General features: G+C 42.3%; 1 protein-coding gene and 1 non-coding gene across 2 annotated transcripts; one reads left to right on the plus strand and one right to left on the minus strand.

Annotated features, from left to right (window-relative positions):
- The first annotated feature begins 2,935 nt into the window (after positions 1-2,935).
- Positions 2,936-3,007, plus strand: trnap-ugg. The gene has a single exon. It is a non-coding gene; the product is annotated as a tRNA-Pro (tRNA).
- A 438-nt stretch (positions 3,008-3,445) lies between these two features.
- On the minus strand, positions 3,446-58,061 carry lrp5 (low density lipoprotein receptor-related protein 5). Its single transcript, XM_035642199.2, has 29 exons — positions 57,687-58,061; positions 46,454-46,654; positions 46,146-46,362; positions 43,581-43,649; positions 42,451-42,579; positions 39,341-39,537; positions 38,875-39,006; positions 33,826-33,914; positions 33,126-33,344; positions 32,889-32,977; positions 32,346-32,517; positions 18,278-18,494; positions 18,040-18,193; positions 17,131-17,266; positions 16,690-16,934; positions 15,804-15,988; positions 15,022-15,170; positions 14,641-14,818; positions 13,438-13,634; positions 11,479-11,681; positions 10,996-11,186; positions 9,760-9,969; positions 9,547-9,672; positions 8,514-8,750; positions 8,010-8,120; positions 7,667-7,906; positions 7,434-7,576; positions 7,263-7,360; positions 3,446-6,220 (listed from the first exon to the last, which is right to left on the minus strand). The coding sequence occupies exons 1-29, from the start codon at positions 57,802-57,804 to the stop codon at positions 5,896-5,898; spliced, it is 4,977 nt and encodes a 1,658-aa protein (XP_035498092.2). The 5' UTR covers positions 57,805-58,061; the 3' UTR covers positions 3,446-5,895.
- Positions 58,062-63,811: the final 5,750 nt, after the last annotated feature.

Raw genomic sequence — 63,811 nt, forward strand, 5'->3', positions numbered from 1 at the left:
CATTCACCCATTCACACACTATCTGCTATTCTATCGACTATTCTCATACACACTCATACACATTCTGACTGGCGGATCGAACTGGCGACTCTACCTCCGGAGCCACAGCCGCCATTGTATTGGTGTTTATAATGGTGAGACCAGGCCTTGAGAATTGTCCAATTGTCAAATTCGCTTAGGAAGTTTCCGAAATCTTGAAGTCACCCAGCAGTATTTCATGGGCAGCCATGATAAGAGCTGTTCGGATTCTCGAAATGCTATCTCCTTTAGCATAAGGTACACTGGAGCTTCCTATGTACAAGGAAAGGAGAAATAGACGCCCCACAATTCATTGCAGCAGCGATATTTAACCATGCACCAATGTAAATCGATCCGCAGTAGAAGTAGAAGAGTATGAATACGACCCAGAAGAGACGCACGTCATCATGTAGGTTACTGTTACATCTGAATCACGACATCTGATGTCACGCGGTGATAAAACCCGCTGAAAAAATGCTGATGGAGCCGCTCCGTCTGCAGAAATTTGGCGTTTTCACCACGGAAGACGCGCGTCAATAACATCCGCCGTCACCTAACGACGTTTCACATTGAGGTCAAAGGGAAGTAGATGGGAAAAGATGACAGGAAGGGCGACCCCAATCCGGCCTCACTCCTGGTGTGGAGGAACAGCGGAGTGGTGAACGGAGCAGAGTCCGGGTGCAGCAGCGGAGCAGCTGTTTGGAAATCGGGTCGCTGAATGTACAGTAAGAGTCATATCTTGAATATAATCCCAAACTAGAGTAACAATCCGTATTTTGAATAACTCATCGAGTTGAAACTTGTAGTGTAAGTTTACCTTCTCTGCTCTTTCGGAACTGAACAGAGGAAAAGGAATGATTTCAAAGACGTTCCATGGGTAACACTCAGTAGTATGATATGTGTTTTATATTTGACAGTGGCTGCTATTCAACATTGGTGACTCAGTAATACGGAGCAGTCGTCCATTTAACTGCAGCATTAAGGGGAGGGGAGTCAACTCTCTGCCCACACTGACGATGTCACCTCCAAGTCAGGTCGCAATGAAAGACTGCGCGTCGGCCCACAGGTGGGGGGGCCACTTGGCAGGTGCAGCGCATTCTTGGGGGCAGAGGAACAGCGGCGAGGGAGGAGAGGGAGCATTAAAAGAATTTTGCCGAGAGGACATGGAGATGAAGGAGGTGACGGGGGAGGCCGAGGCGGAGCGAGAGAGAGAAAAAAGAGCCGCAGGTTCCAGGCAGCTGGTGTAATTACAGAGCGGCGAGCACACAGAGGAGAAAGGGGAAGAAAAGACAAAAAGTTTTTTCCCAAGTAGTCGCGGTGATCTCCTCCTCTGCCCGGCCCCTGTTCAGCCCTCAGCACCTGTCTGCCAGCTGGACGGGCTTCCCTGGAAAGTTTCCCACTCCACCGAACTTTGCTCTGTCCCGTCACCTCATCGTGGCCAAACGGAGCCGGGGCGCCAGAGAGAATCACCTGCGGATTCCACTGAATATTTTACAGGCCGTCTTACAGGTCTTCAGAAAAAAGACACTGCCGCGAGCTGAAAGCAGCGCAGGCTGCACTGATTCCAAACTCTGTCATCAGAGCACTTGAAAGTTCCTAAATCACACGTGGTGACGTATGAATGTCCCAATCTGTAGTTTCTCTGAGGTGGAAACACTGATTCCTCCTCGCAAGATATCCAATTAAGGTATAAAAACAAAAGGTGGATTTCTTTTAAGAGGACTGAGGGTCTTTAAAAGTCACCGTGTGTCCAAATTCAAACCATTCAGTTAGAATTAGTCGTATCCTGTTGATATTCTTACCCAATGACAAAAATATGTAACGCATACAGGTTTACAGATTACCACGACTCGATCTGGGAAATGCGTGGTGAAATGTATGTATGTAACCTATACACTGAATTGAATATATATATATTTACATATCTACTAAGCCTCGAATGACATTTCAGCGTCATATTTGTATGTTAATTTATAAATATTTAATCAACAGTTTACAGTTCAATATGTTATTTGCTTGTCTGAATGGTGCTAACCATAAAAAATTCTGCCAAAACAGGAGTATTCTATAACTAAGTCGTGTCGCTGTGCAGTATGTCTTCCTTTAGGGGAGTTGATTATTTGTCTTACAGCTGAGTATGAGGTTTTTAGATGGCCGGGTGAAGCAAAGTGCAACCTGAACAATGCATTATTAATATTTTATCTTACGAGCGGGGAAAAGATTGTATCAGATTAGTATTGGATTGGTATCGACAGATACTCAAGGTTGCAGGATCGGTATCTGATCGCACAATAAAAAGTGGAATCATCCCATCCCTAATATATATATACATATATATACCACTTTGTCAACTACAACACGTGTCATGCATGGAATAGCAACCTAAACTCCAAAAAGTCCCAGAGGAAAACGGAGAATTTAACAGTGCTTGCTTTTGAGCAGAGATGTCCTATTTCATGTTGACTCATGATCCCTGTCTTTTCTTTTCTTTACATCCCTCAAATGACATCGTCCCAACATTCACTACTTCTTTTGTTCCTCCCCAATCGAACCATAGTGTCTGTGATCGATCCCCGGGCCCCTGTTTAACGGACATAAACTTCGTGTCTCCTCTTTGGCTGAACGGTGCCTCCAACAAGACTCTGCTCATAATGACTGAGAAACACACACAAAGCCATGTTCTATTGTAAATATGAATAAAGAAATGGCTGGTGTGGCTTTGTTTGTGGCGACTAAAAAAAACAGGTCAAAACTAAAGTGGGGCCTCAGTTATTAGTTAGGTTCTGGCAGATGTTGATAGAAATGAAAGTCACAGCGCGATGACGTCGTCTCCCCGCTAGATGTCGACATAACACCACAAACACCCAGAAGTGACTATCACGATGATTTGTTATCTTGTGTTCTGTGTGCGAATATTGGCTCGTTGGTCTAGGGGTATGATTCTCGCTTTGGGTGCGAGAGGTCCCGGGTTCAAATCCCGGACGAGCCCTGTCTCAATTTTCAGCATTGCAGTTGATTCATAGATCACACCCACGTTTATTGTGTAAAAATAGGTGTTTTCTGCCAACTCTATATATTCTTTGCCTTGCTCCTTCTATATAATATAATATTATTATCGTGTTTACATTTATTTGTATGCTCGCCGATTAAATATATATATATACAGTATTGTTGTTTCAACTAATACAGCTACAGTAGTGCAGTATTCGTCTTGGTGCAACCTGAGATTCATCTAATGTTTTTCCTACAGTAACGTGTCAAAACGTCTGCAGTGATGTCTATGGCTTCAAATGTGGCTAAAGTTATTGAATACTACAGCCACTGTGATTACTGCTCTTATCGTAACTGTCACTGCTGTGTTGTATTGTGATGTGGTGCTTTTTACAGGAATCGTCAGCGTTCCTTGACTTGACACAGACACGGCGTGTTCCTTAAAATAGAACCTTTATTATATAAAATGCTTTTGATACAAAAATTGTCACAAGTGTAAATTAAAGCATTTCTTAGCTCGGACAACAAATACTGGGTTTCAAGGAGTTTCACTGACACAGTGGTTTGAATCGGGGGGGGGCCGACAGCCCTGAACACAGACGAGCGGCGCTGCTCAGAGTTCCCACTGATGATACTTCAACTCTGTTATCTGGACTTCTACCCGCAGCTGCAGCTCCACTGTCGCCTGACACGATGGATGCATCCTGGCCACAGCAGTTCGCCGCCTCTCAAAAGTGCTGCAATAGTTTCCTATCGGGACACGACGCGATGGACTGTGAGAACTCACACAAGAACACACTGGGATCCAGAGACGGCTGTAGGAGCTGAGTGGATATTGACTAAGTGCCGGGGTGACATCAGTCTGAATGTGACACCGAGGAGGGAACACAACCAGTAACATGCTCCACAACTACACATCCTGAATAACAAACAACAGGCTCAGCGTGGTATCCTCAGAAGCCTTGAAGGTAGTGGGCACAGACGTGTACAATTTGTCCCGAGAGGTGGTTTTTGTAAAGATTAACTGTGAAGATGAACATTCGGTAAATGGTTAGTGAATGATACTGTAGTGAAATCAGATAAGTGTTGCCTTGTACAAAGAACAATGGCCCCACATCGACGCATACTCGTGAGCACAGGAATCAGTCGGACCACCGCTGATGCTGTCGTCGATCGTCTGCCACACGTCAGATATTAATTTCAAATGGTTTTAAATATGTGACAGGAAACAAGGTGTTCAGATGCTCTGTTCTTTACCTCGGGAGCATCATGTTGCCCCCTTGGCTAGATGAGAGTGTCTGAAGAACCTCGACAACATGTCCAGAAAGTAGTTCAGACCTCAGAGCGCGCACAGATAGAAGAATACTAACTGTGAGTCGAACCACTGAATCAGTTTTGCAGTGATGAGGTTTCTGCGGATGTTTTTAGTGGCAATATATTCAAATTCCACAGCAGGATTCACTATGTTGCAGGACCACGATACCGGAGGGGAACAAGTCTGAAACAGCTTCTCTTGTTCTCTTGTGGGAAGCAGACGGGGGTTTGAACCTCTTGTCTTGTGCGATTCATTTAGTTGACGTTAAAAAACATGCTGTTTGTGATGGACAGAGATTTATCTGACGCAAACGGAAACCTTCAGCGGTGTACTGGAACCACTAGGGATTAGAAAGTCTTTTGCACCTTTCACTTTTTCTATTTCCAAAAAGACTCCTTCAAACCAGACACGGAAACATACACAATAAGCTACACTCAAAACAGAAATACAAATACGAGACGCCACTATAGGAAAACTGTGTTATTAACTGTAAAATAGCTTCATGGTCTACAGTCAGTACGAGAGTGGAACCTTTGGGCTTCCTGTGTAATTATATGTCATAGTAACTGATATAGTATGTACACGATAGCAGCAAACGTACTTTTGGTAAACGTGATGATGGGACTAAAGAGAAGGTGATGAAAGAGGTCACGGCTCGCTCACTGACTTCATTAAACATATGTACAATAGCTTTACATCATGATATTCATTTGGTTTGTCGTCGTCGCATGGTCGTTTCACGGGATCAGGACCGCAGGCTTCGTCTTCGTCGACTGGCGGCAGAGGATATTCCCAATTTGAAATGACGAGGGACACAATATCAAAAAATGTACAAAAGATTTCACCGTTTGATCTTGGCCCTGTTCCATCCGCTCACTCATTCCTAATTTGACACATTCATTCAGTCATCATCTATGATTCTATGAATTGCCTACAAAAAGCGAACAACCATTCATACGTCATTCCTGCACTCTCTCCAATCATCCATCTGTCCTTTTCCGTGGCGCGGTGTATCAGCCAGCATGAATAAAATAGCAAAATAATTCATCTCTGACCTATTTCTGTCATATTATTTTAAACACTATGTACAGTCCTGCTGCTGGTCTGCTGTGAGGGGGGCCTGGGGAGGCCATCCATGCTTAATGGATAACTTGTGACATTGGACTCGTGGTTTTCACATCTACTGGTGACTCAGTCAGTGAGTTTGGAGGGGGGGGGGGGGGTGTCTTGAAATGTTCTTCTCAACAAGCAGCCCGGCAAAGGAAGTTTTCTTCTTCTGGTGGAATGGGGATGAAAGTGGAGCTGCTTGTGTCTTGCAGAAAGGAAGGACGGGACTCAAGTCCTCAGCCTTCCCCGAGTCAGTTAGAGCAGGACACCAGGGCGACTGGAATGATGATATGAACCAAAGTGGGACATAGGAACCTAGAACAAGGCACTGGAGCCTAAGCAGCTGAGATAAAGCAGCATGTGTGAGCCGCTCGGGGCTGAAGTTGGCACATGAGTTTTCTTTCCCTGGTAAAGTTCGGAGTGAGTCCTTTACTTCCTCAGGGAGCTCCGCGGCTGCTGGAGCGTCACGACGAGTCGGTGCAAGGTGAGGGGGGAGGGGGGCACAGGTGGAAGTAGGAGCGCTCGGTGGACGGGGACGGGGGACAGCTCTCCTCGGCCGACAGGTACTGGGAGCGAGGAGTGGGCGGTGGAGGGTAGGGGTCCGAGTCCGAGTTAAGGTCCATGTAGTACTTGTTGTGTTTGCCGTGGCTGCTGTGGCCCGTGGCCTTCCAGCGGCCCGCGGACGACGGAGGCCCAGCCGGCAGGTGGTGGGGGGTGTAGTCGCTGTCGCAGACGTCCGTGCTGCAGGGCGTGGTGGGTGGGGCCGCGCCACGGACTGGGTGGTAGGGTCTGATGGGGGGGGGGACAGTAAGTTCAGTTAAGGGTTCAGGTTCACTGCTGTTACATTGAATCTGTCTATGAACTCTCATCAGCACTAATGTAGATACTGTGGAAACAGTGTGTCTGCTCAACAACATCTACACTAATAAGTAATTATAATAATAATAATAAATGTTCTATACATCTACGCCCTGGCTCCAGGTCTTTCTTCAAGGCAAACTATTGAAAGACGAAAAATGGGAAACTGGTATTTTGAAAGACGTCTGAAAATGTTCTTTTATATTTTTGTCTATTAACTCGAGGAAGGCTAGGAGTCATCTCCGGTGCTTGTAATGGCCAGTGTGTAGCCTTCTTGTGAAGTCAGCTGATAACCATAGAGGCTGCCTATTTACCACAACAACAGCTGTGTTCACCTGGAACCAGTGCAGCCCAACAAGTCTCATATATCTATGATATAAAGTTGGGCTGATGGAACAAATGTAGGGAGTCTAATATAATTCAAATATAATAACAATCACTACTAATTCAAATGTGTCTCTATGACATATTCTACATATATGGAGAGAAAAGTCAGAAAGAGCATCAACAGAATATTATCAATTCTATAAAAAAATGTTAAATGTAATTAGAATTTTAAAAATAGTAACGAATGAAATTAAAATGGGATTATAGAGGTACTGTATGAATGTTGAATTTAATTACAGTGCATAAAGTTGTTCCTTAACATACTTATATTTTCAACATATATTCTCTTCATGCATGTGTCTTTCTTTACATGAGATTTGGTAGTTTGCTTCCACTGACCACATCCTTGGACTTCTGTCACACAGTTTATTTTATACTATATCACCTTGTACAGCTCTTAATCAAACCTGCATGCTTCTTTTCATCAAATGGAAATATAATACAAGATATTCTACAATATTATAACGTTCTCTGCAGAATTCTGGACACATTTCATGAAAAATTCTCTGAAAGGCTCTTTGAAAACGTGTCATCACGGCAAAGCCCAGAGGTAAAGCTTCTGGACATAGTCCATGTGAGACATTACCTGTAAGATCTGGTGGTGGATGGGCTGTTGGACGAATAGAAGATCTCCGCGTTGTAGAGCGAGCGGTCAGTAGCCGGGGACGGAGGAGGGTTTAAGATCTACAAACAATATCAAGGTGTTATTTGACAGTCGAGAGACAACAGCAGACAGAGTGTTTGTGTGTGTGTGTACCTGAGGGTAGAAGGCTCCTTTGGTGGATGATGAGCTGCTGGATGAGGCTCCAGTCACATGGTTCCTGTCGTAGAGGGGAGCTCCACTGCTGCTGCTGCCCATAAGGCTGACGGAGCTCATCATGGACTTCCCACAGGAGATCCCTGCACACAGCAGTTCGCATTTCACTAATCCGATAACACATGAGTATCGTAGTGCGTATAAAACCACTGCAGCAGTGTGTCTGATCTCACCTTGGAAGGTGCCATGCTGGGAGCTGCTGGGGGCGATGAAGTTGAGGGGCACATGGGGCGTACCGCTGATGTACTCATGAGGAAAAGTCCCACTAGGGCCCTTGTAACGTCGACACACCACACGCTGGCAAACAAAATAAGCCCCTCCGATGACAAAGACCAGCAGGATGATGGCAATGACCGGACCGATGGTGTTGGGCCCCGTGTTGGGGGTCCCACTGGAGGGAGGTGACACATACTCTACACAAGGGAAAGCGAAAGAAAATAAAAGATCCAGAGATTGGAAGGAGTACACACAATAGGAGGTGCTGCATGTTGTACAAGTAATTTCAGTGTTTTTTACCACAGGCAAGTTCGTCTGATCCGTCGGGACAGTCAGAATAGTTGTCACACTGTTGTTTCTTGGTGATGCACTGGTTGTCACCACAGCGGAACTGGTTGGGAGGGCAGATGGCTGGAGCACAGGATGATAATAAAACATGTTAAGATACTAATTCGTTAATAGAAATAATCTAATAATAAATAATGGGTCACTTTACTTGGTCTCATTTATTTTTGACAATGACTAAATCTGATGATAATAAGGCTCCTATGATTGACTGTTATCATCATGATAATAATTTCTAATAAAGTCAATTATCATGTGTGATTCTGTGGTGGGCATGGTTAAACTGCACGTCATCTGAGCTCATCTCCACTGTTGAGATGTAACGGTATGAATATTTGACATCAAGGTTATAGTGACCAAAATTATCAGGGTTATCAGTATCATTATGGTATTTTTAAAATATGAGGAAAATGATCAAAAACTACTTATACATGAAACGGTTCATCCCTAAAAACCTACTTTCACAGTCCTGCTCATCCGAGTTATCAGCGCAGTCATGTTCGCCGTTGCAGCGCCTCTGAGCGTCAATGCAGCCTCCTTTGTCGCACTGGAACTGGAAGGCTGAGCAGACGGGGCAGTTCTCCTCATCGCTGCCGTCCTCACATTCAGAGAAGCCATCGCACCGCCAGGCCATGGGAATACAGTCGATCTCCCCAGTGGAGCAGGTGAACTGCTCCGTGGAGCAGGTGGGGGGCTCTGAGAGAGACAACGGAGGGCGACATTGGTTCACAGCGTGGTGGAGAAGAGTAAGAGGAGGTGACATTAAAGGTAAACAATGGATGTCAGGAGAGCACAGAGATAAGAGCCTGCAGCGTGTCCATATCCTGGTGCAGTCAGACCAAAAGCCACCTGGCATGGTGTGTCCGGTATCTCAAAATATTAGAGCATAATATTTCCTAAGATCACTCAAAAAAGATATAATACATTTCTGCAAATGACTGCATCAGTGCAGCGTGGAGGCGCTCAGCCTGTGGAACTGCTGAGGCTTGTTGAAGCCCTTGTTTCAGCTCCTCTGTATTGTTTGGTCGGGTGTGTCTCATCTTCCACTAGATTCTCTAAGGGGTTCAGGTCAGGCCAGTTGGCTGGCCAATCAGACACGGTCATATAATGGTCAGCAAATCTGTTGGTACTTCTTAAGGACAGAGGTCCCACTACTCAAGAGCGCTGACCACTTCCCACTGGACTTCAAGCAACTTGGATTCTGTGCCTCTGCACTTTTCCTTCAGACTCTGGAAGCTTGATTTGCACTCACTACAGACAACCAGTATCCCTCTTTGAATGAAGGGTTAATCCCCACCCTCACTCCCACCCCCTCACACTGGCTGGACACTGGAGAGCCTTGTGATTTCACACGTCAGTTCAATCCGGCTGAACTCTGAACCCAAGCGAAGCAGAATGTGTCTCGGCCCGTTCCACTGAGAAATGACCATGAAGGTATCTTCTGTCAGACTGCACCATGATACTCATTGTGATGTTGTAGTTCGTAGTTCACCTCCACAGCGCAGCAGGTCCTGCAGTAACACCAGGTGCATCGGACAGGAACAGCGAGGTGTACCATCACCCTTAGCGATGCAGATATGAGAACAGCCCCCGTTGTCGCGGGAACAAGGGTGGGATGCTGGAGAGAGAGGAAATGGTCGTTACTAAAAACTGTTCCTACCTCATCAAGGCCCCGTTAACACAGACTCAGTACATATATCCGTACCAAACTCCTGTGGGTCCATCTCTTCCACAGCGTGAATGGAGGTCAGGTATGATATCCGCCCCTGTATGCGTGTGCGTCCGTCCCCAGTCAGTTTGTCCACTCGCTCTATCATCTGCTGCTGCCGGTCGATCCAGTACAGGTGTTCTCCCAGAACTGTCAACCCTGTTGGCTGGAGAATGTTTGAATCCTGCAGGACGATGCGATTGGCTCCTGGAGGGGATGGCGTGATGTCATAAGAATGTGAAATTAGTTCAACCTGACCAATTTTGGATTTCTGATAACAACATTGGAAAGCTTATAAAAACATTTTTTTCTAAATAAATGGATTGTGTCCCTTTAATATGCTTGGCTTGGGATTTATGATGAAGATTTGATAAACTTGTCAGTTATCTCTGGTGGAAAACCTCTCTACTAAAGACAAAAGACAAGTGGTACAAACAGAGTCACTCTTAGAGAATTTGTGACCAGTTGTGGCCAGTTTTCTCTTTCTTAGAATTTTTTTCTTAGATACAAATATAAGTCAACAAAGGTGACAATAGTTATGTTTAGATATTCACATCGAGAAAAGCACTCATTTGACTTGAAATTATATTAAGATGAATTTGGTGTTAAAATATCAAACCAAAATGGACCTAAAAATATACATAAAACAATTTACAGTAATGCAAAATGAAAATACAGTCCACCATGTCACCATCATCATCATCATGGCTAGCTAATTTAACCGAGAGGTCATATAGATATATTATGATTTTTATTTGCAGATTTTGGCACGGCAACTTCTACAGCAGTGGTGTAACTAAATGCAATCAATGTACTTCCTATATTTTCTGACTGACAATATACTGTATATTCGTACATTCGTATGACTTTATTCAGATGTGACATTTACTGAGAGAGCCAAAGTGCCTGTGTAATATTTGGCAGAGAGGTGGAAGAGAGGGAGAGAGCATCATTTTTAATTACTGGCCATGGTGAGAGATGCTCACCTCACTTCTCACAGTGAATCCAGCACAAAATCACCAGAGAGTCAATTCTGCTGCCTGTCTTACAACACCTGAGACAATGAGGTGGGACTATTCTCTGTTCATTAGTTCAGAGATATTTTCTGGATATTTATTGATGACATGAAACGAAACATAATGAGCCTGTTAGTCAGATTATTACAGAAAATGTCACAGGTCCACCCTGACAACTCCTTCTTTGAAACAGTGCTTTGTGTTTGCGGTCACCCACCTGTAAGGTCACTGCTCTCAATGCGCTTGAGGTCGGCGTCGACCCAGAACAGTTTCCCCAGTTTATTGTCCAGAGCCAGAGCTACTGGTCTGATCAGTCCAGTAGTGAACAGAGATTCTCTCTCGGTCCCATCGAGACTGGCTCCTTCGATCTTAGCTGATCGCTCCTGCACTGTGGTGAAATACATGTACCTGCAGAGGAACACAGGCACATTTATATAGTATAGGACACTGTCTCTGTTCTCACTAGGATATTTCAACAAGTTCAGTAATCAGTTCTAATGTTTAGTCGGGAAGACGACTCTCGTGCATGCTCCAGTCGTAGTTTAATTCTCATTCATCCTGCCTTTCCTCCTCTCACGCATTTACACTTCCAGTTCCATGCGGTAATTTCCCTGGGCTGTCATGACAACTGGATTTCAACATATCTTAAGAACAAAGCACTTCTGCAGTGCAGCCATCAAAATAAAAAAAGGAGCCTCACCCTTTCTCAGCGCTGACCACGATGGCTCGGGGCTTGTCCGTGTCATCCTTCAGGACCACCCCCACGGTGTGTCCATCCATCCTCTGGACATTGATGGTGTTGGTTGTCTCACAGGTCCAGTAGATGTGGCGGCTGTATGGATCCAGGCTCAGGTCATGAAGCTGGTTGTCCACTGGCTGAACAGTGCTGCTCACTATCATGGACTGGGAACGAACACAGCGAGGTCATAAGTAGGCCTGTCAAGATGATTGTTATCCACTTATCCTATGATACATGGACATGAAGTTGATCATTTTTTATTGACCTCCATAATAGCCATTGTGTTTACATGTGTGTTTGTTGTCAACAACATTCCAGCCAGTGGCGCTGCTTATCCTTTCGTCTGCTCTCCTCTCTCGGAGGTGCAGTTCACTAACTGTGGTGTTTCCATCTGCTTGACGACTTGCATTTAACCCAGTGATTCTCAAATGTTTCAAGTTGCAACCAACCATAATAACCAGGCTGGTAAGTTGACATATCACTGGAACAGACAATTTGATATAAAGTCAAAAATAAAAATGTTGTTTGATTTTGAAAATATTATATAATATTTTCTCCACAAACATCTAGCAACCCCTAGAACTTATCTTGTGAGGCCATTTAAGATTCAGTGATTCGGATAACGTTTCTCTCAAAGAAAAAAAAAATCCCAAAGTATTAACCTTTAATCAGAGCAAGAGGCCATAAATGACAGAAGATCAGACGATCCATGAATAAAGTTGCTGTTGGTTTCAGGTGGTCTGTTCACCAATGTGCCAAGAAAGGGGTAGTGGTTCTACTCTTTAAAATCCACATCTCAAAAAGGGGTAGACTATAGTAGTTATTTTAACAAAATTTTAATGGAATGCCATGCAGTATTTACTCAAAACCCTTGCTTTACCAGGGAGAGAGAATGTGTCCAGTGTACAGGGATTCGGTGGTTGGGGATAGAGGTGTCGGAAGGTATTGTTGGAGGGGAGTCTTAAGACTTAGATGGAGGATTGCCCATTGAGGAGGCAGATAACACTCCCAACCCCAAGGGGGAGCCAGTGTGAGGAGGGAGAAGCTTGCTGAGGGAGACCAGAATTGACTAGGGGTGGATGAGGGCATGCGATGGAGAATAGACAGAGTGAGGGGGAGCTCCGAAATGAGTGAATGAAGGATCGGTTTGAGTGCGTGAACACAGGCCCTCGTGGTAGACACTATCACAGCAGATGGAGGCTGCACATGTTACAGGCTGTAAATGCAGCCATCTGTTTACCAAGGACTGAGGGTTTGCTGAAGTTACGTTTTATGACTTCAGAGGTCTGACTTGGAAGGTCACTGGAGCAGACATTGGATGACAACATCCTGGGCGAGTGGGTATTCTGTTTTTCCATAATGTCAGACAATTTAGCATCGGGTCATCAAAAAGTCAGAGCAAATTTTTTGATGAAGTCCCTCACGATAGAATCTCCAATATACACATGATTTGGAGAGTGGGTTGGCGGAAGAGAAACTTGGACAGGTGGAGAGAGAAGGGGGCGAATGCTAAGGTGTGTTAAGGAGCCATGTGTCACAGATGGGAGGAGGCGGGGTCAAAGTGAGAACCACACGATGGCAGGGGAGATGGAGTCGCGGCCTGGTGGGTGGAGCCTTACAATGACTGTTAACCTTCTTCGAGTTATTTCGTGGTTATTAGGAGTCTCCATCTGCTCATTTGTTTTTTTGGAGACACTCCAGTTAAAAAATGATCTAACTACAGCTGTCTGCATTTTTAAACCAACACATCATTACAGGTTTACAAGGGCTGTAAAGTCGACACAAAAACACAAACAGGACAAACCTACAGAGCCTGGGAGGTGTGATGGAGAAAAAACAACATCAAAAGCAAAGAAGAATTATATTCTAAAATATTCTTAAGACATGTTTTTATCCTCTCTACACAACAAGTGTATTTACCATGGCGCCATCGTCTCTGGCCCTGCGTATGTTCTGTCGTCCATCCAGCCAGTACACAAGCCGGTCCAGCGGGTCGTAGCTGACGGCTCGGACGTTCCTCAGGACGTGGATGGGCAGAATGATGTCAGGACTCTGCTCTCCCAACACCATCCTGCTAATACTGGCCTTTTGACTGAAGAGCAGGAAACTAGATGGAGCTGTAGAGAGAGAGAGGAGGATGGATGAAGGAGTGAGCTCGCCTAGTGGACACACCGTTCCTTCTGGCAAGAAAAAGGCTCAAGATTGCTCAGTGTGTGTTGTGAAAGACAAAGACAAACACGCAGGGTGAAAACCCAGAAGGCTAAACACACACATCATCAGAACAGCTGAGGGGGCTGGGGACGATGATCCCTGGAGTCGAGAGGGCGTGGAGGAGTAAACTCTGCTTCTGCATGTGTGTGTGTGCAGATTTTGCAATCCTTTCACCTATAACCTCGGTTATTTCATGGTTTTCCAGAAAGGGGGAAACCCCTAAAACACGTTCCAAGCCACCATTGGGCATGCACGCACACGCACACACACGCACACACACACACACGCACATCTCACTGTTTTGAAATGTTTTACAAATTACCTGGGAGCTTTTTCTTTATCTCAAAGAGGCGAAATTATCTATTTCCAATACAAACCAGCCTACTCCAAGGAATCTTTAAGACGCCATTTTGTTGGTATGAGTGTAGTCATTACCTAGACACCTAGTTTCTTGTTTCAGAATACTCACACTCATTTATAGATAAGACAATACCAGTTGCAAAAAGTTCTCTTTTTAAAGTTACAAATAATGGTATTGGAGTTCCCCTTCCTCCTCAGCGAGACAGAGGGAGAGAAGACTCTACAATATTTGACACTGTAACTATGTTTTTTTATCATATCTTCATATGTTTATCATGTGTAAGACACTGCCCTGTCTCTGTTCCTACTGTTGATGCAAACTCAACAAATGCCCTTGTTCTCTCCTTAACTCCTAAACGATTGCAAATTGATAGAAAAATATTGTTGAGGAAACGGAAAACAATAAATGAATGAGAGCAGAAATGAGTATGAAAGCATTATGCTGTGCGCTGATGGAATTAGTTCGTTGGAGATATACATTATATACATCTGTTGTCACAGCCAGTCCTGTCATTCAAACCAGACGCTACACTTGTGCTTCTCTGCACTTACAGCTACAGTTTCGTCCATCGGGGTTCAAGGTGTAGTGGGAGGCACAGCGGCACTGGGAACCAGCGGGTGTAGCCAAGCACAGGTGGGCACAGTTGCCGTTGTTATGGGAGCACTCGTTGGTACCGTCCTGGCGGGAGGAGTGGAACACCAGTATGTCTAGCATCAGCTCCAACTGACCCTGAGGACACAAGGACACATCAACAGTGAAATCTTTATCATTTTAATGACAAAAGTGGCAGAAATAAGAAATGAAACAAACTTCCAAATGATTTCCTCTTCTCCACATCTATAAAAGTACAAGTTAGGAGCACAGTAACAGTACTAATCAGAATCTGGGTTAATTTGCTGGAACTTGACTCATACATTGAACCGGTTCCATACCTGCAGCACCACTGTGCGGTTGAGTCCACTGCGTTTGTCTGCTCGCTCAATGCTGCGCAGATTGAAGTCTGTCCAGTAGATAAAGTCTCGGTACTGAGTCAGACCAAAGGGGTGAGGGAGGTCGTCGACTATAATCTCTCGCTGAAGGCCTGGAGAAGACAAGACAACCTTTAAAAAAGGACCAATCCCACCCCACCAAACCATCTGTTGGCAGACGCTTCAGCTCCATCAAAACACAGACAAACAGGCTATTAAACATCAGGGAACTGATCAAATACACTGACAGTTTCCAAAAGTAATTGATTTTTGCACCAAGTGTACAATTCTACGCACCTTCTGTTAATAAACATATTTCATATTTCTGATTCATTCTCTCAAAGTGTAATATCTTCACCATCTACTGCCATCAATCCATAACATATATTTATCTATATTTTATCTTTATTTTTTTTTCCTGCCTATACTCTTTTTTCTTATTTTTTGTCTGAATATTTGTGCACCGGTAGGATTTTATTTTTCTAATTGCGTTGTACTATGTACAATCACAATACAGGGATTGTAATTCTGTAAAAAAAGAGAAAAAAGGAAAATGTGTGGGCTTTAAACACTACATGATTTGCAGAAGACCCTTCTTGTAATAAATACATCTTGTGGAAAATGATTTGATTCTGTTTATGTGTGTGTGCAGAGTGAAATATCATTCCCACAAAGGGGGGCAGTACCCACTACTTTTTTATTTAGGTCCCTGGTGATAGAATGTGTGTGTACGTGTGTGTCCAAACCTTGCATGTTGGTGCTTTCAATCATGCACGTGTCCAGGTCTGTCCAGTAGAGTCGATGGTCTATGTAGTCAATTGTCAGCCCGTTGGCTCGGCCCACTTTGTCCACCAGGGTCATGATGGTGCTGCCGTCCATGTAGGCTCTGGCTATACGAGGTCGACCCCCCCACTCCGTCCAGTACATGTAGCTGCAGAGACAAGAGCACTGATTCAGTCTGGGACACACGTGAGACAGTTGCTATATCAATCACAAAGAGCTCAAATCTGATGCAATTTGTTTTGTATGGATCATCTACGGGAACCTGTTTCCACTTTGAAGTTGTTTTTTTTGAAGTTGCGTGAACATGGGTATGTGATCATGAAATGACATCAGATGCCTCCAGGCAAGTGTGTTGAAAGCTCAGGGCAAGGGCATCATGAAGAGGGGCATGTGTTTAAGAGTTTAGCACGCTGGCACAGGCACACACACACACACACACACACACACAGAAGTGTCTCGAGGTGGTTTGGTCGTGGAAGACGAGTGATGTCTTTGGCCTTGTTATATCAAAAAAACTGGTTCAATAGCATGTCAGTTGGAGGTTATTGGGAAAAAGAGGCGGGACAATGTCTGTTGTACCTACATACCAACAGAGTGACATCGCTGCACTCTCACTGCCCCAGACAGAGTGAGGAGGAGGCACGCTACATGAGGTCATTGGCACCAACTCATGCGCTTGAGAGACGTAAATCTCCAGCGTGTTACAGGTAACTGACACAGGGCTGCTATGCTCTATGTTACACACATGTAAAATATATATGTAATCAAGTCAAATGTCACTGTGCCGTAGATTTTGCAATAGTTAACTAATTGGGTCAATATGTCAAAGCATTTTAAATGCAGTCCTACCCATTGGCTGGGTCCAATGCCAGTGAGCGAGGGTTGTCCAGTGAGCGTGGGTTGTCAAGGTCTTTGCAGACCAGAACCTGGCGGTACTGTCCGTCCAGCCGCGCAACCTCGATACGGTTGGTGCCTGTATCGGCCCAGTAGATGTTGCGACCCATCCAGTCAACTGCCATGCCTTCTGGGTAGTCCAGTCCAAACTCTATGACATGTTCCACTGAGCTGCCGTTCATATATGCTCTGCTGATTGTCTGGAAGAAGGAAAACAGAGTGGGAGGACAAATGATGACTATACCAAACTGCTGAATGAGGAATAAATACAATGTCTAACAAATGTCAGGTAAAATAAACATCAAACTGCTCATGACATGCATTCTGACTTTATGTTTCACTTAATCTGACAAAATTCAATGACAGCTTCAATTTTTGTGTCTACACCTGGCTCACCTTGGCCTGTATGTCTGTCCAATATATTCTCCTTTCAGAGACGTCAAAGTCGAGTGCCGAGGCCTCTTTCACCCCTGTCAGAGGGATGGCCACATCGTTGCTGTTGGTTCCCAGAGAGATACTCCTGATGTTGTCCCTGAGGAGAGGACGAGCATGAGACAATGTTGGACAGATTCAATACAAGGTAAGACCACATCCAACACTAATTCAGTCATTTTTCACAACAATTGATTCTCGGGCAGAACACATAAGCTGAGCCCAGATCGACCAAACGGGAGTGAAACCAAATTAAGACCGAGACACTGAAAGAATTAAAGAAACAAAAACAGAACAAAGCCATTCAATATTCTTATCTATGATAGAAAAAACATCACTCCCTCAGTACAGTTTTGTTTTAAGAAAAACTTGGAATATGATCAAAACTAATTATAATGGAAATATGATGCCTGTCAACATGTTGTCTGACATATGAGAACTCACTACTACATAAATATGAGTGTAATAGAACATTGTGTGTAGACACATTTATCTTCAATTTCGACCTTCATTTTGATCTCAACTACATGTCAAGATTTGTGACTATAATTTGCTAAAACTGTTTAGACAGACAGACATACAGGCAAACAAACAGACAAAACACAGAGAGGCAAACAGACAGACAGACTGGCAGACAGACCTGTACTCAAAACTCAACTCAAAAAGTTGGTGTCCCCAGGACCACATTATTCATTTGAAGATGTCCGATGTAATTGATAACACTGGGGTAAGAATGTCTTGTGTTTCAGGTGCTTTGTGTCCTTTTCCACGATACTGACGTGTCTTTTTTTGTAATTTTTTTTTTTAAAGAACTGTATATAAATAACATGAGAGGAATATAGGTACAGTGGAATATAGGTAGCAGGTATGTACCTGTTGGTGAAGAGCAGGAAGGCCTCTGGCACCACACATGTCTGCAGGTCTGACAGGAGCTCCATGCCCATGGGGCAGGCACAACTGACCGCCTGCCGTCGCCAGAAACACAGATGACTGCATCCACCGTTATCCACTGCACAGCCGTTTGTACCTGGACACAGTTTGAAGGAGGTTAACATTTACTTCATTTCACATTGAATTAGGCACGTTCCGCTGTTGAAACCCGTCTTCTTACCATATGTCTCTGTCACTTTCGTGGCCTTCAGCCCCATTAGATCCGGCAGCTGATCAATGATGATCTCTCGTACCGCCGTGCCTTTGTGCACCCTCTCGATGCTGCGCCTCTGCCAGTCGGTCCAGTAAATGTAATCCCCCAGCAGAGTGAAGCCGAAGATATGAGGCAGCTTGTCCTCAAGCAGGGTCTGTCTGTTGCTGCCATCCACGTTGATCACCTGAGACGTCGGCACACAGAGGAGACAGGGAAAGGTTTAGAGTGCATACATATATCTCCTTCTTGCAGCCTTCCATTCTTAGTGGTTCAAACGACTGCCAGCTATTGAGGGATATAATACAAAACATTTAACAAAGTTAAAACACATCTTAAAGAATGTGGGGAAAATTTAACTGTAGTGTCCTTAGGTAAGACACTAAATCTGCCAGCAGCATGCAGCATGCTTCTGTTCATAAGATGCTTATTGTGACGACAAGAAAAACGTTCAAGTGATTACAAGGCCCACACAACAAATGCAGCACTAGTGATAACACATCTATATTCATGTCTGATGTTTATTTATGATTCTGAAGGTATCAATCATTAATTAGTTACATATTACTAATGTGTCTGTATTGAACAGAAACATTAATACACATCAGGAGTCACAATGCACAGACTGAAATTACATGTATTTTATCGTTGCCTGTCATGCGACCACTTGATTCATTCACCTACCAAACAGACACAGTTGTGACTAAATAACAACAGTTTTTCCCGTTGTGTTTTTTTCTGTTTATGGAAAAAACAAAATTTTTCCATTTTGATGTTCAGTAGTTGTCAGGTGCCCGTGCAAAACAACAGCCCGGGACACAAATGCAAACTCTTTCCACAGCCTCTGCAGGCATCAGATCTAAAGGGCATTAAAACTTCATGAGGATTTTCATATCTGTAGTTTCTTATCAGCTGATCACAGTTCAGTTCTTTGTCTTTCACAACACACACTGAGCAATCTTGAGCCTTTCTCTTGCCAGAAGGAACAGTGTGTCCACTAGGCGAGCTCACTCCTTCATCCACTCTCCTCTCTCAAACTACAGCTCCATCTAGTTTCCTGCTCTTCAGTCAAAAGGCCAGTATCAGTAGCAATGAAAATATTATGGTATTCACTCTTTGGGATTATCTCTCATACGGGTATTTATCTCATCAGCTGATGTGAGCCGCCATCTTGCTCAGTTCCATAAATATGTATTTTAGATATGTTGTCATATCCCCATTAACAATGTATGTTACAGGAGAGACAGCATCAGGACACACAGATTGCAAAATCACATGCCTGTTTTGTGTGTGTGTGTGTGTGTGTGTGTGTGTGTGTGTGTGTGTGCGCTCGAGTCTACGCACATATCAGTCACAAGGCATCTATTACTAGGCTGTTGAAAACTGATGAAGACACCCCTGCCAAAAAAATCCCCTGCTGTGTATCTGTGCGTGTGTGAGTGTGTGAGTGTGAGTGTGAGTGTGAGTGTGTGTGTGTGTGTGTGTGTGTGTGTGTGTGTGTGTGTGTGTGTATATGCATGTTTCTACAAGTAGAAAGCGAGAGCTGCAATTGACAAGGCTGCAATTAGACCTGGTGTCCAGCCCTCCTCCTCTCCGCCCGTGCTATTACTGGACTGACGTCGACTGAAATAGACACGTTTTTATTTTAAACACAGTACAGTCATCTGCAGTCTGAAGGGTGTGTGTGTGTGTTTGTGTGTGTCTGGTCACGCACTGCTGGGGTTCTTCACTGTGCCATGCCAGAGATTTCATAATTGGGAGGAATTATGTGGGACAATTTGCTGCACTACTACACCGTCTGTGCACAGCAAACCGACGCATTACAAGTGGTTGCTTGGTTTAGCTGAGCAGTGTGAAGCCGCCCTACAGCTGGTGAGGTCTAATGGTTTCACCCAGTCAGAACTAAGATGCTGACAAACTATTGGCCATGTCAAAGCAAAGACAACCAAAAAACAATCAGTTTTTTTCTTGAGGTCTTTTTTTGGCACTCCAGTGTGTACTGGAGGGTATAAGATCATACTGACACTAACACTTCCATCCAGAGTTATATATTACATGTTGTGAAGACTTTAGAGGAATTTAATAGCAGGTATACAGCGTATTTTGGCATATTAATCGTATGAAATGTTGAGATATAACCAAAAAACATGTTTTGTTAAGTCATAGTGACCTTGACCTTTGTCCACCAAAATCTAATCTAACCTTGAGTTCAAGTATCCCTGGTAGAAAATGTAAAGACATTTCCACACGGCGGCTGTCGACCAATCATGCCCACCGAGCACTGCTCACGCTAACCCATTGTATACGCTCATTATCGGCTACCTGTCTTATAAATGGTAATATACAACATTTACTAATGTTCCAAAAGTTCAATGTTTTTTTTTACATTAGCACATTTTAGAGGTGCGCGATACCGTAAAACCCGCAGCAATTTTTGCCCAAAATGTCAAACCTATCATAAACGACGGCCTTTTTTAAATTTAACTAATCTAATCTAGTCATAGTGAGGATTCCCCTAAAGTTAGTTGTTACAGATTTGTGACATGACATGTGGTGAGCCAATGCAAAGAAATGTTTTCATGACAGAAATGTTCACCTCTGTGTGACTCTAGTGGAAGAACTGCAGAACAGAAGACAGAAGAGTTGTCTGACTTGATGTCAATAACCAGGACCTCCTTATCGTTTGACTTTTGTTTTGAGAAGTATGACTGTTCAGATAACATTGCTTTGTTGGAGCGATTACCAGACTGTGACACTGTGATATTGTGTTATCTCATCATGTAGCCTGTCAAGCTGTGGGCACCAGTTTTCTAAAAAATGTGGCCGCGTCTTACAACACGTTTTCCTAATTGCAGTAGGTTTCCATTTAAGTTCTACAAAAATATTCTTATTTTTATGATTTTCCCCCCCACACACAAATAGCATGTAATAACTTAATGAGTCCAGATCTGTGGCCTTCACTTCAACTGTTACGGTATCAAGAATCGCCTTCGTCGACCACAGCTGCCCTCGGCCAAGCTGTTCATCCTAAACCCTGTGCACCAGCCCAGGACAGGCCTCTGTTTTCAACCGTGTCTTTTCACTGAGAGAATGTTTTACTGATTTGAATACTTCTCCACAGCTCGTTGTGTTCTCATAGATAGCTGTTTCTTGAAAAAAATGCTAGATATAAATATGTCGACAGTGTTTCATCTCCACATTATAAACCACTGTCAGTGCTGTAGTGAGGTTATGGATGACTGTGCCTTGCTTCCATCAGACATCTCAAATCCAACCCATTTATCTAGACCAAATATGAGAGTATTTATGTACATCGTACTCATATTGGACTTCCCAGATTGTATTTCCTGTGTCACTGGTGCCATAGCACCAATGACAGCTTGATTCCACCAATACAGAGGAACAAACACTGCCCCACCCAGTGAGACATGTTACACTGACATACACTTCATGTAGGATAATCTTACATATTACTGATTTGGATGGGCGATATGGATGCACTTGATCATACCGAATAATAACAATATTACTATGACATTTACATCTATTTCATGATTTTAACAATCCAAGCAGAGAATCCTAAAAAGAATCTAATTAGAAGGTGCAAACAAGAAGATCTGAGGGCAATTCCTGGGAGGGCATTCGATGCAAACATCCTGAACTGATGGACACTCCATCATGCTGATATTCCTGCTCAGCGAGTTAGAAACACAACACAAACACTACTCCCCACCTGCCCCACTCATAGGATTTGGCTCCCTGGGACTTCTTTCTCTTCCCCAAAATGAAATTCAGAATGGGACTTCCATGAAACGAAGATGTGATCTCATCGTCACAGTAACATTCCATCAAATGACAACAAAATAACTCAAGTATGGCCCAGCCCTGATCATAGAGTCTTTCTTATTAGAAAAGCAGTTTCTAGGTTGTCCTAATAAAAACGTTTGCTAACACCCTGTGCACTGACATAAAAATACTACAGAAGAAGAAAGGGAAGAGAAAGAAGAAGGGAGCAAGAGAGTAATTTCAAATCGAGAAGTTTCAGAGGAGAGCAGGGGACAAGAGGAGAAACACACACACACACACACACACACATCATTCAGACCACATCTGAACACTTTTCTAAATAAAGTCCAGTGTCGTCCCAGTGAAAGAAACTTGGTGGGGTTTGGAAAGACAATGGATTTTCATGTTGACTCCACAAAACATTTGCTCAAATCATTTAGATTAGATTTTGTCACCTTGTGTTGCCGTAGTAATACCTAGAACAAAGAAATGTAAATGCCGTTGCTGTTATTAGCAGCTATCTGTTTAATGAATGCTCATTTAAATATCTATTGAGATGACGGGGTGAGAGGGGGACCAAACGATAAAATAAACCATTCACTTTGATGGGCCCCTGATCCAAGGGAGGTTCCTGACCCCTCCACAAAAACCTATTCATTTATCACTGTGACACAATTAGACATGGCCATCCCAGTGAAAAGACGGCAGAGACTCCCTCTCTCTGCCCTCTCCTCCTTTCTCGCTCGCTCTTTCTCTCCGCTGGCTTTTTCAGGAAGAATTATGCACTGGGAGTGTGATTTTCTTCCCCGTCCTTTTTCATTTTGGGTGTGAGAACATCTCATTTCTTGACGGACGCGGGGGAAAAGGGACAAAAAGACAGAAAGAGGGCAAACTGAACGGTAACAAAGGTCTCATCGGACACGCAGGGAGACGTCAGGCCATCGCAGGACAGTTCGCATACGCTCTCACGCGCGGATATTCTCTGATCAACCTAATGAATCATGCTGGATGAATGGAATCCTGTGGAAAACAAGAGAAGCTCACGGTGTTTCATCCAGAACCGTAATACCTAGCACCAAGCGGGGATACACTAAAAGCTTTGACTGATTACTGCGCGTCCATCACCTGACTTCAGTGGTAACACGCCACAGTATCCCGGCCTGTGGGAGGCAAACACACACAACAGATGTAGGGGGCTGGATCAGGAGCATCTGATTCAACTGTGACCTGGATGAACCAGAATCCATTGGTGGATTATGAATTACTTTTTAGATTTGTTGAGATTAAAGAGTTAGAGATGGCCATTAGAGCTTCGGGGTGGGGGGGGGGGTCCACAAGTTCAGGATTTCATTCACTTTGTTTTATATTGTTGTATATTTACAACTACAATACCCCGCCAAGGCCCAACAGTCCCATTACATCCAATCAGGCTGAACCAAATTGCTCACACCCATACGTATGTATGTCAGTCCCCTAAATGTCATGATCCGCCAGGGTCACACACAGTTGTGAACTTTTTGTTCATTGTTTGTAGACGTTACTGTTCATTAATCCTTAATTGACCATTCTTTGTGTCCCTGCTTTAGTTATGTTACCTTCTGTCATCCCTCGTGTTTGTTACATCTTGAGTTTGGTATTTCCTGTTTGACTTTATTGTCACTTTCCCAGTGTCTCTTCCCTTCTTGTCTTTGATTACCGATCCTTGTGTGTCTCTGTGAATTTACTTTCCTGTGGTCCCTTGTGTGCTGTTGTCGTTGTTACCTGTTTATATTCATATTCACTTCCTGTTCTCCTGTTTCTTATGTGTCACTTTACTTTTTCTCGTCTTTCCCTCCCTGGTGATTGTCTTCACCTGTCCCTAATGTATTTATCATCTATAAATAACTGCTGCATGTCTGCTCCGGAGTAGGTTAGGGGTTCAGCATAACTTGATAAGAAGTCGACCAGCTTCCAGAGTTAAACTGGAAGAACAGGCCCCAGATCTGCTCTGCGTTGTGCCCCCCTGACATCTCCTGGTGTTTTTGCTCCTTGCGTTTCATGTGGATTAGCTGATTTGGCTTTTTGTTCATTTTCCTTTCAAAGACTTTTTCCTTTTCATTCAATACATAATTTTTCCTGCATCTGCCTTTGGGTCCTTCATCACTAAACCTGACACTAAATATGCTTCATCAATTGTCATCAAGACCCATACATGGTTCCCTGGGAAATCAATGTAGCTGTTGTAAAAATAAATAAGAAGAAGAAAAAAGAGAGATTCCAAATTCTTGGATCCGCCCCTGTCTGGATCCACGCCAAAATTGAATGGGTTCTTGGCCAAAAAATATTTCCATAATCCTCCTGACAAACCAACCAACAAACAACTGGACAGGGTAAATGGAGGTTGTGTATATTATACAGTAAACAGATAAAAGCAGCAAAGAGAATCTGCAACCTTTGCAACCAGAGAAAGGTTAAAAAAAAAATCTTACTACATGACGTTAATAATAAACTGATCACCAAAAGTTTATTAACATTCTGCCAACTGACTAATAGTCTGACATTTAGTCATATCATTTTTTTTAACCAAAAAGCAATAACCTAAAAAGTATCATTTGGAAAAGTGATAAAAAAATGTAGAGACAATGAGTGCAGTTTGTTCAGGCCTGTTTTTCAGCTTTCATTTCTTTTGTTTTTGTCTACTCAAGGTCTACTCACTAACGAAACCTTCACTGTTTATGTTTTTACATTTTGGCCAATCTAAATCAAGTAAAGTAAGGTTACATTACAGTACATTTTTCCTCCTCAAGTGCATTCACGTAAGTAAAAAGTATGTAAAGTAAAACTACTTTTACTTGAGTGACTATGCTGTATAGTAAAATGCTACGGTCGGGGCTTGATGGCACTGTACATTTAGCAGCTACAGTATATTATATAGAGTTTAAGTGCAGCTGCATCACGTTAAATAACTCACAGTGGTCACTTTTCCATGTTAAAATGTGGATATAACTTTAGTCTGTTTGTTCAGCCTTGCAAATTCCTTTTTGATATTTTATCAACGAGAAAAATGCAAATATTGCACAGATGGTTTAATTCCAAAGACAGGAATGATAACATTAATGACCTGATCCTCATCCTACAATGTGCTCGTCTGCAAGCAGAACACACATGCACACAGACACCGTGCTATCGGTTTCCTTCATCAGCAAACAGAGAGCGTAGAGACACCCTGGGAGTGTTGACTTATCTGTGTGGGTGTTTCATAATGGGAGCACTTCTCAGGAATGTGCAACCTGAGTCTTTCCAATGTGTGACAAACAATACACTCAACTCATCCAAAAGAAACCTTGTTGGTCCCAGTAGCAGCCACCATTGGTTTCTAGCTGCTCGGGATCTGGCTATAAATGTTGTGGAGACCGCATCATGACTAAACATGATTTCACTTTAGACACTGATTTGGATTCAATGTTTCAATCGAAGGAATAATTGCTATATTTTGTTTGCCCGCTGTGCATTCAATTTTACACCCAGGCCTCTCAAAACAAGTTCTAAAATCGGTCCTCTCTCACCTCTGACACATTTGGCCAATAATGGCGTCACATGTGAATGTGGGATTATCAGTTTGGGGAAGAAACTGGCCGAGACAGAAACATAATGTCGCCAAGGGAGCGCATGCGTTATATTAGTAACAACATTCTAAGAATGTCAAGCGGCTTCTATGGAAAATTAGTTATATTGACCATCTGTTGTGTCTCGTCCACACGGGACACAACAGAAACAGACAGATGTGGACTGGTAGCTGCTGCTGCTGCTGCTACCAGTCCACCACAGAGCTTACGTCCGACCACAACATTACCATTCTCAAAGGATGCATTGGATCAGCGACACACACACACACACACACACACACACACACACACACACACACACACACGCAGATGTTGGACAGAGGAGCCATGCAGCTACTGTCACTGTCACAGGGACAGAGGAGCAGAGCGAGGAGAGGGTGAGAGGATGGAAGCAGAGCCGGGAGGAGAGGTGAGCTGGAAGGACACTGTGGAAACTCTGAGCAACGACAGGTGCTTCTGTTATTTATCTGAGCTGAGAACTGCCCACACAGTGTGCTCATTCAGGAGTTATGATGGAAACTTGTCCGAGCAAGGGTCATAAACACAGTCATGTCATGACCAGGACAGGACTAAATGTAAAGTCTTGACTGGACTTGATCCAACTTGACTTTGAATTTCAAAAACAGATTTGGAACATTTGAGTGTTGTCACTCAAGGACACTTTCAATGCTTTCAGTATAGTGGTGTGTTCTCCTGCATATAAAGCAAGCCATGTGATTGTCAGGAGACTAGGAACAAAAAGAGGTCAGTATGTTGCTTAAATGGTCCACAAGTTCAGGATTTCATTCACTTTGTTTTTTTTATACTGAACTGAGACACTGTATGTGAACATGCTGCAGGTGGTTGTAAAACACAATGTTGGGTTTTGTCTCTGGGCTCCCTAAAGCTCATTATTACAGGACAAACGACTCACCTTCAGGGTTCTAGAGCACTTCAAGAATATTGTTCAAATACCTTTCAACTGACTGAATGTGCCACCCCGAAGAGGAGAAGCCAAGACATTTTTTTCCCTCCTTAGTACAGACTGACCTGTTCCTATTTCTTTTTATTGAAACCCCCTGTGCTCCAGGTACGTGACTGGTGAAAACAATGCACTGTGCCATCTTGGAAAGCAAGAGAACAAATACCAGACAGGACAGGGGTTTTAGAAAATGGTTCCTTTGAGTCTATCTTGGCTCATGCATCTTAAGTGCTACTGTTGGCTGCAAACTGCAATCGGGCTTTGCTTTTTTTGTCCATGCTGCGTATGAAGAGACACCGTCCAAACCTTTCTGCCACACAAGCTGCACACGCTGTCCATAGATGTTCTACCAAACAGCAAACATAATATGATAGAAACCCCGGAAAGCTGAAATGCAAATGTGATTTATAATGCTAATCAATCATTAAAATAAAGCCCTACTTTAAGTGACATGTGCACTATATTAAGGCCTTGGGACCAGTTCTGGGCCGAGAGAAAAATCAAACCTTGGAATTAAAATAATTGTTCTCTAATGCATTGCAACAAAAATGCACACACGGTACAACATATTGTGTAAAGAGAATATGAATCTGTCATATGTAGTCTAAATAGCATGGGACAACAGAGTGAACCCTGAGCCGACAGTGGGAACTGCAGGACTACGATCAGCTATCTCCAGTTGATCGGTGAAACCAGTGAACAACTCAGTTTGCTCGCTGCCTGTCCCCTGAAGTTCGCCTGCCCTTGGCTGCCTGCTCCATTATCGCCACTGCCACTGTTGTAAAGAGGGGCTCCACCGATTCACACAGCCGTCTCCAATCGCGTGTCACGGCCCTCACAGGGGATAAAGCATGAGGGCAGCACAGAGCCGCTCAGAGGCCAGTGTCCACACAAAACTTCATTTCAATCTTTTATCTAATTGATCCATTCAGCTCTCCTCTCTCAGTTTGCCAGGCACCTATCACTTTTGTCTCAGGAAAAGCGTTTTCAACAGAAAAAAAAGTCAACATGCCAACATCCATGTGACCTTGAGTACTTGAAATACTTCCTATTTATATGCACCAGTGGCGAGACAATTTGAGCTTTGCATCATGAAGTCCCACCTCTTTTTGTATTAGATATACGTATATGCTGTAATATAACTTTAACACTTTAACATCAGAGTCATTCCTCCTAAAATTAAAAAAAAGCATCTTTGGGAACTTTTCTTCGGGGTGAGCTTTGGTCCATGTCCCATTTGCTCAAAAGGAGGCTGCAGTAGACTAACTGCTGTCATGTGCTGACGGGCAGGGTTGGGTACGCTTGTCTCTGCTGCTCCTGATTGACTAGCTGGGACAATCTGAATCAAAGGCTAAGTAATGTCCACTCCTGTCCCAAGAGGACAACGTTTCGTGCTGAGCTCCGGGATCTGACAAAGACGAGATCGGGCCGACGGTTCTGTCCAATCAGCTCTTCATGAACATGTCTGTCCTGCTCCCTCTCTGAGGCACTCTTCACCTGCACTTACAGAGAATTGTTTGACCTCTCTCTCTCTTCTCTCCCCCTCTTTCTGCCCACCTCCCCTCCCTCCCCCATCTCTCTCCTCTCACCAACTGGTCGCGGCAGATGTGTCTCCCACAACTGGTTCTGGTTCTGTTCAGAGATATTTCTCTGCAATATTGTGAGGTCTCGACCTCACTGTGCAAAGTGCCTTTAGACGATGCATGTTGTGATTTGGCGCTACCAATATAAAATTGAACTACATCGACTTCCTGATTGTTTTGTCACTACATGGAGTCACTTATTTTCTGATGCAGGGCAGCGTTTTATTGCTCCAGGGCATCTTTCCGCTTTTTTCCTCTGTGAAACACATTTTGTCCAAGAGCTCAATGTTTCAGAATCTCAGCGTCACCGTTGAGGCACTGAATCAACAACACCTTGTCTGTCTCTGAGATCCCTACCTGCACCAGGACACACTTTAATGAACCCATGCACATGCCTCTGTCAGTGTGTTATACTTGTCATGTTCGGCCCTGAGCCGCTTGTCTTTAGTGGGATTTATTGATGTCTCTGTGGAAGATGACTCGCCTTTTGTGATTCATGATGTTATTCACCAGCCGTATAGTAAATGGATATAGTGTTCAGGCTAAAACAGACTGTATGCTAAGTCATGAGCCAATCAACAATAACTCGTGTTTTCTATACTGTTGAACAGATACTTTAGGTTCATTGTTCATTTCAACTACACTTGTACTGTATGGTAGTTTGTGCTACAACATAAAAAATCATAATTTTCCATAGACATATCATGTGTGCAATATCGAATTCATTAAACACACCAGTAAATACAACTGTCAGATGACAGAAGTAGAATAAAAAGGAAATACTCAAGTACACTAAGTTCAGTGCTCAGTTCTTGAGCACTTGATGTACGTGGTTACATTAACACACATGTCTCAGTCAGCTGGATGGTTACAGAAACAAGACCCAGGGAGAGGAGAGGAGAGGAGAGGGGACTGGAACAGGTTGCAGGGCCTTAAGCAGGGGAAATTCCACCGTGTACACCTCCCTGCTCCCTGCTCCCGCTCTAACACACACACAGACACACACACAAGCAGTTACCATATGGCTCCGCAGTGTGACTGAATGGCACCACACTGTCAATCTGCATATTCACAACAAAGCAGCCATTTTGTATGTATGTGTGCGAGCAGCGAAAGCAACACATCAGTCAAGTCGGTCAAAGCAGCCAACACTCACACATTCACGCACACATGCACGAACGCACACGCTCCTTTTCAAAAGGAGGGGGCCTGTGGTAACTTCAGAGGGTTTTTCTTCACAGAAGAGGGGGATGGGGTGGGAGGTTGCAGAGGGGGAGTCAGATTTCTTTAAAAAAAGACTAAAAAAACACAAAGCGAGTGAGGGAGAGCGAGAGAGCGTTTCTCCAGTGTTCTTGGAGAAGGTCTTCGGTCTGTCTCAGTCGTTTATCATTCTCTCTCTTCTGTCTTTTAGAAAGAAAAATGCTGCTCACTTTTTTCTCCTGTTTGGCAGCCTGGCTACACTACACTTATGTACACCCCATTACTGTAGTAAGTGAGTCGTGTGGTACAGTGGAGGTGTTTACTGAGGGCATCCACTTGATAAGCCAGACTTCTCTCTGTCTCAGGTGCAATGTAGCACTTGCTGCTGAAACCCGAACCCTGAAACACCATCAGATTACTACAGTAGGTTTGAAAAACATGACGAAAAGGTCAACTGTAAGCTGTAGTTTTATTGTTTTATTACTGCTTTTGCTTCAAAAAGATCAGATCTAAAAGTATCACAAATCAAGCAGCTGCCTTTTGAGTTCCAAAACCCAACACTGTGGACACATGAACATTAAAATATAAAAAATAATATTATAAAAAAGATTATATACATTCATATCTTTTCACTATTCTTTTCCGAAAACAAAGCTGCATATATGCATGATGTGGTAGGTGGATGCTTTTCAAATGAATGTACATGGGCACAGAGGCAAACTACATTACGAGAGTCAAACTAAGGATTGTTGTCATTATTGATTAATCTAGAATTATCACGATTTTTTAATTCAAAACACTATTCTAATATCCAAGGGCAAAATGTGACATGTTCAGTCTGGGCACCCAGTGAAATATGAGACTGACAAAAATCAAGTTCAAGTGATGCAAAAGTCAGATCACAAATTTTTGGGTCATGAAGTTAAAATCAGATCAAATGTCTGATGGTGTGACATCTCATGTTTCTTGACCAACCGGAATGATGTCAGTGTATTCACAGATCTCACACACAGCACATTAACATGGTAAGTGCAGTTTCATTATTACTGATGACGAAATAGGATGGAAACTTGAATAAACCACATTTATTTCAGTGAAGCTGCTGTTCAGTGACCGAGGTGTGAATCTGCCAAATGGCTGCAAATATCACAGCCTTAGTGTTTATGTATGTTATAACAAATACTAAACCAATTCAGACACACTCACACACCTACTCTCTCTCTCTCACACACACACACACACACATACACACAAAGAGAGAGAGAGAGAGGCAGACATACAATGGAAATGTCTTCACACCCAGCAGCAATTTCTTTTCAACAGGATAAAAACAAGGCTGAAATGTGAAAAAAGCCCTTTGAGGTGGGTCCTTTCACCCTGACAGAGGGAGGGAGGGAGGGAGAGAAGGAGCAGCCACCCCTTTTAAATTGGTAACCATTCAGCCAGAAAGCTCAGGCATTCACTACTTTTGGTCTAGTCTTCTGTCTTCCTCTCTCAACTACTGTGAAATAATGTTAATACCAGCAAACTTGTCCAATTCTGCATATGCAACAACAAACACCAGATCACAGTGACAACAGTGAGAAACAGAAAAAAGAGAGACAAATGCTCATTAGCAAGAAATTGGGGGGAAAAACACCAAACAAAACTGATTGGTAAGTTTTAACAAGCGGAAACAGGACTAAATTAAAATATAGGGTAGAAAAGAGAAAGAGAGTTATCGTAATGTCTAAAGAAACAGATTGAGATCCTGACCGAGTGAAGGAGAATGGAGAACACCTGCTTTACAGCTATACAAGTCTTGGTGAGAGGGGGAAGGGCAACAAGAATAACAACCACCCCCCACCCCTGCCTCACTTTGTTGATCTCTGCTTCTGTGACTGGGGTGTGGAGTCTGACTCGCACACATTAACAACATGTAGCTTCAAAAACCTTCAGACAGGCTATGAAAACCGCATGTGCGCATTGTATATATGTATACAATATGTTATATGTTATATTTGCATCGTGCCACTTTTTTTTTTACACAGCATTAAAGATCCCTCCCGTTGTTGTGTTTTATGCCTCCCTCTCACACACACATACACATCGAAAACACTGACCATCAGCAGCACTTTGATTCTCAACCTTGTTGTGAACTGTTGTACGATGGACTACAGATTCATGTTGTTTCATCACAGGATACACAGGAAAGCAGTACCAAACGGAGCCCCCAAGACTTCAACTCCGCCTCTTTAACATCGCACTCCGGTACTTTCACCAAAAGGATGCAGACGTGCGTGGAACCAGGTCCCGCAAGCCCTCTCCCACCGGGATGTCGCCTCGTGTTAAACCACGTTTAACACACCTCGAACCCCATGAAGGAGATGGCTCAAAAAATAATTTTCCCTTCATTTTCTTCTTTATTAAGTCAACTCGCTAGCCCTTCGCTGCCCAACAAAGCCTTTTTTTCCGACCTCCCAGGCTGAAATTCCGATTCAGAGTTTTTTATACTGGAAAGACAAACCCGACTTCCAACTCTGAGGTATAATGGAACGCAGGGTTAACCTTCCTCTTGGGGCAGTGTCTTCAAAGATGTGTCAGGAAAATATATACTCAATGCAGAAGATAGTTATTTTCTTTTCAAAAAACAATGTAAACCAATGCTGAACTATGTTGAATTTAGATCAGAGGCATAGAATTTTTTCAGTAAGTGACAGTAAGTGTTGGTAGTCCAGTCGTGATTGAAAAGAACCAATCAGGAAGCAAATGCGGGTGGCGGCGTCATGCTTTTCAAACATCTCTGTTTCTGTCCTTTCATAATAAAACACAGCCCTGGAGTTTTCAAACTAAAACAAGGCCAGCAGAGAGGAGTGCTGTGGACGGCGCAAGCAAACATACATGAGATATTATAAAGCCCATACCTCTATCTTGTCAGTATTAGCGTCTCCCCAGTAAAGTTTTCCTGCTGCGTGATCGATTGCCAGTCCGTTGGGCCAGCCAAGAGAGCTGTTGAGCAGAACCAGCCGGTCCGTTCCGTCAAGGTTGGCCCGCTCGATCTTGGGATGCTCACCCCAGTCAGTCCAGTACATGAACCTGAGAGAGACAGAAAGATGATAAGTATTAGTCAAACTATTTATTTTACACATATCCTGATTCATTGGTAGAGTCTATCCTTTTGTTGTGTGTTTATTGTGTTTATATTTGCTTAAAAAGAAAATTATATCTTTATTTTTGGATTCATCTAATCCTCATTTCATCTCCAGTTGTGTGATCGCTGAGATTTTAAACTTTCGAATTGTTTTGTTGAACATTTAAATTGTTCTTTTACTTTCCAGCATGCATATCTAAATACCTCACCAAAGTCTAAACACACTAGCTTTTCTGGGTGACGACCTACAGATCAGGACTTGTTTCTATTTTGGTAAATATTTTTAGACACACACACACAACACACACACACTTACCCATTAACGGGGTCCAGGACAATGGCTCTGGGTTCATCCAGGTTCTCAGAAATCAGAATTTTCCGAGAGGTTCCATTCAGTCTGGTAACCTGTAATACCACGTGATCATTCAGTATCAGATTACAACATATTTACAGAACAGAATCGCTGGATGAGCTACACATGACAGACGGGCCTACAAAAATACATCAGACAGCTTTCTACAATTAATAGAGCACTAATGTACATCGCATGTACCTCAATGCGGTCGGTGCCAGTGTCGGTCCAGTACAGGTTTCTGGCCACCCAGTCCACAGCAATGCCATCTGGGTGGTTTATCTCCGTGGTAACCAGCATCACGGCATTGCTGCCATCAATGTGGGATCGCCGGATGGCCCGAACCTCGTCGTCTGTCCAATAGACGTAACCCTCGACTGGGTCGTAGTCTATCGCAATGGCATGGCGAATGTCGTCAACCTGCATGAGCAAAGTAAAAAAATGGTGATTCATATGAAAGTGGAACAACTGACCAAAAATCTGAGGGGGAAAAACATTTTCCTTGGTCGCACCGGTGCGCTTATTACGTGCAGGTCTATGTGTGTAGTGTTATGTTTTTTTCCCCCACCAGCATAGAGCGGAGAAGAATACAACGGTCTGAGCCAATCAGAGGCAGAGAAGGGTCGGCCTTCTTCTCTGACCCTGGTATTCTTCTCCGCTGTATGTTGGTGGGAAAAATAAATCAGGCATATTGTATAAGCTATATACTGTGTGTGTTTGTGTTTGTGTGTGTGTGGACCTTTATTCCTGTTTCCAGTCATTTACATAATGTGTTAAGAAATTACCAATGTATATTGGAACTGTCAAGAAAAGGTAGAATTCATTTTGCACCAGTGCCACAAAATTTTAAAAGTTAGCATGGAGCCCTTCACAGTAATGATGAGTGTGTGCGTGTGTTTACCTGTAGCACTATGTCGGTGAAATCCGGCAGGTCCAATGAGATTCTTCGCAGGTCAGTCCGTCGAGCCAGCAGCAAGACCTGCTCTGCTCCTGCACAAACAGACGAGGTGAGTTCAGCAGCAGTGAAGGACTCTCTGGAGGGTTTGTGACAGCCAATCCCAAACCTCTCTGACTACAGTTTAACAACAATAGAACGTACGAAGCCTCACAAAGATGCTACTACACAACTTTGTACAATTTACTAGGCCACATTTAGAAGGAACAACTGATGGCTCAGAACAAAATGTTTGTCAGTCAAACCTGATAAAATAACAGAAACATGCAAAGTCAAAATAACAGTTAGATCTGGGATCAGATGAGCTGCAATTCCCCCTGTGTTTACATTGGGTTCGAGAAACATTCCTGAGGTTTGGGTTGATCTGTAGGAACATCTGAGGAGAATCAAACTTTCAGCACCAATACAAATACAACAATCCGTATTATCTACATGGTCCAAATACAAATATATTTACTGAATGTATAAACGCTTCATGAAAAAGTGACAAAATTACAAGATGTATGATCTTTTAAGTTCTTTTAATCCAAAAAGTATGATTAAAGCCAATGTTAGCAAAGACCCTTACAGCAAATACTAAGCATTAAATCATTAAGACATTTTCCAATGATTTTAATAAGGAAGGTTGAGATATATATATATATATATATATATATATATATATATATATATATATATACATATAGAGTGCTCTTTATCAGTTGTTAAAATGTCATAATTGGCTTTCTTATTGGCTGTCACATCCTATTGTTAGATTTTCACTTTTTCCGTTTGAAATCTCTAATCTCTGAAGAGTGAGAATCACTGAGTATAGCCATCTACAAAATATTGTGATGACTTGAAGTGTAAAAATATAATTTGGGTCTTGTTTACATGTGTATTGCACGAGTGAATATGTGAGTCACTATGCAGCTTATGGATTGCTGGACTGATTCAAGTGAGAGCATAGTTGTTCACTGCCCACTCCCAGAGTTGTCCATACCATTACTAGGCCCAGGCGCAGCACCTAAACCTGTTTCTGAAGACAGCTGGCACCTAATTCACCACCGGTGAAAATGAGCTCTTAATGTCTCTCGATGTATGATAAGCCCAAAAAGTCTGAAGTGCGTGACGAGAGCCAACCCGTAATAATAGGCCTTCGTATACAACCCAGACCTGACCTGACCCATTGACCCTGTTATTAAATATCATTTATGTTTTTAGCTTTTCTCTTAAGTCCACCATATCGTGACCAAAACACTATTATCAACATTGTAGAACATACAAGTATGGACTAAAACCACAATTACAATTTGATAATTAACGTCAGGCTAATTATGAATTATAGTTTTGGTGCAAAAGGACGTGTGAAAGACTTTATATTTCGGTACCGACAGCCGGTTCATAAGAGGACCTGAACCCTCATTTGTGCATTTGTGTGTATATAAGTGGTAATGGGGTGGACACGACAACATGCCTTTAAACCTATGTTTATCCCATGCTTGATGACGGTGATAGAGTGAGGTGTGACGGTGCAACACTACTCGTCCTTGCGTTAAAGAAAACCCTTCTGGACGATAAGAGAACCAAAGGTTCTGTTCATTGAAGGTAGTCTGGAGCTGCTTCAATCCCGCATTCTGTAACTCCGACTGCTCTGCTGCTCACTCAGCACCATTATAAACTTGAAAAGAAGCAGACATCCTTCCCCCACTGGGAAAATGGTGCTTTTTCTCCAGAGCTCATATCTTTAAAGCATAGATATTAAGGCACCGTCGAGCAGATCCGAATCTGAGTACTTGGTATCTGGATTAGAGCCAAGCCCCACAGTCCAATTTCAATGTCTCTGTGGTGAAGAAGATTTCAAGGTTGAGCCAAGCTCTACTATTATCATTTTTCTTCTCTCCCCCTTGCTCCAACCAGTCTGGAAACAAAGGGCTCTGCAGGCCTGGGGGATCCTCCAGTGTGTTTGCCTGTTGGTTCAGATTTAACAGGAGCCAAAATCACCTCATGGGAGACAATTAGCTGTTGTCTTTGTCTCTCTCACCTCTGACTCTGAAGAGCTCACATTTAAAGCAGTTCAAAGCGTCTCTCTCTCTTTTTTTTCTATTCCCCTATCAACCTTATCTTTCTGTCTCATCTTTGTCTCACATTTCAGATCAATCCAGTGGAGTCCTGAGGCTCCATCTATATAACTACGCTTTCGTTTAACACATTTTTTTCAAATGATATCTGTCCACACAAGCGTTTTAGTAGGGCTGGGCGATATGGCTGAAAAGTGTATCACGATAAGTGTTTCATAAAGGTCGATATTGATAATTATTGATAATTTTTATGACCTATTTAAAATAAGGACCAGGAGAAAAATATACTAAATTTAAACATTTTTATTTTAAACTTAACCTTCCACTGATTGTAGGCAGACAGGGAAAAGGAATGTCAACACAACCATGGAAAACACTCAAATAAACAAATATAAACATTAATAGAACATAAAGAAAGGCGTAGCTAGCGGCCGGCGTAGCTAGACTCTTTGCTCCGGTTTCTTCCAACAAGGAAAAAAAATTATCGAAACGTTCTATCGAACGCATTTTCTATTGATATTGATTACGTGTCTATCGCGATAAATATCGTTATCGTTTTATCGCCCAGCCCTACGTTTTAGTCCCGTGTCAGAAGACATCTCCATTCATACTAACACACCTGAAAACATATATCAATTGACCGTTTGCAGACACTGAGCATGTGTGAACTGGTAGCTATAACTGAACAGGAAGCCGATTGTCTACGACAGAAAATATTACAAACAAAAAACAGCCATGGTGAAAAGTAAGAGCAGGGATTTCGTTTCTTTTACAAATGACGAGTTGGAACTGTAACTGACAATAAGTGTGTACAACGTGTACAGCATGTCCATGCGCTTAAATGAAAACCCGGAGATTTCAAACGAAACCGAGCTCGCAGCGTTTACAAACCTCTCTGTATTTGGATGGCAGTCATTTTAAAATGGAAACGTAGAAGTAGCCTAAGACAAAGCCACAACTGCACAGCATAAATAATACTGACATTTCTAGTAGCTCTGTTAAAATTTACAGTATATAAATGTGATTCATTTGTGTACTCTCCAACAGTACATTATACAATACGCAGCACATATCTCCAATATCTCAAAAGAATGTCAGCTCAAATATCAAAAAGACAGAGTTCTACAAATCATGTAAATGTTCCTGTCTGACATCCAGCTGCACTTTCATAACCAATCAAAATCTGACATTTCTCAGCCTAAGCACCAATCAGATTTGACATCGAAAGTTGTTCCATTGTTGCCTAAATGGATGAGGCAGGGGGGGATAAATGAAGGGAAAGAATGAAAAGGATGGAGGAAAAGCATCTGTGATTCCACTCTTCTCTCCGCTTCACTTCATCCTGAGACACTTAAAGACTCCTGACAGTCTCACACACACACACACACAGGCTCTGCTGCCAGCGCAAAAACAAACGCCTTCAATTTAACCAGCCAAGCAAAACAAATTAGAAGCATGGACACACACACACACACACACATGCACATTTGTGAGGACACTCACTGACACACTGCATTCCCTATTAACCAAAACCACCGCAATTAAATAAATCTCTAACCCCATCTCTAACCTGAACACTAAAACCAAATATTAACCACCAAAATGTCCTCACAACAACGGGTTTTAACGCAAATCACACACAGCCAAAGAAAAATATGAACAAACATATGTATGCCTTGCATGCATGTGTGCGTGCACACACACACACACACACACACACACACACACACACACACACACACACACACACACACACACACGCACACACACACTGCAGGCTGACACAATAGAGCATTGTTGTTTTTATTGTCCACAGTGGCGGAGTGATTGGTTGGCATGCTTCATTCAAATTGAGTACATTCACATTAACACAGCCTAACTGATAGATACACTATAACACTGAGTTGTGCTTTTGCAGAATAAGGCTCCATTGTTCCACATCGTGGGAATCAACATGGCGGCCGGTCGGTTGGCGTCCCGCTCTGCTAGCAGAGGTCATTTTTCATTTGTTTTCATGCTGATACACGTGCTTCGTCACTGGAGACGCCCAAGGATAGTGATGGTGGAGGTCAACAGCAGGACATTAGGTGGGTGATGTTCCAACAGAATGTATCAAACTTAAATCTAGCATCTCGTGCGCTGATAATATCAGAATCCCGTAAAAATGGATTATCCAATCCATTTGGGGGCGAGTTTTTCACAACAAGTCCACTTACTGGCTATCTCTTGAGCTACCGCTTAATATATATTAAAGTTTGACCGTGAGCTTGAAGTAACCCAATCAGCTGACAAGTGCACCATAAAACCCAACTACAGTATCTATTGGTCTTGTGGTACGAAAGAAATGCCTCAAACAAACACCAGCTGATGTGGACAACTTCAAAGAGACACAGACATCAGGGCCCTCCACACGGACTGACGCCTCTGCAGGGGCCACTCTCACCCCCTCTCACACTGGTCTGTCACCCCCAAAAAATGTATAATTCATTATAATTGTAAAACATATAGATTGGATTGATTTTTAAAACGTCAATGTAATTAAAGTGTGCACTGTGCAACTGTTTTATCTAGGAAAATACAAGCATCGGATGGGGACTCGATATGGTCAGATACTTGATACTACTTGGGACGTACATGTACCTAGTCAAAGGAACTTACACCGGCCTCTAATGACTGTCGAGGCTCTTGGCTCTGTTTACCTGGTGTACATCTTATGAAACAGTGATTTGGTGTCATACAAATAAAAATTTAACTGAATTATGGCTTCTAGTGGAATTTGAGTGTAGTTAGACTTCAAAAACTCATACAACAGAACAATCCAACCTGTATGATGTTGTCTCTGACACAGATAATTAAGAAGACCATTTCAGCAGTGCACCTCTCACAGTTCTTCTCCCTTTCTTTTTGTATGAAGGTTGTTAAATAGAATCCATACCTGGCTTGCACGTCTTTCCATCTGGTTTAAGCTGGACACCAGTGGGACAGGCACAGCTGAAGAAGGGCGTGACTGGAGAGAGCAGGCAGAGATGACTACAGCCTCCATTACTGTCACTACAGGGAGTCTGGACTTCAGTGGCATCAACAAAGAGACCAGGGAATGAGAGAGAGAGAGAGAGAGAGAGAGAATAGACAGAGAGGGAAAACATGATTAGCTCTCTGAACAGGAAGGTGGCCTGAAAAGGTGGCATAATTAAATAAAGAATACATAAAGATATAAACAAGGTTTTACCTACTAGAAAAGATATTTAAAAAGAATATAAAATACTGACTCGACTGTGAAAAGAGACCAGTATCTGACTTTATGTCAGTATAATGACAGTATTTAGGCCAGTTCCATATAATTTAATAAATAATGGAATATTGACCTCGCTCTAATGCACATGTACAAACAGTCCACCTACTGTCCGGCTGTCGATAGGACTCCAGAACCTGGATGTCCATCGGAGAGTAAATCCCACTGAGGATCTCTCTGGTTTTGTCTCCACTGTTTTTGTTGCAGGCGTGGATGGAGCGGGTCTGCCAGTCAGTCCAGTACAGGGTCTCCTCAGACAGGGTCAGTGCAAAAGGGTGGGTGAGGGTGCCCTCCACCACTGTTTCACTGCAGGACAAAATTAGGAAGAAACCTATTAAGTATTTCTATGATGAAGAAATATATTGCACCACTACATTGCACATTATTGTACATAGTGTTTATTATTCCTTTCCCTTGTGCTGCGACACTTTGTGCTGCTGTGTCGATTCTGAGTTTCCCCTAAGGTGGATCAATAAAGGTTCATCTTATCTTACCTCCTCTTAAATACATATTTTAATGTGATATTTTATCGACTTACAATTGAATGCTAAGCTCTTAACACGTTACATGTTAACCGGCCGTGAACAAGCCGTCCTGCGCTGTTCAGTAGATTGTTAATACACACCTATTCTTCTATTTTAGTTATACTTTAAAAAATTCAACATTTCATGTTTTGTTGTTTTCAATTCAGCAGTATGTTGAAACAGTTGTTTCAGACTAAGGTCCTTAAGGTTTCATAATAATAAAAGTAAGCAAACAGCTGTATGTGATTTAAAGTCGAGAGGCAGTGACCAGCTAAGCCCCAATAACTGTCTTTTCTACTTGAGTTTGCTATCGGAGCAGCCAAGAACATATCATATTATGGTGTCATATTGTAATATCAGACCAGAACCAGCTCAAAAAAATGCAACCTCAGACTCTTGGTTTTGTACGAATTGTTTTGACATAAGTGCCAATACCAAAAATCTGCCTACTAGTATGGTTATACTTTAAAGAATAAACGCCTTTATTTATTTGCAAAAATAAGCCAAATCTGAATAAAGCACAGTATAAAACTGTGTTGAAACTGTAACTCAGTGCAAAATATATTTTGGTCAGTACTAAAGAAGTATTGAGATTTGATACGAAGCCCGTCACCCCCACCTCAGCACAGGTAGGCTCACTTGGAGTCAGACACAAATCCCAAAAGCACATAGAAATGGGAAAAACATAGCAACTACATTTGTACAACTGCTGGTTCTGTGCTGGAACAAAAAACAGAATCCCCGCTGCTGACTCTTGAGCTGCAATGTTGGACAATGTAAACAACATACAGACAACAGTGAAACGAAAAGGTGTCAAATGTGTCCAGAATGTGACACAATATAAAAGAGTTTGTCCTCTTGAGAGAATGGTTTAGAATCATTTCAAAAGAGTAAAAGACGAAATGAAAAGATTTTGACACTTTGTCCTAATGGAGACACCAGAGGAATGGTCCGAAAACCAGTAGGAATGCTCCAACAGGGACCATGAATATCTCGACCACATTCCACGGAAATGTGATCAGTATTTTAACAGATTCAAGTTTTCTTATTAAAACAAAACATTGAGAAGATTGTGCAGCCAGCCAATGAATGTATGCTCTCCTTATCCATAGGGCCAAAAAACTACAAGCACAATATTCAGAGAAGCATGTGTGTGTGAGCGAGTGTGAGATTGGAACAGGAGAGAACACACTTTAGAATCACTTACAGGAAAATGTACTCACACAAACGCACGCAGGCATGCGATCAAAGGAGATTTGTATTTAGAATATCAACACAGCAGAAACTGGCTTTCATCAATCATCATATTCAGTGCTGTGTGTGTGTGCGCTCTAAAAGCAGAGGTGCCTGCCAGCAGTGGTTAAAGGGAAAAAGAAAAAGAACAAATTTAACCAGCTCCAGATTTCAAAGCTCTGTTCGGCTTGTGCGAGTGTATATGCGAGTGCAAAAATGTTTCACTACTGAACCTGTCGGGTACATTCAGCTGTTTAGTCATATCTTCCTAACAAACCTATCAACATACTCAACTAAATACGGACATAAGGACATAAGGAATGAAGATACAGGCTTTAATTTCACTAAATCTTGCTTTGGATTCAATCCAACGTTTCCACCATATTGATAATCGGTAGAAATATGCTTGAGGTAAAATGAAGCTACACCTGATGCTGCCTTTACAGTTATTTCTGATTCTCTGTGATGTGGATTGGTTACACGTGAGCTAATAGTGTGAATAAAGGCTTAAATGTTAAAAAACCCAATTTGGTATCCAGAGCATTGAATCTCAGAAAGAAAATGTGTATTTCTTTAAATTTCTTCATATTGTTTCCCGGTGTTCTCAGAAGTTTTGGTGGCACCTCCAGTAGAATTCAATCTATGTATTCTTTATTCTTTACATCAGCTTCCCATGAGCTTCAGGATTCATTTGGAGGTTTTCATTCTCGCAGAGCGCCTGTGAACATATCTGACCTGCTTCTACCTTATATCACCAGCAGGTCTCTGAGGTCTTCTGACCAGGGCTTACAGGTTGTGATCATGCATTGAGAGTTATGGCTCTGACACTGAGACACTGTTCCGACAGACATTCAATCTGAGCTCTCTTTTGACGCCTTTAAAAAGCAGCCGTAACTCATTTACTCCAACGTGCCTTTGTCTCGTCTTCACCTGGCTAGTTTTGCAAATGTGTGTTCATATTTTATTGTCTTGTTCTTTTATTGTTTAATGTCAACAATTGTATTTTCGTGGAGCCCTTCGTGACTCGGCTGCTGTATGAAATAAACTTACTTACTTACTATTAAGACCACAAGAACCAAAAAGTGAGCAGAAAACAATGGAGCTTGTGAACTGTGGCATCGTACAGCCACGTAGGGAATAAAACCGGTTGCCACAGTTACCATGATAGATTCCAGACGGTTAGTTTTACCATTTCAGTATTTAATCACCGTAATTACCATGGTGATTTGGTTGCTTCAGCGAAAGTTAGCAGGTGGGGGATTGCTCAACCTTGGCGGAGGTCTGTGCTCTCTGGGTGCTCTTTTTTTTAAGGTTATGTTCATTCAAATCAGTGGTGTCATCTGATATGATATTATTATTAAAATGAAAAAGTTTGCTTTTTTCTACAGTCGCCCTCCTTCCAGTGTAACTCAAGCAGTTCACACAGTCACACACATCCACACCCGTACACAAAGCTCCATACCGTCCTGATCCGTCTAGGTTAGCTCTGTGAATGAAGCTGAGTTTAGCATCTGCCCAGTACAGCTTTTCTTCCACAAGGTCTATCGTCAGACCGTTGGGCCAGTATATGTCCACGTTCACAATCACTTTCCTGTTGGAGACAAAGGCAAGCAGAGTGAAGACACCATATAAAAAATTGGTATTTGACTTGTATTTGAACGTAATCTTTCAACTAGAGATGTCCCGATCAAGTTTTTTTTGCCCTATCTGCTGAGATCGAGTCCCGATCCGATACTTGTATTTTCCTAGATAATACAGTTGCACAGTGCACACTTACATTACATTAAAGTTTTAAAAATGAATCCAATGGATATGTCTGACAATTATAAAGCTCTGCAATGCATTAAGAAAAAAAAATATGTCTGCCTCCAAGCTGTTCCTTAATGTTTTGTTTTTTTAAACCCAACTTCAACTATTTCAAATATAGTGCCGCATTGGTTTCCATTTGTTTCTGTTTTTTAAAGACAATAACTAGCTCAAGTCTATTATGCTGTAGTAATTGTAAACATATTCATTTCCTTTTTTCTTATTTACTTTGTGGATCATATATATTCAATTCAATTTTATTTTATTTGTATAGCACCAAATCGCAACATACATTATCTCAAGGCTCTATACATGGTGAAGTTGTGACCTCACAATATTACAGAGAAACCCAACAGTTCCCACAATGAGCAGCTCTGAGACTGTGGAGGAGAAAAAACTGCTAGAAATCTCTAGCAGAACCAGAACCAGTTTGGGAGAAACATCCGGTATACAACACTGTTGTCTACACAAAAAAACCTATGATACATGTTGTTTATTCTCTATTTACAAATGTTAGGGCATTAGAGAAGTAGACGAATCAATGCATCTCTCTTTTCTCCAACTCTGGTCTGCACCAGACCTTATTGCAGCTGATCAGGAATAGGTTTATGCTCAATAAAGTGTATCCCTATCATTAAAAAAATGCCTTGATTGGCCCGATACCGATCGTTGAGATCAGATCCGGAAATCCCTACTTTCAACTGCAGTTTGTATAATGTTTACTGGGCCTGTGTGTGTACCCTGAATACAGTAGGTGGGTTCACTTCATATATACAGTCACATTACCTATTGCTGCCATCCATGCCAGCACGCTCTATCCTTGGCTCTTCTCCCCAGTCGGTCCAGTACATGTAGCTGGATGGAAAAACAGAGAGGAAATATGTCAACAATAAAAACACAGCAAAGTAACTATGAGGTTACTGAAACGCCGGGGTGATACTGCGATTTTACAACTCGTTTTAATTTTCAATGACTTTCTTGTTTGTTTTCCATTTGACTCCATTTTGGTTTCTAATGTATGTCTTCATTGTCTTTGTTTGACTATATATAGTAGTGTATGACATGTTACCTGTTATTTTCAGGGCTTTTTCCTGTTTTTCCCGCCAACAACGGGAATAGATTTGCCAACAACTCCAAACACAGACGCGCCCTGTTGTTATTGTAATCTATATAAATGTTAGCCGTGCATATTTGTTCCTTGAGCTGACAATGGCATTCCGTCACTTCCAGAAGACTGTTTACAGTGTGAGAGACCCATAATGCTTCAGTAATCAGGAAAAAGAAAAAGAATGTATAAATGTAGTTGTAGTTGGGGGGGGCTGTGGGCGTCCACTAACCCAAAGGTCGGCAATCTGATCCCCGCTTCCCACAGTCCGCATGCCGGTGTGTCCTTAGGCAAAACACTTAACCCTGAATTGCCTCTGACGGCTCCTCGGAAGCGTATGAGTGTGTCGGAATGTGACAGAAGAAGTGGGTAAACTGCAGCAGCGCTGTGTGAATGTGTGTGAATAGGTGAAAGTGATTTGTTCTGTGAAGCGCTTTGAGAAGTGCTATATAAAAACAGTCCATTTAAAGGAAAGGATTTAGTGCATTGTGTTAAGGAGGTCAGTGAACATCTGTTTTATGTACAGTGTTTTAGTAAGTTTTAAAAGAAAATGCTGTAGAGCTCATGGTGGGAGACTTATGTACCCTAAACCATCATGAAAACTGTTAAGCACAATCATAAGTCATTGAAATGAGAAAACTGTCTAACAACATCAAATATGATTTACACCTCATTCCTGCTGCACTGCATTCTACAGACTGAATCTACCCACCACAGAACATCTATCATTTGAAGAGCTCAGGCTTTGCTGATCCTACAAATTGTGTACAAGAGAGAGGGAGACCAGTGTTATGTTTCTCCTTCATTCTCATGGTGTGACTCTTTGCCTTCATGTCTTGTTGCCATTGCACCCTGCACCTCAAGTTCAAGTCTGCCAGAATTGACACATTATGTTGCACAATATAAGTTGAAGACTTAGATAAGACTTAGATTGGCATCAGGGCTTTCTACAAAAATATTTAGAAGCCAGTCTGTGCGGTGAAGTAACCTGGCCGTGGTCCCAACAAAAGCTGACATTTGGTTTCCTATTCCATCATAAACACTGATCTTATTCATTGCATATTTGACCAAGTTTGGTTGTCTGATGTTTTAGCTCACACAGTTGGTAATTGGTTTTAATAATTACAACCATGGCTATCCCTGACCGATTGGAACTTTCTTTATTTGTGCTAATGTTGCCATATCAGATTCCTCTACCTGCTGCACAAAACAAAAACACATTTGTCTAAGTCATGTAACAAATGATCAGGCATCCAAAACTAAATCAACTGACGACATCAGTACTATATTGAAATATTCTTCCCAACAATTAAAATTAAAGCCTGACCGATATATCGGTTGGCCGATAATATCGGCCCATATTATCCTTTCACAGACATATCGGTATGTCGATACGTTTAGAGCCCGACCGATATTATCGGCTCATATCTGTTGATGAGCCGTTAAATGTGCATTTATGTTTATATTTTGGGTAAAATAATTCAAATTCTATTTATTTGGTTGTATTTGTATTTTTTTTCAATTTATAATTATTTATGATAAAGTGTATGGTAAACTAAAATATCAATTACATTTCGACATCTTAGCAATCATTGACAGATTTAAATAAACATATAATACACACACACACACATATATCGGCTGATGTATCTGTATCAGGAATCTTGTACTTCCTAATATCGATATTGGCCCCAAAATATCCATATCGGTCGGGCTCTATACTCCACACCTATGGGCAGTAAGCAGGTTGGATTTAAGAAAGAACATTGTGTCTTTGTTTCACACAAAGCACTTTTCATCATCACTTCACTCCTCACTGAACAGACACACTTTTATTTAAACTGAGAGAGACATTCCTTAAGTTAAACTATATACATACATATATATAGCCCATGTATTTAGATTTAACAAAATATTTTACAGAAGCGGGAGGAAAGCAGTGTTTTTGTTGGTCATCGACATGCCAACTCGCTCGCTGGGAATTCTCTCTCTCTCGAATTCTCCTGCTGTGTTCTCACATGGGCTCACCCGAACATTCTTCGGAGATTATACTAGGACGCTGGCAGAAGAAACATCTGAAGACAATGAAATTATGGGCAGTTCTCACAATCTCAATGGGCTGTTTGAGGGTTAAGACTTAAGGTTTAGGTTAGGTTTAGAATAAAGTTTAGGTCAGGGTTGGGGTTAGGCCCTTAGTTGTGATCATTAAGGGACTAGGGAAGGCTTCTTGTCATGTGTGTATTTACCTTCGAGCGGGGTTGAGAGCGACAGCCCTGGGCTGGTCCAAGTCCATCCAAAACAGGACCTTCCTGGAGGTGCCGTCTAGGTTGGCCACTTCAATCCGATTGGTCTCGGAGTCTGTCCAGTATAGCTTTCTACCCAACCAGTCACAGGCCAGCCCATCAGGACTGTCCAGTCCTGACACTACCACGGTCTGCCCAGTTCCCAGTGCCTCTTTAAGAGCTGCAGCCACAACACACACAGTGTGAAACATTACTGGTGTTCCTCACTATTCAAGGAGAATAAACACACAGAAAACAAGATGTAGTCTTACAGTTGGATGATTGATTCCAGTGGGTCTGTTTGATGGCTTCCTCACTGACATCTGTCCAAAATATAAGGCCCTCGGTGTACAGGAAGTCCACGGCTGTTGCATCCTCCAGGTCACTGACAACAATGGCCGACTCACCCCGCACGCCCTCTGCATCTACCAGCCGCACATCACGCCGGTTGGCAAACAGGAGGAGAGGTGAGCCTGGAAAGCAGAAGATATTCAATACATTAGATTAAAACACAGAGATAACGGAAAATCATACAGCTGTGAACCTCACTTCACCTCACACTTTGTGTGTGTTGTTATTGGTTATTAGATCGGGCTCTGGTCATTTGCTTCAGAGTTGAAATGATGCTTCTATTGAACGAGTGGCACCTACCGCATTGCATTGATCTGCTAAGAGAATTTCATTGAATCTAATTCCTCTGGCTTTATTAGTATTTAATACAAAAAGCACTGAACTGAATGAATTACATTTCTCTCAGTAAAAAAAGAAATTCTTACAAAAGAGGTTCTGTCAGAAGTCACAACGAAATAGATCTAGGAGATTTTGACATTTTCATGTATCAGCATCCGACTAAAATTTTGCTAATCGCTCATACTGATGTTTAAAGGTCTTGTGTATCCTGCCAGATCATTACTTCTACTGTATATACCCCAACAAAGTCAAGTTCATAGCAAGTCACCAAAGTACCAAAACAACCTTTGGCAAAATAAGAACCCAATTTGCACCAGATAAGACTGCTACTCACTGGAGCCCAGCCCAGCCATGTGATGTCAAAAACATAAAACCTCTGGCTGGCAATATTCTGTTGAGTCCACTGAAAAGTGGTTTCCCAAACAAGTTGCACATTCTTTCTGTTCTTCAATGAAATTTATGTTTACTGACATATACATTTGGAACCGTGGGGTTGCTGCATGCCTGTAAAGCATGTGTACGCCAGGGTCCAGATTCCATTCGTAACTCTGTGTCTGTGTGTGTGAGCGTAGCTCGGTAACTCAAGAGAAGTTGGAGGCAGTGGCTGTCACAGCAGCTGCCACAGTGCCCCTGGGGGAAGCGTGTGGTCTGGGGCTGGCAGGGCAGGGGGGCCTTGTACTCTTTGGTTTGGCACAGCCATAGCTACTATACTCCCACAGAATTAAGACCTGACAAAATGGAGGATTTGACCACTTCTTTGTTCCAAAGACAAAGGGAAGCAGCAAAAGTCAGAATCACCTTATCACACCTTAGGTGTGAAATCTGCTCCAAACTCCAGCTACCGTTGCTCACTGTGTGTCCCAGAACCCAGGGGGTCACCAGGCCAATAAAACCCCAGCTCCACTACTATTCTCTCTCTTTTTCTCTTCCGCCCTTCAGGGAGTCACCAGCTCAACTCTCTCTCTCTGAGGATCCTGACCTCCATGTTTCCAAAGGCAGTGACACAAGAGCCTGCCTTGGGCTGTTAGGTCTGATTTCATCACCGTGGCTGGTTCTTGCCAGCTGATCGAAGCATTAAGATAAGATAAGATAAGATAAGATATGCCTTTATTGGTCCCACAATGGGGAAATTTGGACATTACAGCAGCAAAGTGGATAGAAGAATATAGGAAGACATTTAAAAAAGCAATAGGTATGTACAAAATATAACATAAAATATAAAAAAAAGATGTATAAATACTATATACAGTAAACTGCAGCTTACAGGACTCACAGACAGCAAACCAAAAGGACCCTTCCTCTACTTTTTTCCCATGTACTTGGTACTGTGACTGTATATCACACAGCACCACAAACAAAGTAATAAACAACAATAACAAGCGTTATTGTTGTCTGTTGATAGGTTATTTTGCATGTTAGTGGCCAAAGAAGCGCAGCATTCCACCATTTAATTTGTAGTGTCTTTGTCTAACGCCATCTTGTTTGTAGTACTTATGTGACCTTCGACCTCTCCATTAGAAATCACACACAGGGACCTGTATATATTTTAATTAGTTAGATTAGATATTCTTGCTTTCAACTTGTTATCCTTTGAATAAATGTTTCTAAATATGCAGTCTAGTCTATTTACTATTGCCCAAGATTGAGCATTACCAACCTCTGACCGGTAGAATTCCAAATCCTTTAACCTTTGCTATCTACCAATATGCTGATCTTGGTTGTAATTCTTAATCTTATTTATGATCAGAATTCCAAATTGATAGTAAGTTTATTGAAAATGAGACTGAATGAGTAAATTGGCTATCATTTATCTTTTTTTGAAGGGTGGTGCCTTCCTCAAGTAACTTGAACACTATTTGAAGTTATTATTCAATATTTACATTTTTTAATATGAATAATCATTTTTGATAGCTATAACTGATTAACTGTAAGTGCAACATTTAATCACAGCTACACACTACCTCTGTCAGTACAGACGCTGAATGACTTTAATGAGTTAATGATTAAATTAATTACTGACACCAATGTGCACTTGAACTTTGAACTAGTCAATTTACAGCCAAACAAGCTTTTATGACCAGATTCTTGCTCCCAATCCAGCAACAAGACCCATCCTTGGTATCAAGAGTCTTCTCGTTTTATCTTCTCCTATTTTTCGGATTTAGCTAGTTTTACTTTATTTTGATGAGTACAAAATAAAAACCTTAATAGATGAGACCAAAATTCCAAGAGTTCTGGGTAATCACATGGAAGGGGAACTATGAGAACTATGCAAACAGGCAGAGATGAAAAACAAATCTTTGTAGCTGTAGGTTTGAAGTGGAAGAAGAAAGGCCAACTTTTTCATTTAGGTGCAGCAGCAAATGATTTAGGTGCACCCAAAAATTTTCACAGTGCCTTTTGGCACCACAATAATACACCAATTATACCTTTTTCTTTACAGTTCCATATACATTGGTCATTTCTTTACACGTTATGTAAATGACTATATGACCATATATGAATAAAGTACATTTTTCATGAAAATTATTTGGGACCCAACTTTTGTAAATGTTAGCTGTTCTTTGGCGATATTATAAGCAGTGTTAAATTTCTTCATCTTTGGGTTTTGGGGCTGTTGATGATGACATCTGATGACATTACCTTGGGCTCTAGGGTATTGTGATGGATCGTTTTTCCGTTTTCTCAAACTAAATAGAGCAAAACAATAGTAATAATCTAAATTATTTTTTTCCATTTGAAATGTTTCCAAGTTTAGAGCTAAATAAATGACAGACAATCAAGAGAGAGACAGAAACATTGAGACGGGGAGACCACACACCGAGGGCTTCTGGAGGTCACCTCTGTCCCAACAGAGACACTCCAGTGAGGCCAGCTGGGGTTTCCTGGTGACTGAGAGGACAAGTAGACTGCTGCATCAAAACATAACGCTCACACATGGATTACATAGTGCTTTTAAAAATACCTCCGTTTCAGTAGAGGGTCTGGCCTGTACACACACACACACAACGGGCTCCAGGCAGACTCGACGAGTACAGCGCTGCCACTTGCGATCCTTTCCAACATGCACACCATAACATAAATGTGCGGATCATTTTAAATGTTGGTCCTTCATTTCTGCACAACTCACAACAACAGGACTTCCAACCCAGCACAAGTCTAAACCTGCATGCAGTCACATTAATGTCAAGAAAGCAGCAGCACAAGGTTTAATACACAAGCGTTTCAACATTTCACCCTCTCAAGCAGACTGTAATATCATTTAATTATCATTTTCTTCAGAGAACAAAAGACTTTAATGAACCAGGAACAAATAAATTGGACAATTGTACAGTTCTGATGATCAGAGCAGCCCTGTATCCCTGTACTTTCAATTTTTAAAAAAACTCCAGCAAACACCAGACACATGGCATGTGAGCAAATATAAAGAGCCTGGTCATTCTGATGATTAGCTGACACTCACTTCGAGCCCTGCTCTGTACTCTCATTAAGACAACACAGTAGGTTTGTTCATTGATGACACATGTCACAGTCACACATGCAGCATGCTCTCATGTGCGCTGCAAATGACTGGCACACAGAGGGGAGGCCAGTCAAAACATCTGCTGCACATCACAACCCACGCAAAATCCATACAGGATGAATTTCATGAGTCTGAGTGAATTATTTTGAAGTCTGGCATTTGTGACACAAAATCACTGAAGTCAAAGCATTGTCCCTAAACTATATTGTTACATATGTCGTGGTATTTTTATTCCTTTTATTGTCGCATGACTTGGCATAAGGATGGGCGTTTTACCATTTATTATACAGATTGAGAGATGAATTACTCTGGGAGTTTATATTGGCTTATTCTACTGTCAGGAGGAGTATACAGTTTAGAAAAACATTTTGTCGAGAATGGAGCAGTTTGAAAGTGAAAAGATCAACACCAGTGTAGTGACGCTCCACCAGTAAAATGGAAACGCTCTGTCATCATTTAAAAATTCTCAATGATCTAACAGTTGTGGGTATGGGTCCAGATAGGACGGCGTCTGGGTCCTGACCCAAACCGCGGTCTTAGGCAGTTGCTCAAGCGACATCTGACCTGAATTAGGTTTTACTATTTCACCAGCGTTACATGATAATGTGACAGACGATCTTAATCTCTTACTGAAACACAATTTACTGTTTGGTCCAAATTAAAAAATGGAATGCTATGAATGCAAATGATGCATAAATGAATCAAATAAATTAACACTTAAAATGATAGATATATAATAGTTTATAAAATGTGTCAGAGATCACTGCATCTGGAGATGCATGGATGATAGATGCCCCCTTTTCTTTGTCCGCACGCACACACACGCAAACATGTTCAAGTTCTGTTAGGTTGAGTCTGATAAGATGTAAAGCAAGGGAGCATGATGGCTTTCCCAAGCAGAACAAAACACGAACTCCTCTGTCCAACATCTGCGTGTGTGTGTGTGTGTGTGTGTGTGTGTGTGTGTGTGTGTGTGTGTGTGTGTGTGTGTGTGTGTGTGTGTGTGTGTGTGTGTGTTGCAAGGAAGGAAGAGATTTTCTTCACACCTCCCCAGCTGGGACAAGAAAAATGTATGTGATGAGTGCAGGGAGAATATTTAGACAGCCTGTGTGTGTGTGTGTGTGTGTGTGTGTGTGTGTGTGTGTATGGGGGGAGGGGGGGGACCCAGGAGAAATCAAGGTAGACTGCCACAGACTTCCTCTCTCCAACTCTGCCCCTTCTTTCCAATTCCTCCATCCTTCCTCCTTTTCCCTTTTTCCGTCTCCTCCATTCTTTCTGCATTTTTCCACCTATCCTCTTTTCTCCTTCCCCTCTCTTCTCTCTGCAGTGTCCTTACCCTGCCATCTTTCTCATCTCTGTCCTCTCTTTTCCCTGTCTCTCCCCTCCCTCCATCAGACTTGGACGTAGTCCAAGGTGCACAGTACCTCCTCGAGTTTCACACCAGAACAACACAAACAGGAAAAGATATCAATCTCTTTTTTACATTCCTCCTCAGCACTGTCACCAAATCTCTTCTCCTTCCATTCTAGCCTCAAACTCTTTTCCTTTCCCTGCTGCCAGTTGCTTACCATCTCAAATTCGGACACATCTCACTCACTGGCAATCTGTTGAACTGAGTATCAAACCAACCAATCTAAGACATCCAATCAGTTGCTGAACACTGCAAACAACGGATTCAAAAATTGGGCAGATTACAAAAATTGGGCAGATTACAAAAATGTAAATTTTAACCAACAAAAATTTCAATCATTCTGGTTGTTTATTGCGTCTAAAAAATGCTGCATTCATGAATGAATGACAATCGTAAAAAGTGGTCTCATGAAATACATAGTAGCTGCTCTGTTCTCAGTCGGCCTGTGTCAGGTCTTGCCCTGTTTAGTCGAGTGCGCCTCCATCCAAACAAAAGAACAGCCTTGGTGTATGAAGCCTGAATGCAATGGCCCATATAGTGCAGGCCTTTGGAGAGGAGTGTGGAAACCACGTACCGGTTGGTCTCAGAAATGGAAAGAAGGGTTTCCCAGGGAAGAGGGATTTTTGAGTGGCCCACCCAAATAGAAAAGTCCACACCCAAAAAGACTTTTAAGTTGAAAAAAAGTATAGAAGAGCTTGCAATACAAATGTACCACTCTTTTGTACTGAACAAAACATGTCTGTCTGTATAGTTGCTTGTGCTTACACATTTAACATATGACATATTTGACTTCCTGAGTTAAATAATTAATAAACTATTGGGGGGGTTCTCAAAGTAAGGTATCAAAAATAGTATGATATGGGACTGTTACCGTAACTCGTTATATTATTTGATGTTTGAACTAGAGCTGGGTGATATGGCAAAAAAAACTTCACCTTTTTTCAAGCTTGGGGATAATTCATTATTTAAATTCCCTGTAAAATGTATTACAACTAAAAGTCAAAACATAATCATTTTGGACTCTTTATCACAATTTTCGGACATTTTACAGACTCAGCAGAAAACAATGAACATGTGAAAAAAATGAAGCATTATAGATTAAGCTACCCTAACATATTGGTTAATAATTACAAGAGCAAACGTCTGGGCAACAGATTTCTTGAGTGAATTGAGGAACCAAATCGAATAATGCAAAATTATTTGCCTCGAAGGTTTGTTTAATCAATGTAACTAACGTTGTACCGCTCACTATCAATGGGCTTCTGCAGTGGACACATGCAGTGAAGATTTACGAGCCAGCACGGATTACAAAATTGGATGAAGAGAGTAGAGCTGCAACAGTTAATCGATTACTAAATAAATCGCCATCTATTTTGATAGTCGATTAATCGATTCAAGTAGTTTTTATGAGAAAAGAAGTCAAAATTCTCTGACTTCTTAAATGTAATCATTTTCTGGTGTCTTTGCTCCTCTATGACAGTAAACTAAATATTTTTGGTGTGTGGACGAAACAAATCATCGTCTTGGAGTTTTGGGAAACACGATCAACATTTTTCACCATGTTATGACATTTTATAGAACAAACAACTAAACGATTAATACAGAGAATAATTGATGATGAAAATAATTGTTAGTTGCAGCTCTATCAATGACAATAGGCTACATAAAGTTGTCTGTCATGAATAAGTAATATTCATTAAGTAAGATGAGGTAAATAAGATGTTTGAACTAGAGCTGGGTGTTAAGGGAAAAAAAACTTTTCACAAGCTTGGGGATAATGTAATACAGCTAGAAGACAAAACATAATACTTATTGTATTCTTTCTCACAATTTCCGGACATTTTACAGACTCAATGAACATGTGAAAACAATTAAGAGTTATAGATTAAGCTACCCTAACATTTTGGTTACTAAGTACAAGAACAAATGTTTGGGCAACATATAGGGCTGAAATGATTCCTTGAGGAATTTGAATAATTCGATTACTTAAAATCAGCGATGCAAAATTATTTGCCTTGAAGCTATGTTTAATCACTGTGTTTCCGCACGGATGATTATTATCGTCGCACAATGGGTCCAATAACAAATGCAGCAATGCCTCGGTACCACACGAAAGTCTCCGTGTGTATGTTCACCCTCTGTTAGAGGGAAAGTAAGGGCTTGGTCCCAGAGCAGACAGATAAAAGATAAAACACTCCTCTCAATAAAGCAAAAGTATTTCTTATGGATTAATCAATGGAATAATCAGTAGAATACTTGATTGCTAATATAATCGATAGCTGCAGCCCTAGCAACAGAGCACTTGGGACAACAGCTTGGATTATGCTCTTATGTCATATTTAATGATTTTTAGTGAAGATAGTGTCTCACTCTAAGAAAAACTCTTAGTGTGATTTGGACAGATCCAGTAAAAAAGAATCCAGTTTTTCTGGAAATAAATAAAAATAGAAATAAAGGCGTGCTGAGGGAACTGTAAGGGCAGAGATATATTGGCTTTGAACGATGCGCAAGCCTGATGGCTGCCTTGCATACCCTGCATCTTTTTGGTGGATTGGTTGTGCACATCTTCAGAAATTATCACTAATTAATTTAGTGTTAATTTCTTCATGTGCATATTGCATATAAGATGCAATATGCACATGAACAGAAGGGGCAGTGTAAATGCAGATAATCGCCATTGTCACATGCCATTGAGGGCTTCACATATCATCTATGATAGCGATATGATTGCTTTTCTCAGAAGAACAACAAATCCACAGTGGTGTGCCCTCAAGGTCAGTACTCCAGTAACATCATGTTATGTACTTATGTGTAGTACAAGCATTGTACATTGCATGTATGTGAACAATTACGCGCATGGTGCATCTGGTTGTCTGTGCAAATGTGTGGCTAAAAAGCAAATATATCTCCGACCTAAGGAGAGTCCTAACTGGGGAACGCAGGCAGCAGGCTCAGAGGATACAAGTAAATCTGTGATGTAAGCATAGACTGGATAAAAAAAATGGAAAGTGAAGCCAATGCATAATTGCCTAAAAACTGTATTCTCTCAAATGGCCAGCAGAAGGCAACTCACTGGTTGCAAAAACAAGGCAATTTCTACAGAAGTCTATGAGAAAAATGACTCCACTTCTCACTTGATTCATAACATCAGTAAACATTTTCCTGAGGAGTCTATTGTCTCAATCACTAGTAAATCATGGTCCTATTTAGAGTCAAACAGACAATAAAATATGGTGTGCACTGCAGCGTGGATACAGCGTGTTTGACAGCTAGCACTTTCCAACAGGTGCATGGTTGTAGAAGAAGGGAGTTTTTGTCTTCATGATGTTTTGTCACAATATGTTGTGTTTTAATCCATAAATCCGATCCCCACTACTTGTCACTTTGAGATGAAACACTTCCGTCACTGGCAGCTCTGATGTCATTACTCAGCACTATAAAGAGTGTTTGTAGAGAGAGATATAAACACTGGTCTTTGCTAAAAGAGACATATAAGTTAAATTAAATGAGTTAGAAACCTCAAATGGAACAGCTCTGGCAAATTTTGCCAATTCAGAGATTCCGTCTGACCATGTAACAACTAAAGCCTTTAGTTGTGAGTTATTTTTTTTGCTTAATTTGCATTATTACATACAGAAAAGGGCCCGGGCAGTACTGAATTTGAAATGGTTCTTTCATTTATCTTACTAAGTGTGTATTGTTGTCACAATTTTATTACTAACATATGCCCTAAAATCTTTTTTGCATAAATGTTGGATGTTGAATTTATGTTGGTCTTTGACTTTAAAGTGAACGATGCCCTAAAACACCATTTTGCAATCTTGGCAATTATTTTTTTTTTATGTTGGGAAATAGATATTTGAAATATCTGTTAAAGCATTCTTATGAGAAAATACTTGAGAAGTGTTGAAAGATTAATGGAAGTTATGGTTATTATCTATTTGTAAGCTAGCCAAAGTATTAATCGACTAATCGCCAAAAAAATAATCGATATTCAAAAATGATTGTTATTTGCAGCCTGACATAGAAACAGTGTTGGATTCATGGAAAAAAAAGCTATTATATACTGAGTGACATAACAGTCTGTCAAGATACCCACACACACTGCTGTGATGTTTGCCCGGCAGTGTACTCACACCACTTTGGTGTTTTCAGCCGGTGAGTGTGAAGTGTGCGTGCAGGCAGTCACCTCCGTCCCAGGACACCATTCTCGCTTCAAGGCCAACAACAGCCAATCACTACAGCTTCGCCGTTCTACACAGTTGACATATTGGCATATTTCACTGTCAATCAACGCGCCGATTGCCATGTTTACCTCCAGGCAAAGCTATATATTCTGCATGGCATGTATACAAGCTACGAAACATTTTCACCACAGCCTGCCATATCGAATATTTCTTCAGCTTCCGACTGAGGTTTCAACAGCTGTGATTGATCCGAAAACCACAACGGTTGAACACATCCATCTCCGAGAGGCTCAACCGTGGCACTTCACATTGACTCCATTGAAATACATATTTCTCTAGCTGTACCTCGGTGTGTGTGCTGCCAGTGCTATAAATAAAAAAAATATATAAAGTTGAGGCCAGTCACTTTCTGACGGATAAGCGACGTGAACACAAATGGACCTGCAATCAAATAATAATCTAAATAAAGGCAGCGTAGGAAAATGTCCGATCAGAGAAAGGGGGACGAAGAGGACAAAGACCACACTGTCTTCACTGGCCATGAATTGTCTTCCACATTCTCCTCCGCGCTCACTGGTATGAAAATAAAACCTGTTCCTCGTGGGGCTCGCTGCCTGCTGGAGAGGGTAGTGCGAGAAGAAACGGGGCTTGTCCAACGTCTGGTCTCCTTTCTTTCTACACGTCACCCCAGTGCCAGTGCACATCAGACAGGAAATGATGTGTTCGTTAGATGTGTCTGAGAGTGTGATGAACAAGAGGCTGAGTGTGTGTGTGTGTGTGTGTGTGTGTGTGTGTGTGTAAACGGTGAACGGGCTGCATTTCTATAGTCACACTCATCCATTCGCGCACACGTTCAATGAGCTGAGCCTCGACCACAGAGGCGACCGGGACATGATGATGCTTTAGTTGATGATGACTTAAAGTGCTCCCTGTCCCGTCCCCCGTCCCCTGTCCCGTCCCGTCCCCTTCCTCGGACCTGACCAGGACTCTGCCTCGCATGAGTCGACCGAGGCTCCGCCTCCGAGTCTGGGAACTCTCAAGGCGGAATCAAACCGCAGCTCGTCCAGCGGAGAAAGTGAGGCTTCACAAACACACAAAGAAAGCGAACACATCGATCCGGAGGCAAACGCGTCTCGGACGTGTCCAAACACACGCACGCGCACACACACACACACACACACACACGGCGGTCCGGCTCCTCGCTCGCGCGCGGCGGAGTTCGCCCGACACCCGACACCGAGCAGGAGCCGCCGAGGCCGCAGACAATCAGACTGCAAAAAAGACTCGGTCCGTGCTCGAGTCACGGACTAAAGTGTGTACAGAGTGTGAGGCGCCTTGACCCGGCAGCGTGTGCGCGCGCGCGCCTGTGTGCGCGCGTGAAGTTCCAACACCTCTATGTTGGAACCCCCTACCCCTACTCTTGGGACATGAAAAAAAAACTTCAACTTCCAGGCAAGGTACCGCGGCTACTCCGTCTGGGAGTGTGGGGGGGGGGGGCATTAGAGAGGAGGGGGAGGGGGGGGGCAGCAGAAGTTCCACCGGAGCCACAACACGGTAACTACGGCGTTCTTATCGTTTCTCTACCCCCCCCGGTGGCTCCGCTGTCGTTCCCCGAGGATCCATGTTGCGAACAACAACGGCAGCAGCAGCAGCAGAAGAAGAAGGAGGAAAAGGGGAGACCGGGGACAACGTACCGTGCGCCGCCGGCAGCAGGCAGCTCCTCAGCAGCAGCGGCGGCAGCAGCAGCCGCAGCAGCAGCAGCGGCGGCGGCAGCAGTCCGCCCATTTCACGTCCTCCGCGCTTCAGGTCCATTGCTGCCGCTCCATTGTCGTGTTGTCCACCCGTCGACGAAGTTGCCGGAGGTCCGCTCCTCCGCCGTGTGCGTTCCGAGCGCGCCGCTGGGCAGCTGGAAAAGTAAGTGTGCGGGCCGCGTGCGCGTGCGTGTGCGTGTCCGCCGCGCCGCGCCGTGCCGTGCCGTGCGTGTCCCCGCGCTCCCTCGCTCCACTGCACTTCTCTTCCCCCTCTCCGTCTCCCAGTGAAGGAAGCTCGCGCCACTTTGTACTTCGGACTGTCGAGCTCGCGCACGGAGAGAGAGAGAGAGAGAGAGAGAGAGAGAGAGAGAGAGGGCAGGCGGACGGGGGCTGTGACGTCATCCAACACGAGGCAGAACGCCCCCCCCCACACACACACACACATTTCACAAATTTCACCTTTATATTAATGCCATCCCTTTGACTTTCACGTCGCTGTGCTGCATGTGCATTTTTTTAAAGCAGTTCACGTGTGTCCTTGTCTAAAAGTCTGACGGTGGATTTTTCAAAACGAAACGGGACGATTAAGCACGAGAAAGACTGAAGGTGCTGCACTTCTTGATTTAAGTCAAGCGCACAGTTTGGTCAGCAGCGGGCTGTGCACCTGCCATTTTGCCCTAAAGAAGGAGCTTTTTCAAAATGTTTTAAATGATGTCTTTCCAACACAACCGTTTTCTTGCACGAGAGATTGAATTGGGATCACAACTCAAATACAAAAACAAATATTGAACGTATTTCTCTGCCAATGGGAAGCTGTGCAAGCTTCCTGGACCGCCTTTCAAAATGTGTCTTTGTTCGCATGATATAACACTGCACCCTTTAAATGTTACGTCAATTAAAACTGGAGTAGAACGTGGACTTATTGATTAATGATTACTTTCTTTATTTGTTTCGAACAAATTAAAATAAAAAAGCAAGTGTGACACTGCACACAAGAAAGCAAAAAATGAATGTCATTAAGTGTCACAAACAACATCCATAAACAAATCAAATCATACAATTTAGTTTTATTGAGTAAGCATTTTATTCATAAATGCTAATATTTAAAGGTGAAATGGGGTTTCACCTTTTTTACACTTGCTTTTATTATTTTAATTTGTTTTCCAAATAAAGAACAAATTAGAAGAATGAACTCAATCTATTTACGAGGTCTCTTCGTTGTATGACAGCATCAGGTCTAATTTTTCATGTTCTCTTGTTTCTCTCTCTTCTGTTTCTTTGTTTTTTGTTTGTTATGTCCTGGGTTACGTTTACAATTGAAAATGTGAATCATTTTTTATACTTGAATTTTGTACAATTAAGGGTGAAAACCCCTGCCCTTTAGCATCCTAGAGAAGGTCCCAAGTCTGTGTGTGAGTTTTAAGATAGTAATAATAACAATCAAAACTCAAATGTATATGTTATTTTATAGCTAGCCTACTAATCTGTAGCCTAAGCCTTGCCAACAGGGTAAAGTGAACTAATTGAATTAATTCCAATTGGTTTGTTATTGGCGTATGTACCAAGGCACATTATACTGAAATGACAGGGAGACTAATCAGTGAATGACAATATTCAACAAAAGCCAGAATATTATCACAGTCATAGCAAAGTAATATCTATTGTTATAAGTAATAAGAAGTATAAGTATTAATAAGTAATTGTTTGTTTTTGTTTCCACATTTTTTTTATATTTTCCAATACTTGCATTAAATGGGTGGACTCCATTATTGTTTGAGTTATTAAAGGATGTTAACATTAATTAAATTGTCATTTTAAAGATGCACAGTATGTCCACCAGTGTGGCAAGTCAAATCCAAGTGGATATGTAAGAATAAAAAGTAATAAATGTTATTATTATTATTTATAATACATTACAAAAATACACCAACATGTAATGCATCTGCAAGCTTGCCTTTTTTCTGATGTCTTCACACAATGAGCCCAAATGGTTTTTAACAAGGAGACATGATTAAGCGTGTGGACACTATAGGAGTGTACAGAAGCTCCTGGTATCGCCTTTTGTTCAAGTCTAGATGCAGCACTAACCACAGTGGGGATAGAGTTATTAAGCTTCATCAAAGATTTAGTCAGTGATCTAAGAACTAGATTCTTCTTTCAACTCAAAATCATTTTTTGCATTATCTTCACCGAGACAACTGTAGACCTATTTGACTGCACCAATAAAAAGAGGGAGACACATATCTAGACACATTGCTCATCATCATATTGCAGCCTCAGTTGGCAAAGATGCTGCCAAAACAATTGTTGCTACTCAGTGGAAACAATGTGATGTGTGGTATTTCTCTTTTTTCTTTCTTTTTCGGGACACATTTAATTTAGAGACTTCAGATGTGAGAACACACGCTGCCAAACAACGTAACATTAGTCTGTCAGATCATGCCAGAGAGGAGATCAAAGCGTTGATTATCCATCTTGTGTTAATTCAAACCACTTGTGGAGATTGGAAGGTTGTCTTGTGGCATCTCACAGCAACTGTCACATAGTCTTAGAATTGTGTGCACATGTTCCTTTTTGTATAAGGTTGATGGAAATCCAAAATGAGTCTTATTAGTTTGTTTATATGTTGTCTTCCTTGTACTACAAACAAAAAAATGTATTTGCTGTTTCCATTAATGTTGAATGGTAAATGGACTGCATTTACATAGCGCTTCTCTCTTCACAACCCCTCTCTATAATACAGGGCGCATTCACCCACAGATACCCATGTAAAGATCATATGCTTGTTCAACACATAGTCCTGCTCTGTCACACATTCACGCAGACAATGCCCCTGATGTACATCATCAGGGGCAATTTGGGATTCAGTGTTTTTGCACAAGAATACTTAGACATGCAGATTAGATGAGCTCGGAATCAAACCATAACCTTCTGATAGTGGATGATCCGCTTTACTTCCTCAGTCACAGCCGCATTCAGTATTATATCAATGTAATTTCTAAGAGAAAATGTTCTCTGGGGGCTGTTTCATGGTTCTGTCTTTTATTGCTGAACTCTCTGCTGCCCACTTGAGAATACAGGTACAGATGATCTGAACTAGCCCCATCCAACGCCTTTAATGTGAACTGGAACATTGTGACCCAGATCTTATCAGACATCGGTGTCGGCCCTCAATGGTGCTCTTGTGGCTGAATGGGAGCAAGTCCCTGCTGCCAGGTTCCGATATCTGGTGGAAAGCCTGAAACCAGAAGGGTGGACGCTATTTAAGCAGCATAATTGGAGAAATTGTTTGGGTGTCCAAATACATTTGACCACTATTTTTCCATCCATCTATTATCCATACCGATTTATTGTTTAAGGGACACGGGGGGAGCTAGAACCAATCCCTTCTGATCTTGGGTGAGGGGCGGGCTACACCCTGGACAGGATGCCAATGTAACGCAGGGCAACATACGGAGACGAACAACCATTCACTCTCACGTTCACATCTATGGTCAATTTAGAGTCTCCACTTAACTAACCCCACTATGCAGCCGTGATTGCAAACCCACAACCTTCTTGCTGTGAGGCGACAGCACCAACCACCACACCACCATCCAGACCCACTTATATATCCAACTGTCCAACTGTTTGTTTGCCCCTGTTTATGAAATAAACCATTTCAATTGAAACAGTGTGTCTTAAAAAGAGGGGACTGAGTGATTCATATACAAACTTGTCATCTGACTGCACATCTGGGATGTCATCATCTCCACCGCAGTACATAACAATAGATCTTCCATCCTCAATGATGAAGATTAAATATTCTGGTCAATATATTACACTGGACTCCACAGCAGTGAGCCAGAGCTTAGAGAACCCCAAAAGAAGGGTAATGTCTCCAAAACGAAGCCTGGATACACAATACCGCTTGCACACTGAAGGAAGCAAAGATAAAACCCCACGTCTCCGTCTACACACACACCTACAGCCAAGCGAACCCTGGCATTTCTCCCCTCCGTACCGAATGCCTTGCTTCTCTGCTCCAACTGGCCTCCACTCTAAAGGCTCCGTAAACTCAAAGCACATGTTCTCCTCCTCTGCCTCCCCATGTACATGTGGGAGAGACAGGCAGCTATTCCCCCACCATAGAATATGCACAGCAGACCAGGTATTATCGTTCTGGAGGCAGGGGTAATCGCAGCGGTGGCTGTAGCGGCACCTCTAAAGTGTGTGTTTGTGTGTGTGTGTTTGCGTGCATGTGTTTGTAAAAATAATATACAAATCATGAATAAATAAAATAATATTATAAAAAATATAATGGACTACTAGTTAAGCAAACTTGATGTGAAGGAATGCGCTGTTAACCTTAGGAGGCCGTCCTCTGTCTCTTCTGTTCATTCCTTTTCTATGTTCCCAGCCTGGCCCTGGAATGCTGTAATGAAACATATTTTCTTTTCCCAGTCACCTGCAACCCACAGCCGCTGGCCTCACTTTGATCCACACACTGTTCTCTGCAAATATCAAAACAATCTCTGCATTGGTCCGCGTTCCCTCGCTCTGGAGGCCGAGGCCGAGGAGTAATATAGCTGAGTGTAACAAATACCTTTCTCTCTCTCTCTCTCCCTGTGAGTAACAAGGAACAGGTGAGGCTCCAAGCCGTCTGAGGCTGCACCGAGGGCAGAGCACTTTTCAACAACACGTTTGAGCTTCTAGTCAGACTCATGGGAGCCCAGTCGAACACCAGATGCAAATTAAAAAGTGGCGCAAAGGGAGACGCGAGTATTTGTGATGGTTTCACATCGACGTGTGTCATTTTCCTGTCCAAAGCCCACGTTATTTGAACAGAAAGTCCGCTTAGGTGTCTTAAAATGACGTGTGGTCAGGGACATTGTTCCTGCATTGCTATCTTGAGGGCGTGGAAAGCGATCGACCGACAAAATCTGGTTTAAAGTCACTGGATCACTATCTCCCAGTTAACTCTATCAAGATAGTAACATGCACCTACATAGGCAGGTATACCAAAGATCTGCTTGTACACAAAGTTAAAGCTGTTTCCTCAGCAGAGAAGTTTTCTGTCTTACTACCCGGCAAAGCCAAAATTGTGATTTCAATCCACCAAGGTGCAAGGTCACCTGCTGTTAAAGGGAATCACATGTTAGAGCCAAAACAGCCCCGTGATTCATTCAATGATTAAATACAACCCTTTTGAATCATGCACCTGGTTGCAGCGGCACTATTTGTCAAACTTGATTTGGACACATACTAAATGTCCTGGCACAATGTGCTTTAGACTTTGAGCTTAGGCCGTTAAAATAGAGCCCATTGCCTCACCGAGTTACATGACAGTCACACAATCCGACTGACACACTCCTCAACCACAGCCACCCAGTAAGAATAGAGGACCCTCCTTTTTCTGTGTACATGAACAATCACAAAAGTGCTTGTTCATGTAATTTGTAACTTGAATGATTTAAGTCTCGCATCAGACCAGGGGGCGCAGGGCCTTTTAAAAACAGGTTCAACTGAAGGGAAACACCAGGGGCAGGTAAGGGGGTGGAGAACAGGTGAAGATGGTCAAGGAGCCAGGAAACAGGAAGTGATATGACGCAAGAGATAAGTACACCAAAAGAAAGAAGAAAACAGATACTGAGAAATTGACAGGATGCTACATTATGTCTGAACCAAATTTCTTCTAGCACCACAATATATCATTGTGGGGCTAGAGGACAGGTAAGGGATCACCAAGGTCTATTGGATTTATTCTTTATGGAACAAAAATATGTGTGTATAATATCATCTTGTAGTAAGATAAGGTATTTCAGGATCACGTCAGAAATCACAAATGTTTCCCCCCACGGAAGGCAGGGTGAAAAGCAGGCCATCACAGACAAGGGACGATGGGGTTTTGTTTAAATAATAGATAATAGCGCACACTTTCAGACATCCTCTCGTGGAAGGGTTGCACTAGGGAAATATAAGGGAAAGAGTTCAGACTCTCAGCTTCACGCAGCAGTTCCGCCACTGCGTCAGGTGGGTTCAGAGATATTTTAATGATAATAATGCGTTGAAAAGTTGAGACTATTCCA

This window comes from Scophthalmus maximus, chromosome 7 (genome assembly GCF_022379125.1).
Source record: "Scophthalmus maximus strain ysfricsl-2021 chromosome 7, ASM2237912v1, whole genome shotgun sequence".
Classification (NCBI taxonomy): domain Eukaryota; kingdom Metazoa; phylum Chordata; class Actinopteri; order Pleuronectiformes; family Scophthalmidae; genus Scophthalmus; species Scophthalmus maximus.

What these genes read in the sequence shown, in the direction of transcription:
- lrp5 (XM_035642199.2), bottom strand. Translation starts at nt 57,804, where the DNA reads ATGGACCTGAAGCGCGGAGGACGTGAAATGGGCGGACTGCTGCCGCCG. An exon ending in GTCCTATCGACAGCCGGACA is followed by an intron (nt 39,007 to 39,340) that starts GTAGGTGGACTG and finishes ATGCCACTGAAG; the next exon opens with TCCAGACTCCCTGTAGTGAC. An exon ending in AAGGAGCCTTCTACCCTCAG is followed by an intron (nt 7,361 to 7,433) that starts GTACACACACAC and finishes TATTGTTTGTAG; the next exon opens with ATCTTAAACCCTCCTCCGTC.